This window comes from Folsomia candida, unplaced genomic scaffold (genome assembly GCF_002217175.1).
Source record: "Folsomia candida strain VU population unplaced genomic scaffold, ASM221717v1 Fcan01_Sc004, whole genome shotgun sequence".
Lineage (NCBI taxonomy): Eukaryota > Metazoa > Arthropoda > Collembola > Entomobryomorpha > Isotomidae > Folsomia > Folsomia candida.
In genome coordinates, this window is record NW_019091196.1 from 2374279 (window position 1) to 2441906 (window position 67628).

General features: G+C 37.0%; 13 protein-coding genes and 2 long non-coding RNA genes across 16 annotated transcripts; 8 read left to right on the plus strand and 7 right to left on the minus strand.

Moving 5' to 3' along the window:
• Positions 1-3373: 3373 nt before the first annotated feature.
• On the minus strand, positions 3374-4531 carry LOC118435246. Its single transcript, XM_035850957.1, has 2 exons — positions 4414-4531; positions 3374-3726 (listed from the first exon to the last, which is right to left on the minus strand). Exons 1-2 carry the CDS (start codon positions 4529-4531, stop codon positions 3374-3376), a joined length of 471 nt encoding a protein of 156 aa, XP_035706850.1.
• Positions 4532-6483: 1952 nt separating this feature from the next.
• Positions 6484-9178, plus strand: LOC110849397. The gene is made up of 3 exons (XM_022096802.2): positions 6484-6837; positions 7198-7480; positions 8765-9178. The coding sequence occupies exons 1-3, from the start codon at positions 6799-6801 to the stop codon at positions 8932-8934; spliced, it is 492 nt and encodes a 163-aa protein (XP_021952494.1). The 5' UTR covers positions 6484-6798; the 3' UTR covers positions 8935-9178.
• A 332-nt stretch (positions 9179-9510) lies between these two features.
• LOC110848307 (zinc finger protein 674-like) lies at positions 9511-11023 on the plus strand. Its single transcript, XM_022095490.2, has 2 exons — positions 9511-9731; positions 10024-11023. Exons 1-2 carry the CDS (start codon positions 9579-9581, stop codon positions 10570-10572), a joined length of 702 nt encoding a protein of 233 aa, XP_021951182.1. The 5' UTR covers positions 9511-9578; the 3' UTR covers positions 10573-11023.
• A 2594-nt stretch (positions 11024-13617) lies between these two features.
• On the plus strand, positions 13618-15166 carry LOC110848309 (zinc finger protein 479). The gene is made up of 2 exons (XM_035851528.1): positions 13618-14020; positions 14463-15166. Exons 1-2 carry the CDS (start codon positions 13619-13621, stop codon positions 14898-14900), a joined length of 840 nt encoding a protein of 279 aa, XP_035707421.1. The 5' UTR covers position 13618; the 3' UTR covers positions 14901-15166.
• A 256-nt stretch (positions 15167-15422) lies between these two features.
• On the minus strand, positions 15423-18869 carry LOC110849269 (failed axon connections homolog). The gene is made up of 6 exons (XM_022096668.2): positions 17878-18869; positions 17675-17807; positions 17088-17197; positions 16526-16618; positions 15656-15987; positions 15423-15583 (listed from the first exon to the last, which is right to left on the minus strand). The coding sequence occupies exons 1-6, from the start codon at positions 17973-17975 to the stop codon at positions 15501-15503; spliced, it is 849 nt and encodes a 282-aa protein (XP_021952360.1). The 5' UTR covers positions 17976-18869; the 3' UTR covers positions 15423-15500.
• Positions 18870-19615: 746 nt separating this feature from the next.
• LOC118435247 lies at positions 19616-20685 on the plus strand. The gene is made up of 2 exons (XM_035850958.1): positions 19616-19937; positions 20277-20685. The coding sequence occupies exons 1-2, from the start codon at positions 19645-19647 to the stop codon at positions 20683-20685; spliced, it is 702 nt and encodes a 233-aa protein (XP_035706851.1). The 5' UTR covers positions 19616-19644.
• Positions 20686-20738: 53 nt separating this feature from the next.
• LOC110848821 lies at positions 20739-22398 on the minus strand. Its single transcript, XM_022096143.2, has 4 exons — positions 22085-22398; positions 21844-21999; positions 21530-21767; positions 20739-21182 (listed from the first exon to the last, which is right to left on the minus strand). The coding sequence occupies exons 1-4, from the start codon at positions 22167-22169 to the stop codon at positions 20879-20881; spliced, it is 783 nt and encodes a 260-aa protein (XP_021951835.1). The 5' UTR covers positions 22170-22398; the 3' UTR covers positions 20739-20878.
• Positions 22399-22435: 37 nt separating this feature from the next.
• LOC110848594 (nuclear pore complex protein Nup85) lies at positions 22436-27426 on the plus strand. The gene is made up of 9 exons (XM_022095840.2): positions 22436-22771; positions 22870-23059; positions 23140-23292; positions 23357-23601; positions 25563-25741; positions 25977-26238; positions 26319-26463; positions 26539-26854; positions 26935-27426. Exons 1-9 carry the CDS (start codon positions 22574-22576, stop codon positions 27224-27226), a joined length of 1980 nt encoding a protein of 659 aa, XP_021951532.1. The 5' UTR covers positions 22436-22573; the 3' UTR covers positions 27227-27426.
• Positions 27293-36205, minus strand: LOC118435260. Its single transcript, XM_035850985.1, has 6 exons — positions 35842-36205; positions 35616-35775; positions 35349-35538; positions 31889-35272; positions 27795-28203; positions 27293-27716 (listed from the first exon to the last, which is right to left on the minus strand). The coding sequence occupies exons 1-4, from the start codon at positions 36011-36013 to the stop codon at positions 35078-35080; spliced, it is 717 nt and encodes a 238-aa protein (XP_035706878.1). The 5' UTR covers positions 36014-36205; the 3' UTR covers positions 27293-27716; positions 27795-28203; positions 31889-35077.
• Positions 33583-34674, plus strand: LOC110848310 (protein ALP1-like). Its single transcript, XM_022095492.1, has 3 exons — positions 33583-33764; positions 33823-33936; positions 33996-34674. The coding sequence occupies exons 1-3, from the start codon at positions 33583-33585 to the stop codon at positions 34672-34674; spliced, it is 975 nt and encodes a 324-aa protein (XP_021951184.1).
• A 114-nt stretch (positions 36206-36319) lies between the features above and the next one.
• On the plus strand, positions 36320-37865 carry LOC110849501. Of its 2 annotated transcripts, XR_004834643.1 has the most exons (6): positions 36320-36435; positions 36527-36625; positions 36956-37034; positions 37145-37222; positions 37305-37446; positions 37523-37865. It is a non-coding gene; the product is annotated as an uncharacterized LOC110849501 (long non-coding RNA). The 2 variants fall into 2 exon arrangements; XR_002547829.2 differs by lacking the exons at positions 36320-36435; positions 36527-36625 and adding an exon at positions 36632-36805.
• Positions 37699-38540, minus strand: LOC118435261. The gene is made up of 2 exons (XR_004834644.1): positions 38308-38540; positions 37699-38231 (listed from the first exon to the last, which is right to left on the minus strand). It is a non-coding gene; the product is annotated as an uncharacterized LOC118435261 (long non-coding RNA).
• A 778-nt stretch (positions 38541-39318) lies between these two features.
• Positions 39319-40635, minus strand: LOC118435249. The gene is made up of 4 exons (XM_035850960.1): positions 40631-40635; positions 40121-40335; positions 39848-40048; positions 39319-39779 (listed from the first exon to the last, which is right to left on the minus strand). The coding sequence occupies exons 1-4, from the start codon at positions 40633-40635 to the stop codon at positions 39541-39543; spliced, it is 660 nt and encodes a 219-aa protein (XP_035706853.1). The 3' UTR covers positions 39319-39540.
• A 300-nt stretch (positions 40636-40935) lies between these two features.
• LOC110848534 (TATA-binding protein-associated factor 172) lies at positions 40936-54838 on the minus strand. The gene is made up of 24 exons (XM_022095779.2): positions 54235-54838; positions 53916-54162; positions 53053-53384; positions 52220-52650; positions 51958-51985; positions 51732-51834; positions 50972-51513; positions 50192-50552; positions 49565-49764; positions 49054-49291; positions 48743-48982; positions 48502-48641; positions 47743-48115; positions 47084-47350; positions 46744-47011; positions 45970-46343; positions 45193-45401; positions 44308-44830; positions 43527-43675; positions 43117-43269; positions 42558-42720; positions 42353-42489; positions 41824-41905; positions 40936-41757 (listed from the first exon to the last, which is right to left on the minus strand). The coding sequence occupies exons 1-24, from the start codon at positions 54240-54242 to the stop codon at positions 41569-41571; spliced, it is 5757 nt and encodes a 1918-aa protein (XP_021951471.1). The 5' UTR covers positions 54243-54838; the 3' UTR covers positions 40936-41568.
• Positions 54839-55994: 1156 nt separating this feature from the next.
• LOC110848869 lies at positions 55995-63205 on the plus strand. The gene is made up of 5 exons (XM_022096207.2): positions 55995-56614; positions 56699-56798; positions 58369-58556; positions 62303-62353; positions 62432-63205. Exons 1-5 carry the CDS (start codon positions 56528-56530, stop codon positions 62558-62560), a joined length of 555 nt encoding a protein of 184 aa, XP_021951899.1. The 5' UTR covers positions 55995-56527; the 3' UTR covers positions 62561-63205.
• Positions 63206-67628: the final 4423 nt, after the last annotated feature.

A 67628-nucleotide genomic window follows, 5' to 3' on the forward strand; every position in this document is an offset into this window, starting at 1 on the left:
TTATCCTTTGTTTCTTCTTCCTCGCTGTAAGAATTTAGTGGCGGAGGAGCGGCACAGTGACTTTTAATAAGGAAGGAGAACAAAGGTTTTTATTGAATCACTTCCTATGTGCAGAGTTCGGATATTTACTATCCTCGTATTTAGGCTTGTCACCTCATTTGCATAAATCTCACTATGCCCATTTTTGGCGATACGAGCTTTCCATGTTGAATAAACTCTATGTCTCTCGCGAATGCGTCAAAATATGCTAATGCGTCAAAAAATGAGGTGACCGGCGTAGGTCACACGGTCAAAAAAATTTTTTCACATATTTTTCATATTTCGAAGTTTGGATACGTATAAATATGTTTTTACATATTTCGGCAATTCTTCAAAAAGTATGTTCTTTTAGAAAAACCTCAGAAATTTACAATACAAAAATATCTAATAAATATTAAACTTTCTCCAAGTGCTGTTGCGTGCTTAAAGTGGAGAACGATCGTAGTTTTAGACAATATAAATTTAAAGTTTAGTGTTGTTAGTTTGTCACCTTGAAATGTAAACGCTTTCTTTTGGCATTCGTACAGTCAAATAAATTAAGTTTGAAGTAATTTAAAAGGTATTAAAAAATGTTTTATACTATTTATTTTGTCGATTTGATTAAACATTTTAGATAAATATTTCGGGGTTTTTAAGAACATAATTAGCCGGACTCTAGTACATGTCCATAACACTATTAGGTATAGGTCGCAGTTATACATTTAATGAAAAGCAAACTATAGTCATAAATTCATTCATTCATTCATTCAAATTTATTCATACATTGTAAGAAAAACTGGACCCTTAAGTGGTCGGTAGAGCTTTTAAAAACTCAATAAAGACACGTGCGCTGGACAAAACTTCTCTGTAAACAAGTGCAAAGAGGAAAAACAATGCCATAAAACAAAGGGATCTTTTTTAAGGAAAAGCCCCTTTCTCAAACAATGAAGAAAAAGGCAAGCAAATTATGAAACGAAATAAACCGTTACAACGCATGTAACCAAGGGGTGAAAGGAGTGTCATACGTCAATGTGAATATCAAATTGTTCGAAAATTTGTTAAGATTGACACTTCTGACGTGTTTTCGACTTTTGTGTCTTATTTGTGTCAAATTTAACAGTTGATAACCCTTATGTGACCTTTATATGACCTCTGAGGTCAAAATGGAGGTCACCATTGAATTCGGGGTTAAATTTCAGTTGAAATTGTCATAGATATATCCTATGACCTTTACATGACCTCTGAGGTCAAAATGGAGGTCACCATTGAATTTGACATTGAAAAATAGTTAAAAATGATGTGTCACATGTCAAAACTGACACGTGACACTTTTTCGTCACTTTTCGTCACTGTGACGACGTCATCGTCACAGGTGACGATGTCACAGTGTCCATCTTCGAACTCGTCCTGTCCCTTGACGTTAGGAGTTTACGTTCAAAATTTCAAGTGTCTATGTCTTTTCGTTCAAAAGTTATCGGAGCTACGGACAGACGGACGGACGGACGGACAGACAGACGGACATAACGATCTTATAAAGGGCTTTCACCCCTTAATAAATAAACCGTCGCAAACGCGCATACGGAAGTAGCTTCAGACGTACTTCACCCCAAACGGTCCCACCACAACTCGGGAACACTTAATTTCACTCTAATTCACCTATAGATTAATTTTTTTTTTTAAATCTCATTTTACCCCGACCACACCCCCTGGCGACGAGGGGGTGTGGAACAACTCGGGAACACTTAATTTCACTCTATTTCATCTATAGATTAATTTTTTATAAAAATCTCATTTTGCCCCAACCACACCCCTGGCGCCTAGGGGGTGTGGCACAACTCCGGAACACATAATTTTACTCTATTTCACCTATAGATTAAATTGCACTAAAAATCTCATTTTGCCCCAACCACACCCGCTGGCGCCGAAGGGGTGCGGCAAAATCGGGGAAACACTCAATTTCACTTAATTTCACTTAATTTCATTTAATTTCACTCAATTTCACTTAATTTTACCCATAGAATAAATTGCACTAAAAATCTCATTTTGCCCCAACCACACCCCCTGGGGCCGAGGGGGTGTGGCACAATCGGGGAAGCACTTAATTTCACTTAATTTCACTTAATTTCATTTAATTTCACTCAATTTCACCTAATTTTACCCATAGATTAAATTGCACTAAAAATCTCATTTTGCCCCGACCACACCCCCTGTCGCCAAAGGGGGTGTGGTCCGGTTGCCCCCAAAAGTTGATAGGATCCTCCCCCTGGGGTCCTATGTATGATGGCGAAAACCGATTTCGATTATCTCGATCCGTTCTCCTGATATCCTGCTGACAGACAGACGGACAGACAGACAGACAGACAGACAGACAGACAGACAGACAAAGTCTTCACATAAAGTAGCTGAAGCTACTTAATAAGTGCATTTTTATTGATTTTGAAAATCAATACACATACACATGGAATATTCACGCTAACTTTGTAAACTGTGTAAATTTGGGGGAAAATTATGAAAATGTAGCAACTTTTCGAACATCAATAAATATATGAATAAGCATATATGAAAATATTTTTAAAAATAAATATCGATATTTCCCTAAAAATCCAAAAAAACTGTAATAGATAAACGCCAATGAAAGTATATTTTGTAAATATTAAAGACAAAAAGATTAAAATTTTTAGGCATTCGTAATTCCACCCCCACCCCCACCCTCATCCATAAGAGTTTAATAATAGTTTACTTTAATTGGTTGGGAATATTTTTGGACTAGATTTCCATACTGTCTTCTGTTAAATTTCTAAAAGAGTGTTCTCAAAATTTTCAAGTGAACTCATTTTGCTCATTACAAAAATTGGACAAATTCTCCACGTAACTTTTCCCTCGATTTCGAAGAAATTCACGTAATGAAAAGACGAGTTTCAGAGATGATGAAGTTATGAGTGACGAACAAATCGAGTTTTATTTCTTCCTAAATGCAAAATGTCACGGTTTAGGCTTGCATGCAAAGTCCTTCACCGCTTGCTAATTACCCACCTTCGACGTGGGTGACATTAATTAAGCCTTTATGATGTAATAAATTAGCACAGAAATTTGAACAGCGGTGTCCAAAATGCTGGAACGGATGACATTTAAGCTTTTATTTATTACCCTTCCATTTCAGGAAGCACAACTCCGTCGACATTTTCAGTGTTAAAATTTAAAACAAACTTTGTACTGTGTAATGCTTAAATTAGTTATAATTTTACTTCATAAAATAATTAAAAATATTTAATTAACCATAAATAATTAGTAATACTGCAAGTAATTATTTATTAAATTTTCATAAATTTTCATTTCTATGAATATTTCCCTTTAATCACACTCCTACCGCTTTAACAATTTTAAGCGAAGGCACAGCAAACTTCACTTTTCTCCTCAACTCGTCAAAAGTTTTCTTAACTGTGCGAAAATTATTGGCCCAAATTTTGTTGATATTTTGTAATTTTGCAATTTTCTCATTGGCCGCACTGATCTCGGCATTCGTGGCGTCAAGTTTGCTCTCCAGGTGCAAAATGGTGGCCCGATTTGAGTCGATTATGCCATACACGAGGGACAAGTTTGTATTGATTGTGTTGATTTTCCCGTTCAAGTAATTGTAGTCGGAATTCCAACTGCTTTGAATTCTGGTCATATCGGATGAAAGAGTGGTGAGCTTGTTCTTATTGGCGTCTGCGGGTTGGAAAATATGCAAATATTTTAATATTTTAATGACAACACTTTTGTAAAGTTTTAATGTACGACGTGATGACATCACTTTTTATAATAATTGCTGGAAATTTAATTTAAAATTCTGGATGACATGTTTGTACAGAAGTTGATTAAAGAAATGGTCGTGAGTTTTTTTAAGCCAGTTTCGATGAGTTCCAACTTTTTGAAAGTTTTCCTCTTTCAAAAACTGTCAAAATTGGGAGTGTACATTTTTAAAAAATTGGCAACGACCTGCTCTACAAATGTGTCCAGAATTTTAAAATAAGTTCCCTGAAATGATTTAAAATGTCTTTATTTTGACAAATAAACGGACAGTTTATATAATTAATTATTCAAATTAATTAGCGTATGTACATATGTAGGACTCGATGATCGCCAAATCGTCAGGTTTCTTAAACTTGAGATCTTGTCCTTCAAAAACTGTTAAAATTGGGAGTGTATATTTTTTTTAATTCGGAAGTCCCTGCCCGACAAATTTATATATTATTCGTGGCCAATTTTCGCAATTTTAGTAGGAAATGAAACACTTGTTCAAAATTTTTACTTGAAAATTTACAGAATTTCAGCAATTGCATGACGAAAATTGCGCTTTTATTATCTTTATTCGAAATTTTTTTAATTAACAATTTTTAATTAAAGAATACTTACTCGCTGTCTGCTCCACACTCGTAACTCTCGCTGTTAACGGTGCAATGGCAGGATCTTGAGATTCAACTTGATCCATGGAAGAAAATCCCAACAAGCAAATTAACAATGATAGTTTCATCATGAAATGGTAAACTTTTAACTTTTTGTTTACTCGTCGTTACACTTTACGCTGAGAAAATCATTAATTGTTAATTAATTTCAGATTAATTAACTCAATTTTTAGTTTTTAAGAATCAATTTTTATAAAATTCTTACAATTTACAATTCTTTATGCACTATTTAAAAATCAGTGCATCGGGGCAACTGAGCTGATAACGATTAATAAACCGTACACCTTTCCTATTCAAAATGATAATAGCATTTTTTAAGCAATTTGTTATTGACATCGAGTAACGTAAGGTACTTCAAATGTATGAAAATCCAAGTATTATTCACTTCAGAATGATAATAATCAGTGGCCGCGGAAGCCGTGGGGACATTAACATTTTAGGATAGGGGGAGGGAGGGGTTTACATAACACGGGAAGATTATGGGGACATCGAACAACCGTGGGGACATTGTCCCTCTGTCCACACGCTTCCGCGGCCACTGTTACCAATTCTAAACTTCACTGCATGTCAATCCCGATACGATCTGATTTCCTGCACGAGCCATACGTAATTTTGACGAATTTGAAGAGTAGCAAAAAAACAAACATGTGCATAAAGCGGAACTGCAAATATTATGCGCTTGACTATTTATAAATAAATACATATTGTGCACACTACACGTGTTACTCGTGTACATTGTTTGGCATTCTTGCATGGTCAATGTCATTTTCTTTCATGCAATTTATGCAAATTGGTTGTAAAAAAAACAACATACAATTGTCGTCAGTTGCTATTATAAAGTAACGCAATAAGTATTTCATCAAATTATCGGTTTTCCCAATTTCGTTTTTCATGCCGATTTCATGAAAAATTAGAATTTACATGTCGATTTTATGGAAAAATTAGAGCAAAAACTAGGCATGCAATTACATAACTTACAAAGCGTTTTTGACATTTTCTTTACAGACGTTTGAACATAAAATTTTGCAAAAATTATAGTTTCATAATTAGAAATACAATTTGGAATATGATAGTTTTTTTATAAGTTTTAAGTTGCGAATCAGTTTTACAAATTTTTATATTCATTTCATTCATGAACCAACTCAATCATCTAATTGTATAAAGGTTACTAAAATATTATATTTAAAAAGTAACGGCGTTAAGGCAGTGTTAAGATAATTATAAAATGCCATTTATATTAAAACCTTACTAGATATTCTACAAAAGTCAATTTTTTTAAATGATTACAAATTTAGATGGTAAAAACTGTAAAAAGTTACTAGATTGCCAAACAAATCTTTCGAAAATTTACCTAATTTTGACCAAAATTACAAAGAAATGGTACACAATCTATTTTTCGATTTGAACCAGATAATTACGTTCCTACCTTGATCGTAAAATTAAAATTACTCATCACTGCATCTTATCACTAAATCTGGATATGAAAACAATTACTATTTGTCATCGCATCACAAAACTTAGCTTAACAATAAATCCTTAACAAATCAGTGCATATTTGGTCATAAAAACGGCGAAAATCTTAAAAAATCATCATCCCATTATTACGTCACCCTTGAATTTTAACCAGTCTCACACTTTAAAGAATTCAACCTTCCTTTACATCAATTTGTAAACGGTGATGTCATAATTCCGGCAAAAATTCCAGTCGAGATCTATTTACGTGACCAATTTTGTGAGTCATAATTAATCGTGACAACCCATAACATAAGAATGAACCACTTTTTGCTTTTAATAAGTAGTTAATGGATCTCATTTTACATGTAAAATCACACCCGAGTAGCGAGATACGATCATCAAATTGGCATTTTTTGCCATAATGTCGCCTACACAGCTCGTAATGTGTTGTCAAGAACAGTGTCCTGCTTTGTCTGGCGAATCCTTGTGTATAACGCGTATTGCGAATATTCTGCAGTGCAGAATCTGCACTATTCTCATTCATGTTGGTATTACGCATAGCAGAGCAAAGTTATGTTAACTATATATAAACTGTGAATAATAATGAACCAAAATCACAGCTCACCTGTTACAATTTGCACTTTGGAAGAACGTGCTACACAAACGTGTTGTTCAAGCCGGAAAATTTGCCATTTCAAATTACTCATAAATTTGCATGCATGTATACAGTATCGCTGCATGCAAATTGGGTTTAACTTTGTGTGAGAGTGATCTGAAATATCGGACAGTTAGATCTTTTTGCACCTTTAAGGAAAAAGTTTGGATAAAATAAGTTTTCAGAAATTTGGACAAATTTTATAATTAGTCGTACAAATTTAAAATGGGAGATGAAGACGTATATAAAGAATTTGTGTCAACGGTATGTCTCAAAATTTTGAAAATATTATACACTGTTAGAAATCTGGTATAGTCAGGTAGATATTGATTTCTCTGTATTAACGTTGCTACCGCTTGGTATTAAAATTATTTATACCGGTCCAAGAAATTTGCTACCGACATGGTAAAACTTTAATACCGAGCTATTACTACACGGTATTACTTATCAATTCCACTCTGGTATTGGTAGAATCATATATGAATACCGCTTGGTATTATGTTAATACTGGATTTCTAAGAGTTTAAATACATTTTTTAAATGATTATATTCGATTTTTTTTAAATTTTGTTTGAAAATCATGACATTTTTTGCAAATTTTTAACTTATCGGAATCTCTTGTAGCTCATTCCCCTGTCGGAAACGGTGCGATGGAAAATTCACAATGTTTCCGAGCTGGTAAAGCATTCCGCCTTTTCCGCGATCAGCATCCCGTTCGAGGTTGGCGTGGGGCCGACGGGGTTATCGAAATGGGAGATAAGCCTCGTTTCCCACGTGGCGTCGGGGATGTTGCAGGCGAGGGCGAGACTGACCGGGCTGGTGGGTCATGCGCAGTCCAGTGTGACGCACCATGTCACAATCTGGCTTCGGAGGAACGGTTCCTTGTCGCAAGTGCGATACGAAAAAGGTGAGGAAATTCGGGCTTAAACTGCATAATTTTAGCAATTTTTAAAAATTTGCGAAAAGAATTTGCGAAATATTTTACTACAGAAATTCAGTATTAAAATAGCAGCAAGCCACATTGCTATAAGAGTCTACCAAATTGGTATTGATAGTTAATACCGTGTAGTAATAGCTCAGTATTAAAATTTTATCATATTGGTTTGCAAATTTTTACGGACCGGTGGAGATAATTTGAATACCAAGCGGTAGAAACTTTAAAAAGCTTGAAAATAATGTCATGATTTTGAAACAATAAGTTTTTAAAACTAATAAATTATTGTAAATAAAATAAATGCACTCTTAGAAATCCAGTATTAAAATAATACCAAGCGGTATTGATGTCAAACTTTACCAAAGTGGTATTGACAAGTAATAGTGTGCAGTAATAGCTCGGCATTAAAGTTTTATCATATTGGTAGCAAGTTTTTTACGGACTAATGTAATTTTAATACCAAACGGTAGCAATTTTAACACAGAAAAATAAATACCTATATCTGATTTCTAACAGTGTAATGCATGCAAATAAGTTGTAAATAATACATATGTAAAGTTTACGAAATTCATATGTGACATTAAAAAAATAAGTTTTTAAATGAGAAAGTAATTTCTGAAAAATCACTAGACGATTTGCATACGTGGGCAGTCTGTGTAATGTATTTTATCTCAGGATTTTTTAAACTTAAATAAATTAAAATTACAAATTATTAAACTGGCGAAAATTAATACCGACTTAATTCTGAAAATATGAATTACTTCGTGCCGAAACACTTTTAAGAATGTAAATTTTGTTATTTTGTAAGGTTTATGTTCCCGAAATAATTTTTACGTAAAGTTTGTTACATTCAGTTGATGTGACTAGATCGTGAACGTCGTCAGTGGTACTGTCGTCCTTATAAGAAAAATATTTTTCTGATAGCGTCGACTACTTTATGAAGCCAATTCATAAAATCAAATAACATCTAAAAAATATAATTTCGAAAAAAATTTCGAAAAATGAGCGCAATACACTACTGCACTAGATATACACGATGAATTACAAGGAAAAATTCACCGTCACGTTTTTTTTATAATGAGTAATTCATCACTGTTTCGTTTCTTGCGGGTTTACCACATTTCTTGCAGGTCAAAATATTTAGCTGCAAGAACCTACTTTATTCCCGTAATATCTTGCAAAATGGTTACTCTTGCACGTGAAAATTTGTAATAATAATTTTTCATGAAATTTCATTTTCACTTTGTTTCCCCTCAGACTTTCTCCGCTGCAAGGAGACCTCACTTCCGGGGGAGCCCACGATCTGGGAGGTCATTCCCCTCGAGGACTTGCAGGACGAGGCGAGCGGAATCCTCGACGTGGACGCCGACTGTTTCGACCTCGTCGTCAAGTTGACCGTGTTTGGCCAGGATGTCTCACAAGTTTAAATAGTTATCGATAATTTCTCCATAATTTTAGAACGTTTGGGAATTTTGACATGTTTTTTTTACATCATTTTCAGTCCGTATTTTCCCTAATTTTGTAATATTCTCAATCATTTTCATCATGAAAAGCTTTTCTAAATAAAAACTACCTTCAAAATACTGTACAAAAATATGTAGTTGATTAATAAATATCAGAATCTTGCCGGAAATTTAAAATCAATAAAAGTCAGTTCGTGTTAAAGATAAAGTGGATGTGAGGACTGATCATTATTTATTAAAGGACAGTTTTTTTTAGCAAATATGTCGTGGGACGTCGGTCGTTTGCAAATTTTGTAAAAAATAAGCCTACTGCCGGATTATAAAGTGCAATTTTACTTTTTAATAATTTGTATACGTCAATTTCCTCATATTTGTATACATACAATATAAAATTTCAATTGCTTTCGCTCAACTTAAACGCCAAAATCCAGGTTTTAAGCGTCCAGATTTTATGTAATTCTTGAATAGTGGTGGCGCTGACATCATAGCTTTGGACCACCAATTTTGACTTTCGTATTTATTCATCTCACTCCAGTTTTTCGCAAATCATTTCCTAACAATTTCTGCTGCTTTTCATTTCAAATTTAAATTCTGGAAGCAGAACGGTGATGTCAAAGACCGCTCAATCCGTCCCAGGACCTTCTCACGTCGCAGGAAATACCACCCATTGGGTCATCGCTGAGCTCATCACGACGACCTCAAAGATAACAACCGAAGTCATCGAGGATGAGGATGAGGTCGACGCCGAGGAGAATAAAATGGTGAGGAAATAAGTGACCTTGACGTGGTCCTTACACTGTTTCTGTACTGGAATTGATGGTAATAACTTCCTACCACCGGATTGGTAGTAGTTTATTTCTGACTGATAAATTTTTCATTACGAGTACATGAACATTACTGAACGGTTATCATTCCTGTTATTACCGTGTCGGTAGAGTCATAATATATGTACTCCGTATTAAAAGGGTTACGGAATTTATGCTCCCACTTGCCTGAAAACCGAAATTTTTGCTCTACTAAATTCTTATCTAATTATATCCTTTATCTCTCCAGAGTCCTAAAACCAAACGCCACCGCTGCCCCATTTGTCGAAAAGATTTGTCCTCCAAGCCAGCCCTGACCTATCACCGGCTCACCCACCTCAACCAAGAAGAGAAGACCGTGGCGAAGCAGGCTTGGCGACACGAGTGCTACTTTTGCCAGGAGAGATTCGTCGATGGATCTCATTATCATACTCATCTGTCCACCCACACGGGGGAAAAGGCATTTCGCTGCGACCAGTGCAGGAAGCTGTACAGTCAAAAGGGTTCTTTCGCAGTGCACAAGCGCACCCACAGCGCGACCTCGAGCCCCTTCTGGTGCGCGGAATGTGACAAAACTTTTTCTACAAAAGGGAACCTGGTCGTCCACAAAAGAACAATTCACGAGAAGCTGAAGGCCTTCGACTGCCCCCGGTGCCGGAAGAAGTTCAGCACCAAGAGTCAAATGGGCCATCATGTGAGCACCGTTCATCTCAAAATTCTATATATCTGCCCCCACTGCGGTGGGTCGTTCACACAGGAAGGAAGTCTTAGAACACACGTGAAGACGTTTCATCCCTGAACCTTCGCGACGCCGAAATAATCCAGTGTCAATGGAACCTTTTTTCAAGCTACGCTAGGATTTTCTAACGAGTTATATCAAAAAATTCAGCCAAAAATTAGGAATTACAAAGCACTTATCTTTCCGTTGAATGAGCCCCTTGAAAAAAATATTGGTGGCGTAGCTAAATTTTCCTCCACGTGGCCAAGCCCAATGGGGATGTGTGAACTTTGCCCCCAATATTTTTCTTCAAACGAGTCATTTAACGGAAAGATACATAAGTGCCATGCAATTCTGAATTTTTGGCTTGATTTTTTTGGATCTCAATCCCGGTGTATTTAGCTTGAAAAAAGGTTCCATTGTGAGTTTCAATCTTATAATTTTTCATAGATAAATAATTTATTAATTTTACGATGTAATGAGAATCGATCTTCTCACAGAAGTCGCATAACAAATGACAATAATAAGACTTGTAAACTAAACATAACACAGTTGTTGATAATGGATAATTTTTAGTAAAGGTTTCTGCTGTGGCTTTTCATTTTCATAATTTCGTAATTTTTTACTCGCAATGATGACATGCATATTTAATTTTTTGTATACAGTGAGCAATACTTTTTTCATGAAATTTCATTTTTACTTTATTTTCTCTCTTTGAGCGAAATTTGAGCACTCTTGGTCATTAGTTTGCATTGATTTACACGTTTTTCCACATCATTCTCAGTCCGTATTTTTCACTAATTTTATAAAATCATTGTTACTTACTTACTTGCATATCATGAACAAATTTTGCTTTAATGAAAACCACTTTAAATATATAGTTGATTAATAAATACAAGAATCTTCCCACAAATTTACATAAACAAAAATTGTACAGCGAGATATATAATAAAATAATATCAAAAATAAGTATAAATATTTAATCTTGAAGTTGAAAGCAATAAAAATCAAATCGTATTAAAGATAAAGCCGATGTGAGAAGCAGTATTTATTAAAAGATAACTCACTTTCTTTAGCATGTGACAATCTAGTCATTTCCAAATTTTGAAATCGAATGAAAGCCAATACTTCGTATTTCCGAGCCAGTTACATGATGTCTTTCCCATTTAAAAGACCAATGCAGGCCACCATCACCAAAATTTATTTTAAAAAAGTGCAATTTTTATGCAGGTCACATGTCGTTTGCAAAATGTTTCACCTTCTGCAATTTGAACGCCAAAATCCAGAGCTGGGATAATCCTGATTAAGGATTATGGATTTTAATCCCGGATTATGGATTATTAATCCATAATCCCTAATCCGGCAATGTGAGTTTTTTGTAGATTAATCCCAATCCATAATCCCGATTTTTCTGGAATTAGAATTAATCCGGGAATAATCCCATTTGATTTCATTAATCCATAGTCGTGATTACGGATTACTAATCCTGATTAATCCCAATCATGATTACTAATCATGATTACGTATTCATGATTAATTCTCAATCTGGATTACTCAGTTCAATTCCCATAGTTCCATTCATCCCACAGTGTAGCTTGAAGTCTCAAGTTCTCACAATGTTGTTCTGTCAGCTACCATTTGAAGAATCAACATGTTCTCGCTGCCCTGTGCTACATACATATATCAATTGAAACTGGCGTCATTTTTATGTGAAACCACGTAGTTGAAATTTTTTGCGCTAGATATAGCGAAAATCATTAATCACCAAATTAATCCGGATTATTAATCCATAATCCATAATCCCGAAATTTTCAGAATTTATGGATTAATCCGGATTAATCCTGACATGAATTAATCTCACGAAAATAATTTAATCACAATCCACATTGTTTTATCGTTAATCCATAATCCTTAATCCACCCTCAAAAACCAATAATCACCCAGCTCTGCCAAAATCCAAGTTTCAGGCGTACAGATTTTATTTTATTCTTGAAATGTGGTGGCGCTGAGATCACATTTTTTTGGACCACCATTTTTTACTTTTCATCTCCTCATTCTCACTTCAGTGTTTTCGCAAATCATTTCCTAAAAATTTCTGCTTCTTCTTGATTTCAAATTTTAATTCCGGAAGCTGAACGATGATGTCCAACGCCGCTCAATCCGTCCCTGGACCTTCTCACGTCGCAGGAAGTACCACCCATCCGGTCATCGCTGCCACCATCACGACGACCTCGACGATAACACCCGAAGTCATTTCGCCTGAACCGCAGGAAGAGTTCGAGTTGTATTTGAGCAGTGAGGATGAGGACGAGGTCGAGGTCGAGGAGAAGAAATTGGTGAGGAAATGTGACCTAGTAAACCGTGTATTTATTTGGTGATAACTTCTTACCGGATAGGTATTAGTTTGTTTCTGAATGGTAAGTTTCTCCATGAGAAATTCTCATTGCCACAACATGACTAGATGGTAATGTCCATTATTACCATGCTGGTAGAGTCATAATACTTGTACCCCGGTCGATAATGTAATGATTTAATGCCAGGTTTGAAACAGTGTATCAGACTGATACTATCAGTAAAATACTTCACATGAGTGTAACAATTTTGTAGCTACAATTACATATATTTATTGTGGTCCTGCTGTTATCATTTTTCAGAAAATGGCTGAAACACTGAAGAAAGTTAGACGCTGGGTCCAAAACAAGAGAAAATCCTTCGTGCCAAACACCCCAACCTCACCGGTCAGAATATATACTGTTTCGCGTATTCCGTATTTTTTAAACTTGACTCATTTTTGGCTTTTTATTATTTTGCTCAGATTTCGGACGAGTCGGCTCGGATTGGCCGCTACTTGAGGACCCTTGATAACGCATTGGACGACATTATCTACGTTCTGGACGATAAGAGACGTCGAGGATATCCCATCTACGAGATGAGTAAGGCGAAACGGAATCAACTAGAAAAAGCAGCAGCATCAATAATGTCGGGAATAGTGCTTGACTTCGTCCCAGTCGAGGAAATGTCGGCAATTCCGCCAGCCACGCCAAGACCATCGCCTCCAAGCCTGCCCGTCACCCCGCCAGCAACAACAATGTCAGGAATAATGCTTGACTTCGTTCCAGTCGAGGAAATGCGGACAATTCCGGCAGCCACTCTAAGACCGTCAACTCCACCACCACTGCCTGTCAATCCGCCAGAAATAGCAGAGGCAGAAATAATAGTTGACCTTCAAGTCAAGGAAATGTCGACAATTCTGGAACCTCCAGCTACACCAAGACCTCCAATTACACTGTTGCCTGTCACTTCGCACGGAACAGCAGTGCCAGAAATTATAGTTGACGAGGAAACATGGACAATTCCAGAACCTCCAGCCACGCCAACATCGTCAACTCCACCGTCACCACTACCTGTCACTCCGCCAAGGTCAGCATCAAGCCAATTTGCAAACCGGAGAAAATCCAGCCGGACTACGAGACCAATTCTGAAATTAAACATCTCCACCACACTCAAGTCCACCTCTGCAAGAAAGAAGGTAACCTTCTCTTACAATTTTAATTCTTTCACTGGATGGAGATCCCCCAGGGATTGCTCTCCGATTTTAACCAAATTAGTGGCAATCGATTAAAAAATTAAGTGGTATGGCAAACTACGCACCAATGAGATGTTTGCATCCAAATAGGCGAAAACACGCAGTAAACTTGGGACGTGTGTATAAAATTTGTCAAGTTTAGGGCGCATTTTCTCCTCTTGGGATGCAAATGTTTCTGCCAAACGTGCCCATTGGGAGATCGTGTCTTTTGCAAATTTCATCCTAATTAAATTTTGCCATGGATTGACACTAGTTTCCTCAATTCAATATTTGCAATCTACTATTGCGTAACTTAACATTGAAATTACGAAGTGTGGCTAATTAACCAAGGTCAGGATGGAAGACTGAATATTAATTACTGACTAACATCTTTTTGTCCATCCAGACTCGTAAAACTAGACGCCTCCACCGCTGCCCCATTTGTCGAAAAGCTTTCTCCTTCAAATCAACCCTGACCCGTCACCGGTTCATTCATCTCAGCCAAGAAGAGAAGACCGTGGCGAAGCAGACTTGGAGAATCGGGTGCTTCTTTTGCCCGGCGAGGTTCCCCAACCAGTCTGCTTATGATCGCCACCTGGTCACCCACACGGGAGAAAAATTCTTTCGTTGCGACCAATGTGGGAAGCAGTGCTCTCAGAGTGGTCAGTTAACGGTGCACAAGCGCACCCACAGCGCCAACCCGAGGCCCTTCTGGTGCGCGGAATGTGACAAAACTTTTGCCCTAAAAGCGGCTCTACTCATCCACAAAAAAGCAGTTCACGAGAAACTGAAGGACGTCGAATGTCCCCGGTGCCCAAGACGTTCAGCGCCAAAGGGGACATGAAGAAACATCTGAACAGCGGTCATCTGAAAATTCGGCACCCCTGCCCCCACTGCGACAAGTCGTTCGCAAATAAAACGAGTCTTGGAATACACGTGAAGAAGTTTCATCCAGCATAATCCAGTCTTTCTCCTGCAAAATGAAGCTGCATCAACTGAGGATGAGTTTTAAATTTAATTTCTTGATTTTATTTAAAAAAATAATAATGAATTATTTTGTTATTAACGAGAACCATTTTTCGCACAGAAGTTCTGTGGCAGAACTCGTGTAAAAACTGCCAATAATAAAATTTGTAAGCATATGTATGTATCAGGTACACAGTTATGGATAATGGATAATTTAAATTATGTAAAGTTTGTGAAATGAATATGTATGTAACATTTAAAGAAAGATAACTTTAAATGAGAATAATAGTTCTTGGAAATTTGTTTTGTAATTTATGTGAGCACTTTGCGTAATCCGATGGAAATACCTATATATGTACCTCAGAATTTGTTCACCTTAAATAAATTAAAATTGTAAAACTCGTCAACATTGTGGTCTTTATTTTGAAAACAGTTTTTCACAAATCATAATTTTTCCATAATTACTCCATAATTGGTCTCATTTCTCCAAAATTTTGTCCCAATCCGGGTAAAACGTTTCCTTCATGCGGATCGCGTACTCTTTCAAATTCTTCAAATCCTCTAAAAATTTAAGCAAAATAAATAAAAATTGCAAAAAGTATTCGCAAAATTGTAAATTTATTATTTTCTTACTTTGCACTGCGGCCTCATAAATCGATCCGGGCAGACCCCACGTGACTTGGGTCAGGTGGCCAAAAATGGTGGCGTCATATTCGCAGGGCGTCTCCCCCAAAATAAATTTCTTGTCTCCGAGCAGTTCTGACAACAAGGTCAAATCGTTCAACGTCAATTGTTCGATTTCTTGTCGGTTGTGCAGCCCAATTCCGTGACCTTTTGACCTCGCCGTGAATGCGCGACCGGCGTAAAGGCGGAAAATGAAGGAACGCCAAACCGGGACGAATGTCCCCATGACTTGACGCAGAGAGGAAAATGGACCGTACACGAAGCGATAGAGGGCGAGACCCCTGAAAATTAGGTTGAATTGTTTCATTAGTTAAACTTAATTAAAATTTGTAGTTAAGTTATAAATTCAAACAATCGTAGGACTGGTCACCTATTTTTGGTGACCAGTCCTACGTAATCGTAGGACTGGTCACCTATTTTTGGTGACCAGTCCTACGTAATCGTAGGACTGGTCACCAAAAATTGCCAAAATCAGCACAATTTTAAACTTATATTTCGGTTCTGGGAATTTATTTTAAAATTATGGACGACTTATTTTTAGACCAGGGAGTTGCCAATTTTTCAGAAATATACCAGCCTCAGAAAAATTAGAACTTATCTAAATGGTTGACCTTAATTTTAAAAAAACTTTTCCCCCAGACTGATGATACAAACCTCATAATATTTATTAAATCCACCTGGATCAAAAAAGTATAACTTGGCTCTAAGATATTACAATTTCCATATTTTTTTATAGAAATTAAAAAAAATATTTCAGATTCTTCGTCATTTAACAAAAATTTCTAGAAATTGTGATGCATAATTTTGTGATCCACCCACCAGAAGAAATGTTCATCCAGCATGATTCGGATCGCTCCACCCACCGCGAGTTTCTCTTTGCTGTATTCGTTGCCCAACTTGACGTCGAATTTTCTGAAAATTTTCGACATTTAAGTACTTACATTTATATAACCAGACATTGATTTACAGACTAAAAATGGAGGTATCCTCCTAGCGTATATTCTCAGATTTTTAGCATTAAACTATCTAAATAGATTTCAATGAATCGCAAGTTTAATCAGTATGCAATTTGCAAAAGATAAGATCTCCCAATGGGCATACGTTTGGCCGAGATATTTGCATCCGTGGAGGAGAAAACACGTCCTAAAGTTGGCAAATTTTACGAAAAGACAGAAACAGAAAACAACCGAAAACACAGAATAAATTTGAAAAGCGAAAAATTTATCGACTTTCAGGTTTTTTCTCCTCTCCGGGGTGCAAATATCTCGGCCAAACGTACCCATTGGGAGATCTTGTCTTTTGCTAATTAAATTTGTGATCGGAAAGCATACGATGGGAGACCTCCATTCTAAAAGGTTTAATAAGTAAATTGAGTCCCAACTTTTTAAGAAAGTCAATAATGAGTTGCGAATCTCCGAGATGTTCTCCATTTAGACTTATCCATGGGAAGCGGCCTTTCGGCCCCCAGGCGTCAGCGAGGGTCAAGTCAGTCTGGAATGTGGATAATGCTCTAATTAGAAATTTGCATACGTAAATAATAAAAAAATTGTCATGAAAAATCCATATCATGTAAATTTGTAAACTGTTTTTCAAATTGTGACAAAATCCTGTAATAAACTTTTCGTATGCATACTTATTAAATTTTGTAAACCTTGCAACATTTTCATGCAGTTTTCGCAAATACAAAGCTTGCAGCCTGAAATGTGGGCAAGGTTCCAATTAGTAATTTGCATACGTCTATATGCATGTACATAATAGTATTAATCTGTGTTATTAATAGCATCTATTTTATTTCTTCTTTCTTTTTGCTAAATTTCATAAACGTTGCAACGTTTTCAACAATTTCATGTAGTTTTCGCAAATACAAAGCTTGCCATTATGTCAAGATTCAATATTTGCAAAATGGAAAAAGTGCACAATTTTTTAAATTTAAAATCTGAAAAAATTAGTGATAATATTTTCGCCCACCTCATAATTAATTTTCGCCATTCTGAGCCATGTTTCCAACTTGACGACATACGGCGACGGATGACAAACGGTTCTTCCTCTGCGGATAGCGTGCATTATTACGACGTCCTTTTTCGTGTGGTTCCATCGTTCTCTGAATATTAATTAATATTAATTAATTAATTTCACTAATTAATAAAATACGTTATTAAAAAAATTCTCACAATCTTTTCTGCATCCGAACCTCCTTAATTTTCGGAATTACAAAAAAATACGCAATAATCACACCACCCAAAATTATCGTGGGCAAAAGTGGCAACATTTTAGCAAAATTTTAGATTTTTTCTTTGATTATATATTCACTCCGATTTTTATTGACTTTACTCACTGACACACAGTTAAATACTAAACGTTAATTATCTAATTATTAAATTGCACAATTAAATTGGAAACCGAATTAAACCGGATTGATTAAGTTAATCAATTTCACATGTACGTGTGCAGATAAATATTTGGTTTAAAGAGATATACTTATTAATTAATTATGTACTTGAATGTTGTTATCTTGTTACATTTTCATGATAACTCTGCAACTTGTTTGCAGTAAAAGATCACCGTCTAATTTTAGAATTCACTAAAAAACGTGTTATTTTGTTCACTATCTTTTATTCATATGTATAATTCATACAGAACATGCATTCAGAACTTTTTAATTAGCCACATTTCTAATTAATTAGTAATTTATAATTAGAAGGAAAATATTTTGTCTAATTAATTGGTAATTAGTAGTTAAACTCATTGACCGATTAATTGGTGATTCTTAGTGATTTTCTAATTAATTGGTAATTATTAAATAGCATGCATGCTATTTAATTAGATAATTAATTAGAAAGCCCTGCATGCATTACACCTAAATTTCTTCTGGGAATATATATATTGAAGTTGTAAATTTCTTCAATCTCGGAGTAACAAAATCATTACGTTTTTCTACTTTTTTCTTAGTGAGACAATTCACGTCAGCCTTCGTAATCACGTAAACTTACGAACATTTCGAAGGCGATTTTTGCTTACGAAGGTAAAAGGCATGTTTTTGGTTCGTAATCTTCGTAAGCTTACGTGGTTATACGAAGGTTGACGTGAATCATATATTTATTTGTAAACGTGTACTTGTAAAGTTGGCAATTTAATTTTCAAGTATGAATGACATGATGCTTTCCACTAAATTAAGGAGGATGAGCTTTGGTTTACTGTATATATAAACAAATGGTAAAATCGCGTCTCCCTGATAAAAGTACATTGCGTCAAGGTCAAGGATTGTGTTTTGTATCACTAAAAAATGCTCGTGGATTAAGCAAGTGTTTTTTGCGGATACATATCTACACAAATTGACAATTAAGTATGATTTACTATGTTAATTTTTTTTACACCATTATGCAACTCATTCGGAACTTTGTGTATAAATAATTTTTTGTCAGATCTGCCAAATTCAGAATCTGCAAATAATTTTGGCCAATGGAATTTTTTTAAGTTTTATCAACTCTCTAAATGCGAAATTTCGAACTGCATTAAATATTCATACGTATTTGTTTAAAATCTTTAAAATCTAATTTTCAAAATATTTCGAAAGTGCGCAAAATATTACAGAAAGCAAAAGAGGGTTTTATTTTATGTATGGCTTGGAGTTTAGAAATATGCAAATTATTTTCTAGCTTGGAGTTTAGAAATATGCAAATTATTGCATAATTCCAATTGTCATTCATTAGCCGACGTAAAATACATCGTATAAAATATATAAAATATATCGTAAAATTAGGTAATAAATCAAATGTGAAACTGGGAACAATTCAATTAATAAAGTGTCAAAAATTTCTATAGATTTTGATTTTTTTGCCGTATCAATTTTTGCAACAATTTTCAAAAATCATAATCATAAAACCACAAACCAATTAAACATCATTAATAATTAAACCGCTTAACTCCACATTTTCACGATGTCGCTCGTTACAAAGCTGTCCACCGCATTTACGCCTCGACTTGCAGCGACGACCACGATTCCACCTCCACCGTCACGCCCAATAATTGACTCACCCAACCTCGAAAGGAGGATGGGCCGACCAGAGGCTGAAATTTTGCCGGAGGTGGAACAGATTAGGAAGAGTTACGCAGCACAAAGTAACACGGATAAAGCAGAAAACGTCGGGCGAAACGCGGACCTTTGCCTCCTCAACTTTACGAGAAACCAGATCCGCATAATTCACCGGCAAATTGTTCGCATGCGGGTCAAGTGAGTGTCAAAATAAAGTAGAAAAGGCAGGGTTTCCTTGTTTTTTGTGGGTTTTGCTACATTTCTGTTCTGGTACCGCAAAGGAAGCAATGCAAGAAATGCGAGGTGCAAGAAACTGGGAGAAAGTGCAAGAAATGTGCGCCATGCAGCCAAGTGCGCCGGAAAGTCGTTTCTTGCGCCTTGAATTTCGTGCAGGTCAAAATATTTAGCTACAAGAAACCACTTTCTTCCCGTTATTTCTTGCACGTGGTTACTTGCACCCGAAACACTGAAACAAACGGGCATTTTTTCGATCTGATCTATGGATTAATAAACTGCATGAAACTGTTATGTATGTAGATGCGCAACAGAATTCGGGCCCCCACCGGAAGCCGCTGGTCCTCTCACTTCCACGCCAAAAGAAGAACCTCGCGTTCTTCGACACATTATGAAATCGTCACCAACCAACATCGCTCCGTCCAAAAATTGTCCTTTTTCATTTCCGTTTTGTCGTGGTGGGAATGGAAAGGAAGACGCGGCCTCGTCAACGTCAACCTTAAAACTCACAATGTCCAATTCCAATTCGAAGGATGCGTTGTTCTCATCTGAGACGAAGCGACGTCTTATCACGGTCGCAATCTTACTATCAGTCATCCTCCTGTTCGCCATCCTTATCACGCAGTATTCGTCCCCTGCGACTGTGACCACGCGAGAAGAATATCGTGACGACGACGACTGTGCCGATTTCGAGTGGGGTCCATCACTTTAAGATAACTTGGAAAATTTGGAAAAAACGTGACAATAATTTCGATACTGTAAATAATTTTCTCTATAAAGTAGTGCATCTTATTGAGTCCTGAATTAAATGTGTACAAGTAGAAATTGACCTAAATAATAAAGAAAAGTGGTTAAAACTATCGTAATTTAGGCCGTGATTGAAAAATGCGTCACAAAAAACGTCTTCAGATGAAGGTGACTTTCACACTTCTGTCGTCCAACTTGTACTGCGCCCACTTGACCCAGGGTCGCCAAGCGGATTCTTTCTTGTCGTCATCACTCCTTCCTCCCCGGCGCCAATTGACCCTTAAATGGCCCGAGATTTGGGGGGATGCTCCGGTCGAAAGTGGTGACACGGTTATTCCCGCATCGCCCAAGGTTTCAGATAACAAGGTGGCAAATCTTGCCCCCTCGACGTCCGCGGACGAAGGTGACAATGACGACGACTGGACGAGGGTTAAAATGGAGGCGTTGCGTTCTTTGGCGAGACTAATGAGATAAGATGATTTAGTTTAATTTTGCAAATTTTCAATAAGTTATCATTGATAACTTATCATGAACAGAGGGCGGATATGTTTTTACGAAAAATCGCTGAAATGGGTTTTCAAACCGGCAATATATTTAGGAAATATAACATTAAAATGGGAATTGTATTTCTGGATATAATGTCTCTTAATTTTTTACGTCGAATTTCTTTGAGGAAACAAATCTGAATTGTTGAAACATTTGCAAAATATATATATTTTTGAAAAAAATACCTCGTCAAATGAAACATTTGAAAATAAGTACATATCCGCCTTCTTATCATGAAATTTAGATACGGGATCATCGTTTACCGTTTCAACTTGAGCACGAGTCTTATCAAAGTTTCCTCCGTGCCGAAATCCGAGTACAGCAAGGCGGAGAGGTCTTCAATGACGATAAGATTTTGTTTTTGAGCTCCAACATCACTTAATGAGGCTGAAATCGTGTCGAATAAGGCGTCACAGGTGTCGACAGGATAATTTGTGTCACCAGTTGAGATGGTTGTCCACTCCTGTTCGATAAGATCGATGAGACGGAGACTTCCATTTTCTGGAGTAAGGCAACATGGATAATTAATTATCAGAAAAGACAAGATGTTATGTTACATAAATATGTTCTCGCTTACTCTTCATCTCGCCCAAATTCCAACCCAACTTTGTCCCAATTTCGCCCCAATGTCGACCAGATTGTGTCGTTGTGACGAGAATGACCACACCGAGTTGTTCTCGCTGGTTAATGAAGTCACGGAGGAGAAAGTGTGTCGCAAATTGGGCGTCGATATCTGACCAAACAATTAATTTTACGTTTAATTATAACTAATTATTGTAATTTTGCACATAAATTCAAATGTTATCATTAAGACCTACTTTGACCGACTTGCTCCACGACAAAGAGTGTACCCGGCGTATCGAGGGTGTGACTGGGAAGACAAAGTGACGACAAGAGTGACATTTTTTCGACACAATTCACAATTTATCACAATTAAATTAAATTAATTAAACATGCGACAAACTGAGTTCAAAATTACGATCTCTCTCAAAATCGTTTATTCGAAAACCCAGCCTGACTAATTTTACATTACGAAATAATTATTAATTATGAAATCTTATAAATTCTAGAAAATAATAAATATTCCAAAATTTTATTTTTTGCAAATATTTATTTCAGTGAGACTGAAATCAACTCGAACTGCACATGTTGTAAAAAGTTCCCGGCCCGGCTTTCCTAAAATTCCCTCGATTCCACAACAAACGGAATTTTGTTTATGAAATTTTGTACAATTTAATTAATTAAGTCAGAAATTAAAATAATTTCACCAGCATTTTGTAGTCCACTCCCCCCTCACAACATACACAATGAAGGCTGAATATAAATCCAAAGTATTTCGTCCCCTCGTCACCCTTGCGCCGCGCAGTCTCGCAGCCGTGTTATCTAATTCGACACCATCCGGAGGTGAATTGACAACATGGTCGCGGCAGTTCTTTGTCGACGCTCCTTTTGTGCGAAACTTTGTTGTCGCAGGGGCAGAAGTATTCGCCACAGTGCAAAAAGAGGTTGGTTTTAATTAACAAATTTTTATTTCAAATTCGAACCGATAACAAGATAAGTAATTAAATGTACTTTAAATTAACTGTTGTATCCTTGATCTCAGTACAAGGCGCACTACCCGGACCCCGTCCCACCCAAAATAGTGACCTCTTTGTCCCGCATGTATCGCACATTTTTGTTGGAGCTGTGTCAAAATCTCAAGGCGACGGGTGACCTTACTTCCGCAGACCTTTACTCCAATCTCGACTTTGTCTGGAATTTCTGCGAAATCATGTTCCTCTCGTCACACCCGGGTATTTATATTTCGCCGTCGTCATTGTTAATTATCATTAAAATCACAAATTGCTGTCTTAACTTGTCAATATTTTCTTAGACTTTCCCGTCCTGCCATATTTGGTCGACTGGATCCACCTTAATTTCGACTTGACGTCTGAAATTCTGCCAAAAGTGGTGGCCGAAGGGTCCGAACTGGAGGAGGAGACAACCCTCGAATTGTGGAACCTCATTTACTCCCACGTTTTTCATGGTATGAATTTAAGCCCAAAATTTGCCTACTTATTTTCAAAATTTTTAAATAAATTTCGCTCCAGGCACGACACGGGAAGCGGCCCGTCTCCTTAGCTACTTGGGTGGAGAAAGCGCCTCGTCCACGACACAACGCCACGTCGCCCTGATGGAGGAACTGCTTTCCAAACGACCAGAATTTCGCCCTGAGGACGCTGCCTCCTCTCTCACCGAGTTCGAAGCCCTCTTCACTGCTTGGCAGGAAGAATGTGTGAACCGACTGGAGAACGGGGCGTTTAGTGGGAGTCCAAATTTCACCCTTGTCTGCAAAGTTCGTGTCAAATAGAAATAACGATTATTATCAGACGTCGGATATTTATTTACTATCAACCTCGAAAAAATTTATTTTATATTTTCATTCAAAACCCGAAAATATTTTCTTAAATATTTTTTTATAAATTCAGATTTTGGGCTCGATATCCAACTGGTTATAGCTCAAATCGCATTTCCAACATTTTGCCATTATAAATGGGTGATATTAAAGCTTTGACACGCTAAATCTGTGAAATAGTCAATGGAAATTCCATTGAGCACATATACCATCTACTTCCATAAAGCGTTAGTGTTAAGTCGCTGCCTGCCTGACTTTGTGATCGAGTCCAAGTTACCCCGTAGAGGAGACAAAGAATGAAGCGGAGCAAAAACTGCATGCATGAATTTTCTGCATGAGTCTCACTTCGCCTGCACGTGACTTTCACGTACGTACACTTGCCATCAAACTCAAATTAAATGTTTTAATATATAAACACAGTGTGCAAGTAAATTGAGTGTGCAGTATACATACATCACATCACTCATCAATAGTGGTTATCATGATAAGTGATCTTGATAAACACTATTAATTAATTATTTTAGTGTGAGAAACTCCACCCACAGCGAGTGGCATATCAATTCCAATGTATTTTTGACGCTGAATCCAACGCCAATGGTTTTGACCTCCGAGGCCCCCGTGACCTTCCCGTGACCGTGGGGGGTAAATATGGCTTATTCGTTATGTCGCATATCAATTCGAATGTATTTTTGACGCTGAATCCGAATCCGTCAATAGCTTGGCGTTAATTGTAGAAGTTAACGGGGTTTATGGAACTTAACGGGAGCGTGAAGCGTGGGAATTTAAATAGTTAGCTATGCAGTTACTCCCACGCGACGGGAATTTAAGTAATTAGCTATTCAACTACTCCCACAAGGGGAAATCAAATTGTACTGTGACCAGATTAATTAAAATGCAGCATGTATGTGGTATGACAAAGTCTCCACTGGGAATTATAGTATGGGAAGTATAGTATGACGGATTTTTCGCTTTGGGCACACCCCCCACTGGAACCCTAGAACCCGGCCTTGGCCGGGCTATACGCTAGTTCCATAATGGAATGGTATATGTGCTCATACATATGTAAATACATATGTACATACTTATGTATGGATTTGCATCAAATTCTTGTTTAGCGTCTTGAAAATTTGGCACACCTTGGACATTGATACCAAATTTCAGCTTTTTCTAACCAATTTCAAAAATCGTTGTAGATCACCCTCTGGTTAGCAGGAGGAAGGTTCACTTCTTGGCAACAATCGATTTTAATACCTTTTGGAATGTTGCGGTGCGGTATCCTACGAGTGTACGAAAACTCCCAAAGGCATCGAATTTTGTTCTTGGCAAGTAGTGAAGCTTTAATCCCAAGTAGTTTTCGATCAGCATGAATTAAGTCAGAATTCAAGAGTCTTGAAGTCAGAATTAAAAAAACACTAAACATTGTTTTATTGTTTGGAACAATAAAACATTTAAAATGGCATCCATGATTCCCGTTCAAAACTCATTACTCTGAATTAAAAGTTACTAAAAAATTTGGACACTTTTAAATAAACTCCAAAAATGAAATTTTTTGTGAAAAAATGCCCAAAAGTTTAAAATAACCATGATTTTCCGATAAAAAAAATATATTTTTTAAAAAAGGTAAAAAAATTTACGTAAATATTTATATTTTCTAAAACCCTAAAATATTGAAAAATATTGAAAAAATTTTTTCGACAGTGTGACCTACTCATGACCATAAAGGTCCCTGCCAAGTTTGAAAATCATCGGGCGCAAATTGAAAAAGTCATAAATAAATAAATCTCCGACGTCTGATTATTATATAATGACGATTAATTAATTTCGTCACTTGTGACTATTTTGACGGAATTAACATGATTTCGTCGTTTGTGGTGACTAATTGTGACACTTATTTTATGCAGATTCTCTGCGGGGATGATGAGGCTTTTGCATCTGCCGTTGCGAGGGGTCTCATCACATGGTACGAGTACATGGTGCTCCTTCTGAACTACAAGTATCCCACCATCCGCCCCGCACAACTTAAAGCCTACGCCGTCCGCACCCTGCAACAGCTCGATCTCGTCGACAAGTTGGAGGCGAGGTGAACAGCAACACGATTTATAAAAAATCGTGGGTTCGATTTCTGTTTTTGTTCCCGGAAAACGGGGGGAATAAATTCCAACGGTCTGTACAAAAACGGACCATAAAAATGTTAGAAATTGTCGGAAAATTCTCTAAAAGATCTTTCCCCCCCTCTAATTCAACGTTTGCGCCACAAATCGAACCCAGACAAAAATCAAATCGACCATTCTTTTAATAATATCTTCTTATTTAAGGGACGCCATCCTCCTCCACGCCATGGATTTAGACGTGGTCTCAGTCCTACGTGAAATAACGGCCGTCTGGGACAATCCATGGGTCGCTCTGCACCTCTCCGATCTCATTTTCGCCTGCGGACGGAGCTCGATTTCAACCTCTGCGCAAAAACAGCGTCGAGGAGACGATGCAAGTTTCGACTTTGCCTGCGTTGTTCCTCTCAGAAACGACTTTCTCCTCGAATACGGCACCACCCTCATGGAGCACGAGACTCTTTGGCAGGTTGGTTGGTTAATTGGTGACGCGAATTAAATTATAATTGACGTCATGACTAACTAAGTTGTGCTTCTGCTTGGCTTCAGATGGGTCTCTGCTACCTCGACGCGTTACCTGATGGAAAGGGCCGTCCCGTCATTCGGACCTGTTTCCAACATAGGAACCCATTTTCTGAACAGGAAGCTCAAAAACTCGTTCAGATCGCCGAACGGTATGGATTCGGGGATGAAAGTGAGTTTGAGTTATCTATCGCTTATCAACTAAGATATGTTTCTAGGCTTATTTAACCCGATCTTACCTTTCCAGTAAAAGGAATCTGTCGCCAGATTTGTCTTTCGAAACTTAAAAGAGGTGGATCATCGCAAGCTCAAAACGCACTTCTCTGGGCAATCAAGGCGGGCGATGAGGCGCTAACGACCCGGATCGTGGACAAGATTCTGTTCGAAGGTGACGCCCAGATCGACGTTGCTCTGCTTGACGCCCTTCTCGCCAACGTTCTCGACGCCAGCCTTGCATTCCTCCACGAGTTTTCTATCTTTCGAAGAGCCGTGAGTGAGGGGAGAGGTCGTGACGGGGTTGTTTCTCTCTGCTCGATGATTAAGAGGGGTGTCATTCCAAAAAGGTGGACAAAATTATAGAAAAATAGAATTAAAATATCTGCAAGAAAATGATTTTAATAATTACTACAACTTTTTTGGACAGACTCGCCATCAAAATCCTATCCAAAAACGAGTCCATTTTTGACGATGGGTCAAACTTCGAAGGGGACGATGTGACCACGTTGATGGAATACGTCCAAAGGACCCTCGTCACGCAGCGAGGCGACGACTACAACTCGGAGGAAGAAAGACAAGTCACCGATTTGAATAGAAAATTGATAAAAATTAGGGCTTATCGAATCATGTGCGAGTTTCGGCGCAAAGCAACGGGTGCAGAGGAAGAGGAGGAGGATAGCAATACTGAATTCGTCTATGGTGAAGCGGATGACTATTAAATAGTTTAATTAATTAATTAAATACATTTACACCTATAAATCCTATTTAAATTAATAGTTCCAGCATAATTTATAAAAGAGGCTACAATTTATTCCCAATCATTTTTCTCCCCATTGATCCAATTATATTACAAATTTGTACACAATTATAAATTTTGCATCGTTTCCAAAAGTAAATAAATCGTATCTTTAAACATTTACGAATAAGAATTTTCCCCCGATTTAACCGAATCGCTTAGATTTTAAGTTGAGCTTGCCGGCTTGATTCAGAAGCCTCCCTCGCTGCCAAAGTAGCCTCGGACGAGGTAGCCGACGCCGAGCAGGGTGACGACGACGAGTTTGGAAGCATCATTCATGTTGTTGCCCTTGTTGCAATAGTCCGTGTCGCAAATGCAGAGGTCATCTTTGCAGGAATTCATCTTCATGAGGCCCTCACTTTCTATAGTGGCACACATGCTGCCAATTGTCTTGTGGGTTGCACAAGCTTGAACTACAAAAGAGAGTCACGATTAGATTAGAGAAGACTTGAAAATTTAGTATGTGCAGTACTTTGTATCAAAGCACATACGTTTAGGGCTGTATGGACATTTCGCCTTGTTTCTTTCGCCCTCTTTGCTCGCAGCGGTGAAGTCCTTACAAGCCACGGAACGTTTAACCTTCGCTTCATAAGAATCGTCCAAAAAACTAAACATCCTGGCATTCGATCCCTCCGTAGCAGAGGTCGACGCCGACAAATTTTCGGCGGCGGCGGCGCCAGTTTTTGGTGATTTTTCGGCGGCGTCGGCGGCGCGGCGCGGCGTCGCAATTTTAAAGGAATAGGAAATCAAATTTTTCGGCGGCGGCGGCGCGGAAAAATCATCGGCGTATGGCGGCGCGGCGGCGTCAGATCGGCGGCGTCGACCTCTGCTCCGTAGCAGCCTTCGCGTTCGGTCCCTGACAAATGTAGCAGTCCTATCGTGCAATCCTATTGTGCAATCCTATCGTAGTAAATAAACAAACGATGAAAATTTATCAATGTTTTTGTTGATAAAAAGTATTTTAACGATGAAAATTGTAAATAATATAGTTATTAGTTTCCGCGGAAGCGTGGGGACAGAAGGACAGTTCCCCCCCCCCCGGTTGTTCGATGTCCCCATCATCTGATCAGGTTGTATAAACCCCTGCATCCCTCATCTTACAATGTTAATGTTCCCACGGCTTCCGCGACGACTGATTGTGAAAGACTGCCTGTCTTCTTTTGCAGGCCATTCCTGAAGATGACTGGTTCTGCGCAAACTGTCCCCAAATACATACACAAATAGGCCCCCAAGTAAACTCAAACACACCGTCGCCTGCAAATCAGTCTACTCTAGGCACACATAGTCAAATTACACAGTCAAGCCCCTGTACAAATCCACGTGCATCACAACCAATTTCTACATTAAGTACACCACTTTCAAATTTTATATCTAGCAAGGCAACATGTACATCTCTCACATTAGAGTGGCTAAATAACAATATAGTCCCAGGAGGTATAATTGAGAAAAATCTGTTACATGAAGCGTATAGACAGGACTCGTTAGGCATTTTCAAACCCTTAAACGATGCAGAAATTGGGAAATTGATAAAAAATTCATTTTCAAACATTAGACCAAAAGACTTAGGACAGAATTTCATGGCGCTTCGAAATATCATTACGTAGGGATCCAGTTAAAATCAGAACAAGTTCCAGAAACTGTTTTTGATTTCAAATCTATTATTTCCTCTCTTAGGCAAAATTGTCCAACTCTCAAACAATGCCCCAAGGCCTGTAGAATTCCGGTAGCACAATCAATCAAGTCAGCCATAGATAAATGTATAACTGAAAACACACCAGAGGCATGGCACCTTCTTTTGACTTTTCCATATGTAACATTACAATGTGATTCAAGGGCAAATATAAAGAATGGTCAAAGTCTTAACAACAAAATTAGAAATAATTTATCTATTTTTGAATCCTTAGATAAAAATACTTATCAGGACTATCTCATTTCACTTTCATCCAAAAATTCAGTCTTTGATAAGTCAGGTAGCAAAATCAACGACATAGGGCCAAAAGTCATATCTAAAGTTTCCGAAGGAAATATTCGTGGCGCGATACGGCTTTTAACATCAGATGATGTTGTCGCTCCCAATTCTTCAGCGACTTTGGACACACTTGTAGAAAAGCACCCACAACAATCTTTAGACAATTTTACTGTTTTAGATGAGCCTAACATTCCACCATTTACTACGACAACAGGTTATCTCAGCAATATTCTCATTTCCTAGTGGTTCAGCAGGGGTTTAGATGCATTACGACCACAAATTCTGAAAGATCTAGTTTCACAACATACTGGTGACGTAGGAACTCAATTGTTAGAATCTCTTACAAAATTTTGCAATTTTATGTTAGCAGGAAAAGTTCCTTTAGATATTTGTCCTTTCATTTACGGTGCAAGTCTTACGGCCCTTAAAAAGAAATCAGGTGGTATTAGACCTATAGCGGTAGGCTGCACTTATCGTAGAATAGTTTCAAACATTTGTGTGAAGGTCATGAATCATGTCTTTCAGGATTATTTTAGTCCAGTCCAAGTAGGTTTCAACGTAAAAAATGGTGCTGAAGCAGGAGCACACGCTGCCCGTAGATTCTTTTCCTTTCCACATCAATCACCTACAGCCTTCCTTAAAATCGATTTTAAGAATGCATTTAATATGGTAGATAGAGGGAAATTGCTTCATCCGTTCACGAACTTGTACCAACTTTGTATCCTTATATTAATCAGTGCTATAGATTCTCATCCAGTCTTGTGTGGAATTCTTCTTTAATTGATTCATGTAGAGGTGTTCAACAAGGAGATCCGTTAGGTCCACCACTTTTCTGTTTAACCTTGCATCCAGTCATTTCAAATTTAGGGTCAGAATTTAATATGTGGTACTTAGATGATGGTACATTAGGTGGCAATCCTACTACAGTGTTAGACGATTTTCAACATATTATCTCATGTGCAAATGAAGTAGGTTTAGAATTGAACTTTGATAAATGTGAGGTTTCAGTTTTAGGTCCACAAACTAACACGCAATGTATACTAGAATCTTTCCAATCAGTTGCACCAGGTATTTCATGTATGACTCAGGAAAATGCTGAACTTTTAGGTGCACCTTTGACTCTTGAATCTATTGAACATGTTTTCCGCAAAAAGATTCACGCTTTTACTAACATGGCTGGTCGATTGCATTCCATTCCAAGCCATATTGCGTATTATCTCTTGAAACATTCGCTAGCTATTCCACGATTAGTTTATCTACTAAGGGCAGCCCCTATTTTTAAATCTCCACATTTGCTAGAGGAGTTTGATTCATTGCTCCATAATGCATTAGAACAAATTACAAATTGCCAAACTAATCCTTTGTCTTTAGAAGAAATTGCATTACCAATTAAATTAGGTGGTTTAGGAATTAGACAATCTAAAACATTGGCAACTCCATGTTTCCTTGCATCTTCATTTGCCACCACTGACTTGGTTTCTTTAATTTTGCCCTCGTATGTCACTGCTTTGTCCGATTCACTTGTGACCGAGGCGCAGGACTTGTGGAAGTCAATTAGTTGTGAAGAACTACCTCGCAGTACAATTACTTCTTTTCAATCATCCTGGGAAAGTCCAATTTTCAATTACGTATCTTCACGTATCCTGGAATCATCCACCACCCCAATAAATACTGCTAGGATTTTGGCATCAAGGTCAAAAGAATCAGGTGCATGGTTGCAAGCTTTACCATCGAGGAATTTAGGCACACTTTTAGACGATAATTCCTTCAGGATTGCAATAGGTTTGAGGTTAGGGTTAAATTTATGTTTCCCTCATAAATGTGTTTGCGGCGCACAAGTAGATGAACTAGGCTTACATGGTCTTTCATGCAAAAAAAGTGCTGGCAGGCACTCTAGATATACGCAAGACAATGACATTATAAAGAGAGCCTTAATTTCTGCAGACATACCAAGCATTAGGGAACCATTAGGGTGTTGTAGGACAGATGGAAAAAGACCGGATGGTCTAACACTAATACCTTACAAACAGGGACGCTCACTAATATGGGACTTTACATGTACAGACACTTTTGCCCCCTCTTATCTCTCTCACACACTTAGACATGCTGGCACAGCAGCAAAACTAGCCGAGACCAAAAAACACAAACTGTACTCTGAACTTAAAACAAACTATATCTTTCTTCCGGTGGCTATCGAGACATCAGGAGTATGGGGGACGGAAGGGTTGAAGTTCATCCAAGATGTTGGGAGGAGGATGAAGGATGTCACTGGACCAATGTCAACAACTTTTCTCATTCAACGGATTAGTTTGGCAGTTCAACGCGGGAATGCGGCATCAATCATGGGAGCTGTCCCCAGTCAACGAGAATTAGAAGAATTATTTTATATTTTAAATGATAGGTCGTTTTATTTACAAAAATCATGTAAGGGGCCGAATGGTGATCTCGGACGCCTATCCGGATCAAGTAAAGGTTTTCCCAACCCACCAACATCGGGTTTTTCCTCTACTCCCCAAGCCAACTAAGTGTATTTCATAGTTTATCAATGTTTATGTTAATAATAAATAATTGTGAAAGAGAGGATGGTATACAATCCGGAACTTTTTCTCTACTAACCTTTCGCCGAAGGGACGCGCTCCAAAATCATCACGACGGCGACGACGACGAGGAACAGTTTTGACGAGATTTTCATCTTCTTTGACGTTTCCCTTTCAGGTCGAGACAGTGTCGTGGTCGTCGTCCGGGGTGGGGAGGACAAGGAGCAAGGACGAAGCTGGCCAATTCGAGCAGAGAACAGGAGAGGTCAAGGAGCAAGAAAGTCAAGACTGGGACAGAAAACACGACTGTTCGCCTGAAAAGTTGCGAGGCACTGAAATTTTTACAATTTTTCCTCACTTTTCCAACTGGAGGAGATCCGTTGGCAGGGAAATTTCAGGCCGAATTTCAGAAATTTTAAAAATTACGGGGCAGATTTGATACAGCTCGAGCCAGTCGTTCTTCGACGAAAGAACGACTTGGGAGAGAATAAATACGAAGTGGGATAGAGAGAAGGTGGATTGTGGGTAGGAATTGCCAATGCCTTCGTAGTGTAATGGTAAGCACGCCTGACATGTAATCGGGAAGTCCGGTAGTCGAAACCCGGCAGGGGCATTACAATTTTTGCCAAATCCACCTCTCACTATGACTTGGAAAGTCGTTCCCCACATGTGGTAGACCAGCTGTTCGATCTCAACCCTTTCACTGTCCAACGAGTACACGGGGTTCCCCACCCGTTTCCCCCCCGTCCCAAGAATAACACATGCTATCTCAGCATCGTTACTTCGCGAGAATAGTGTGGCTATTCAGGCCAACAGAGCCCCCTCCAAATATTCCTCCCCTTAAACGTCAAGCCTAGTGTAAGCCGCACAGTCCGCATCATGAGAAGGAGTGACATCATATCTCTCTCCGTTCATTAGTACTGGGTGGGGACCAGCGAATACAGATCACTTAAAGAAGGATGAAGATATGGTTATTGTTTCAGTACAGGGAAATGGGGTTCCAAATGCTGTGATTGGCTGACGGTTTTTATGGGCATCCGCCCATAAAAACAGGGCCGTGGCACAACTCAATTTTTCCCAATCTCAATTTCCCCATTACTTGGAAATCTCACTCCTTTCTTGGCACCAAAATCAGGTGTCTCCTTTACCATCATTCTTGCTGCCAAACTCGGAAAAGCTGAGTAATTAAAAGATTATTTAGTATCCTATAAATTAATTTTCTGACATCCACTCAATTACATAAATCGCTTCAACTCACCACAAGTTAAGCTCTAAGCTTCAACTCTCGGTAAGTAATAAAAGAATTACTATTTTTAGTAGACATCTCTGCGGTTTTCGAGGATAATACTTGATTTATTGAAAAATTGCTAGCTTTCAGTGACCCACAGTCATCTTCATCAGGCATGTACACTATTTTCTTTCAACAATGAACGGTGGGGACACAAATATGGTGGTGACACGTTCATTTTTACGAGTGATTTGAATGTTAATTTATTGTGTCATCGCCGGCCAACCTGGTAAATAACAACTTTAACTGGATTCTGCAACAATAAGGACCAAGGAACTTGTATTTCGTAAAGTATGGTTCATGCTTAAACCCCTCGTTACATAACGTCGCCATAGCGTTAGCGTTCCTTCCTTCATAACGGGTTTACACTTTCTGTAGTTTTTACGATCGCTTTCTCTCAACGCTAGTTTTAGCTATCGGTCATCGAAGGGAAAGTAAAAACCCGTAAAAAATCATAGCCATTTCATAATCTCACAAAAACAATTATGCCGGCCCCCGATCGACGTTTGATTGCCAAAATCTTCATTCTCCGGAGACTTCGAAGAAAATTGAAGCGAAAAGTGCGAGCTTCAATCCGGCCTATGTTCTGGAATCGAGTGGACCAGGGAGACAGCATTTTAATGAAAGAATTGCGTGAAGACCCTCATTATCATCACCGTTACTTCCGGTAAAATGCATATACAAAGTTGTTTCTCAATATATCAAACTTTTAATACATTTTACAGGATGAATATGGAAAACTTTGATGAGATTTTGATGCTGATTACTGGGGAAATTACAGGAAAAATGACCCATAGCCGACCTATTTCTGTCGAAGAGAAACTTGGGATAACTTTAAGGTAATAATTTGATATCAAATATAGTTAAGTGCTGAGTGAAAATGACCTCTATCTACTAGATTTCTTGCCACCGGAGCTTCCCAAATCTCTCTCTCCTTCAGTTATAGAATCTCGCCTTCCTCAGTTTCGAAGATTCTACGAGAAGTTTTGCAAACAATAGTGAAAATATTCGGCCACATTCATCTACCACCACCGACAACTGATCAATGGATAACCAATGAGATTGGCTTCCGAACTCGGTGGAATTTTCCAAATTGCGTTGGTGCTGTAGACGGGAAACACTGCAGAATTCAAGCACCAAATTTTTCGGGGTCCACTTACCACAATTATAAAGGCTTCTTCTCCATTGTTCTCATGGCTGTTGTCGACCATAAATACAAATTTTCTGCTGTGGATATTGGAGCCTCGGGTTCGCAGTCAGATGGAGGCGTATTTGGACGATCGGAAATAGGAAAGAGGCTTGAAAATGGAAAATTGGGGCTACCAGAGCCAAAAATAGTTGGACCTCACCTCCAACCCCATGTTATCGTGGCTGATGACGCTTTTGCTTTAAAGCCTTACATGATGAAGCCATTCCCAGGAAAATTTCTCACCCTGGAGCGTCGTATTTACAATTACCGTCTTTCTCGAGCGAGAAATGTGTCGGAGAATGCATTCGGGATGTTAGCTGCTAGATGGAGGATATTTCACACGCCAATAGTTGCATCACTTGACTTAACCAGGCTCTATCCTGGTTAATCTATTAATCCATGCCGCAGTAATTCTCCACAATTTGCTTATTGATAAGCAAGATATGAATACGATAACGGCGGATTCAGATGATGGGAACACCACTGGAAATTGGAGGGAGACTACCACTGGGGACATGGGAATGATCTCTTTGCGGCAACAAGGCAGCAATAACCGGCGTCTAGAAGCTATACTTGTACGGGACAGATTTTTAGAATATTTTGACAGTAATGAGGGTAGTGTTTCATGGCAAATGTCAAGAATTTCATAATTTATCTGTTAAAATGCCTAATTTAATATGCTTTTTGCAAATAAAATCTCGTTCATGAAAAACAAAGGATTTATTTACTGCAACTTTTGAATAACAAGCCAGAATTATTTAAAAACATTTTAATGACTTAAAGCTGTATAATTACGCAAGAAGTTCTATTTCTGCATCAAGCACTGCATCATTGATTTTGCGCTGAAGATTGAGAAATACTTTCCGGTCTAAATCTGCAATTCTCCGCAGTTTTGGGGCCAACATTTTTCCGAAGCTGTCGTGTTCATCATCGTTTGATTTGAGCAAATCCAGCATCTCTTTGTCAAATGCGTCCAATTTTCGTTTCTACGAATTAAATCAGAGTAATTGATATTATTTATAATTGTTGTCTAAATATAAATGATTCTTCTCGTTCAAATACCTTCGATGGTAAAGCTGGTTGTGACCGTGGTACAAGTACAGAAGTCGTCGTTGTCTCCTCTTCAATTGAGAGTGGGTCAAAATCTTCGGGGAGCTTATCCACGTCAATCACTTCAATCTGGATCTCCGACCCCGGTCCATGCATTTCCACAAACGAAGAATCATCTTCAGTCACGAGATTGGACACGGTACTGTTTGTTTAGAGATAGTTTCATTACCAAAATTATTTAACCAACTCATTACTCAATTAAATATAAACTACTATTACCTTTCATCCGGGTCAACAATGTCACGGATGAAACGCATTGCTCCTTCATGCCGGAAGAAGGGACGTGGCTTGTCCTCTTTTCCACTTGGATTGCGTAATTTGCGCAGGAATCCGCTGAATTGGCTGCGTAATTTTGTCCACAGTTGTTGACAATCGAACTCTGAAAAATTGCCTTTTTAGAGTTAATACAAGTGAGAATATAGACTCTGCAGTAAAACAAACTGACCTGTCTTTCCTAGTAGCTTTCCAATTTCCTCCCACATCACCGCACGAGTGTTTCTATTTTTGTATGCAGGATCCTTCTTGTCGTACAGTGCTGGACGTTGCTGAACTAGAAGAATTAATTTTTCTTCCAGATCCAGTGGAGATTTGGGCGCAGATATCACTTTTGTAGTCATTTTGTAAAATTTTGAAATCGCAAATGGAAATATTTATAAAATTGTAATGGTTTCTAAAAATTTCCTTGCTCCTTCATCCGTGTAAAAGTTGAACTCTGTTCAACTTTCATGGTGATCGTGAAGGTGCCGTGAAATGAAGGAGGAAACAATGCATAAACCCGCATGGCGAATTGCATAGCGACCGCTATGGCGACGCGAATGTAACGAGGACGGGAACTAAAAACCCGTCGGTTATCAATTCTCTAAGAGATCGCTACAATTAATCAGAAAGCATAAACGCACCTTAATGCACTATATTTTATTGAAGTATAGACTCATCAATTACCATTAGTTGTTGTTCGTGACCTGGTAACAGTGTGAAATTGTCGGAAACTTCGTTAAAGTTTTGCAAGATTCAAAAATAGTTTCTCATATAATGAACGGTGAATACACATATATGTACATTCATGTATGGTGAAAACACTCTCATTGTTGGAAATTAAGTTCCACTAAATTTATTTTTGTGAATTGCAGATATAATATTTGTGCCAACTGTTACTCAATATTGTGACCTATTGCCCCTTCCTCCACCAGATCCGTGTCTCCACCGGTCAATTTATCTGATCTATCAGTGTGCGTTTATACAAAGCAAATTCAAATTATATCTTCACACCCACTCTTTCGCTACCAATGAGCAGTCGATAACTAAAATGTATCAATTTTATTACAGGTTCACCTATTTGACAAACAAGGGTACTTAAATCAATGTGACTTTGTCAAGACTATTAAAAAACTTTCAAAACTTCGCTTAAGGTAAATTTTATTTTGATCTTAAAAATAGTTTCTTTCCTCTAGAATTAAAAGAATAATGAACGGTGGAGACACATTAATATGGTGGAAACACGTTCATTATTGCAAGCAACTGTTACATCAATATTTCCTTGTTATTTTGTTTAATTACAGACTCATCAATTACTATGAGACCTTGTTCGTGACTCGGGAATAGTGTGAAATTCTCAGGAACTTCAGTAAAGTTTACCAGGTTCAACCATAATATTAAAATAATAGTTTCTTATCTCCAAAAATTTAAAAAAGCAACGAACGGTGGACACACACATGTATATGGTGGAAACACGTTCATTTTAATTACAGATTCGCCTTCATGTACTCAAATTCAGTGTGACTTTATCAAAACCTTCTTCAAAATCTTCTTAAAATAAACAATTAACGGTGGAGACACATAAATATGATGAAAACACGTTATTTGTTTCAAGCAGGTTTCAAATTACTAATTGCTTGTTATTTTTCGCAGGAAATCCAGCTGCTCAAAACATTTATTTGAATTTAATAAACCGTCGTTTGTCACAGTCCGAAATATAAAGTGTTGCGGTACTAATTGTGATAATTCTTGAAACCAAGAAAATCGTAATTACTCCTTTCTGCCAAAGCGTCAGGTACAACTTCCGATGCAAAATAACTCATTTCTCTCATTCTTTTTTCCTCTGATAGCTAATTTTAGTTTTTTTAAAGGTTCCAGCAGTGGTGTAAAATTCTCGACATCGATAAGGAAAACGTATCACCTAAAACTGTCGTTTGCAGCAAACACTTTTAGCCACCTTCAAGAAATTTCTCAAAGAGTTTTACCGACCTCTCCACCCCATTTGTGTCTTCACCATTGTCTGTGTCTCCACCGAAAGGGGGGTGGGTTAATTTATCCTTTATATGAACAAGAAGATAAAGATTAGAAATAAGTTTCACTACAGTTTGAAGTAGAAGAACCAGAACCACATTCAACTGTTTCCATTTTCCTTATATACTCAAGGCACGAAAATTATTGCTACTATTTGTAATAAAATATTTTGCAACCGGGAAATTATTTCGATGTTTGGTTATTACGGCAAAGTTGTTTTTATTCGTGAAGATGCATTATTAAATTTATAAACAACAAGGAAGTTTTATTCACATTAGATAACAATTTCTTTATCAATATTGCCGGTGGATACACACTTTCAGTGGTGACAACACGGCTGTGGAGTATGTGTTATTAGTTGTTATTTAGATACTTGTTAAACGTAAAGTAAGTAAAGTTGTATTTATGCTAAATCAATTTAGTCGCATCCGAATGAATATAATTTGTTGCAATAAATTTGGTTTTAAATCTGAATCACAAGTTCCAGTTTTTAATTAATTATTCGAACTTAGAAAGTCGCAAAAATTCTCCATTCGAGATGACGAAAATCTGTAAAAAAAAATTAAGTCACATTAAATCCTTAGCATGGTTGTAAAACTCTAACCTATCTTGTCCTTAAACTTACTTTTAATTGATGATGGTGGGTGGGTGTGGTCCAGACCGAAGCACAAAAAACTGTTTTGTTTTCTGGGACGTAAAATATACAGTGTGAGGAGAGATGGTAAAGGGTAGAGTGAGACGGATGGTCGGAGCGAGTGCTACGGCTTCACTTACGCGGCATCAAAAATACATGGAGAAATTTGAACTGCGAACCAGCCAATCACATCATTCCAGCCCCGTCCTATACTGAATAACTAACATTGGAACTGTTTATCTCTATATGATACCATGATCATTGGGTGGGGACCACCCAAAAATTTCTCGGGGCAACTGTGAGAGAATAAATACGAAGTGGGATAGAGAGAAGGTGGATTGTGGGTAGGAATTGCCAATGCCTTCGTAGTGTAATGGTAAGCACGCCTGACATGTAATCGGGAAGTCCGGTAGTCGAAACCCGGCAGGGGCATTACAATTTTTGCCAAATCCACCTCTTACTATGACTTGGAAAGTCGTTCCCCACAGACTCAAAATCGTCGAAGGAAATATGTTAAAACATATTTATATGTCCCAAAACCTGGAAATATGTAAAATATGTGAAAACATTTTTTTGACCGTGTGACCTATGCCTGACCAGGAACAATATCCCAAAGTTTCAACCCGATCGGGTTATTATTGAAAAAGTTTAAAATATATACATACCCGGACTCTGATTGAGAGGGGTGTCATCCCGAAAAGGTGGACAAAAATATCTAAATTAGAATTCAAATATCGGGAAAAAAATGATTTTAAAAATTACGATAACTTTTTTTGGACAGACTGATCAAAATTCTGTCAAAAAACGAGTCCATTTTTTTCTTTGAAGGGAACGTTGCTCACGCAGAGGCGACGACCACAATTCGAAGGAAGAAAGATAAGTCAGAGTAAAATTAATTAAAAATAGGCCTTATCGAATACTGAATTCGTGTATGGTGATGCGGATGACTACTAATTTAAGCTTAATTAATTATAAAATACATTTAATCCTGTAAATCCTACCTAAACTAATTGAGTACATCGTACATCATATTTATAAAGAGAGGCAACAATTTATTCCCAATAATTTTTCTCCCCATTGATCCAATCATATTACAATTTTGTACCCAATATGAATTTTGTACCGTTCCCAAAAGTAATAAATCGCCTCTTTAAACATTTACAAGTAAGATTTTTTCCCTGATAACCGCATCGCGTGGATAAGTAGAGATTTCCGCCTGTAGATTCAGAAGCCTCCCCCGCTGCCAAAGTAGCCTCGGACGAGGTAACCGACGCCGAGCAGGGTGACGACGACGCGTTTGGAGGCATCATTCATGTTGTTGGCCGTGTTGCAAAAGTCCGAGTTGCACACACAATAACTCTTCGAATTGCATCCATTCATGTTCAACTCATCGCCAAAAGTTGCTGCAGCCTTTTTGAAGCCACATCCGCTGCCACGGGACTTGCTGGCGAAGCAAAACGGCTCTAGAAAAGCAAGCCGGAAGATATTTCAGAATTTGGACCAAGATGTATGAAAAGGCACCTATACATACCTTCCCAATGGAATGGGCATTCCGCCCTGTACTTGTCACGATTTTTAGCTTCGGAGTCGAAAGTTGTGCAGGGGACGGCTCCATCCTTCTTTGCACGATATGCATCATTTGCCTTATTTTCCTTAATCAGATCATCAATGTAATCCCTTCGTCGAGCTGATTCAGCAGATCCGTCTCCTCTGCAAATGTAGCAGCTTAATCCTGCCAATGCAAAGATGCAAATTGTGAGTGGTATGTTTTTTTATGAACCTTTTTTTATTTGTATGAACTCACCATCCGCCGAGGGGACGAAAACCGTCAGGACGGCGATGATGGTGACGACGGAGAGGAGGATTCCGACCAAGTTTTCATTGTTGACGTTTCTCTCCCAGTTTGAAACCCGGGGTCGTGGTCCGGCTCGGAAGATAAGGCGACCAACTCGAGCAGAGAAAAAGGTAAGGGAGCAAAGAAGACGAGACGAGACTGAGACAGAAAACACGACTGTCTGCCTTGAAAATTTGCGAGACACTGAAATTTTTTCAGACTTTTTCCTCACTTTTCAAACTGGAGGAGATCCGTTGGCAGGGAAATTTCAGGCAGAATTTCAGAAATTGTAAAAATTTCGGGGCAGATTTGATACAGCCCGAGCCAGCCGTTCTTCACTTTCAAATTATAACCCTGTGGGTGTAACCAGTTCAACGTTGGTAAATATTTCCGAAATTAATTTCCGACTTTGGTTTCGGATCTGATGTTGCAAGTTTGTGCCAAATTTCATATTTCTACTAAAATTTGCATACAATTTACCTCATAATTGGCCCACACCACTTAAATGTCCCCACAGGTCAACCACTCTACCGATTATGCCCATTTTCAGACGCATTCAAAGTCATGCAAAGATTGCATGAATTTCAGAACCATGTTGATCAAACTCTGCGATTCATCTAATGTGCGTCAGTTTCTTGTCTGAAATATGTAGACTGACAGACATATCAGTTCCATAAGCTCTAGTTCAGGGTAAAAATATCAATGCAACACAAACAATTTTCGCCATGTTTGCCAATTGGATTTGGTTAAAAACCCGAAAAAAATAAATGGCTTGAAAATACATCTATAAAATCAACGTCATCATAATTTATTATTCAATTTTATGAAATACTCAGTCCTGAATTTATGAGGAATCATCACAGTTCGGAAATAATCCGTTACAAAACAAAATCCGTAACAATGCAATTTCATATTTTTTTATAAACACTTATTTTAACAATTAATTAACACTAAACTTATTGAATTGTTAGATGTGCATTATGAAATTATTTTCATGCAAAAATTACAAAATCATAATAACTAACAGACCGTGATTATGCATAATAATCAACTTTATACTTAAATACGACGAATTTATTTATGAGGGGTAACTTTTTATAAAACCTGACCTGGATAATTATCTTTTAACAATAATAATTAACTTGGCAATTATATAACATTAACTACAATTAATTATGAAAGTTTCTTACTAATCCCTACGTATTTTTCGGTAATATTTTACATAATTTTACGAAAAACTAAACAAAACACAAATCTCACAATTAAATCTTAACCCAACTATCAAAATAATTAAGTGTTATTCTTAATTGGACCGGTATTCGTTTAATTCGAGTCATGGATAATTAATTATCTCAAGGGTAACTTTTCCTTCGCCGATTAACTAACTATGATCTATTTACATCTACATAACTAATTAATTATTTGGCCAAATTCTTAATAAAACTGGACAAGTCGTACTCTTCCTCGTACAATTTGTCCTCCCAGAGTTCCGGCATGTTCTCGAGAACGTTCTTATACGCGCCGACAATGCCGCCAACGTCTTCTCGCTTGTGGGCCCGTTCGTCCTCCTTTTTCGACGCGTCTTCCAGCACGAACAAGTCCAACAGCTGGGAAATGAAATCAAAATAAAATCTTAGTATTGAAATTATTGAAACTTTGACATTTTTACTCACCTGATCCGTCGCCATCGTCTCGATGGCCGAATTCTCCTGACTGATTACGGTGTTGGCCGTCATCAGTTTGAATTTTTGGAGGCTAAAGAGAGACAAAGATATTAGAATTTGTTGGGACGAAATGGTTTCCGGTGAAAAGGTCAAGGGTCACACATATTGCAAAGTTATTAACAGTATTTTATCTTAAATTCGCATCACTAAATTTCCAATACACTTGACCTTCTAGCTGGGAAATTATTGAGTTCCGAGATTAAAGATTAAAAATTCCAGAATCAGAGATTTAAGATTAAAGTTAAAATTATCCTTCAGCTACTGAATTCAATTACTGAAGATTGATTAATCTTCTTTGAAGGCATAGATTAATTAATCCGGATAAGTTTGAGATTGAGATTAATCTGATTTATGCAATATTTTATGTCAAATTCGCCTTGCACTATTTGACAATTTCTTGAATTTTTCACAATTTCTGATACACTTGACCCGACTTGACCTACTAACAATTAATTTAGCAAATTATTTATGCCCCCACCCCATAATTTTCTCTTCCAACGTCCCTCTCGTGATAAGTCTGTAAACGTTGACGACTTTCTTCTGCCCGATGCGATGGGCACGATCCATAGCTTGCAAGTCTCTCATTGGATTCCAATCATGCTCCACGAATATGACCTGAAATTAATGAAGATGAATTTTTGAAAATCTGGAATAATTTTATTTTTCATATTTCTGGGTCATACAGTGTCCGCGCCAGTCAAGTTGAGCCCAAGCCCGCCGACTTGTGTCGTTAGGAGGAGGACGTCGATGGAGGGATCGTTGTTAAACCGAGTGACGAGAGAGTGCCGCTGTCCTGCCGGAACTGACCCGTCCAAACGGAGGTATGTCACGGATGGCATGTGGATTCTAGATTTAAAAGAGAATCAAATTTTCAATTTTGAAAAAACGACATAATTTTGATACGAAACGCTAGAACAAACTAGTCCAAAAATGTGAGCTGTTTGATAATTTTGTGTATGAAATTTGCCTCAAATTTTGAAAAATGGTATTATTAACCAAACAGATCTAGCATAAAATTTGCAAAACTTGTTTGCGATTAGCTAAGCAGAACTTGAATACAATTTTGCATATCATTTTTATATAAATATTTAGTTAATATCGAATTTTAATGCACATTGCAAACAATTTTGAATTTTTAAAAAATAACCAAAAACGTGTCAAACTCAACTTCAACTCTTTTGCTACTAACGACACAAATCGCTTAAAATTTTCTAAAATTCAATCCATTTTCGATCGACTCACTTGAACAAATCGTGCTCCAAAATGTCCAACATGACTTTTAACTGGCAGAATATTAAAGCTCTATGTTGTCCTACGACGGGCAAATTGTCCACGGAATTGTTCGAACCACCATCCGGATTTACCACCCCGATCCCACAGTCGAGCAAGAGTTGTCTGAAAAATGGGTAAAATCATTTTAGTTCAAAGTTATAAACTTGTAAATTTATTAAGCAGTTAGCAAAACTACGTGTTAAAACTTGTATCGGGTTTCAAAAATAAAAATGTCCGGTTCAAAATTTCCATCTTGAAACCGCTCTGAACATTTTTCGTATTGTCTCCGCAAATCTTGACCCAGTTCAAGAGACATTAAAAATTACGGAAATTTTAAAAGCGTGTAGATTTGCTAACTGCCTATTGTATTGATTGATTACTTCAGAGCTGGTAGTTTGGCGCTGTGTTGAATATCGTTCAGCGTCGTTTTACTAGCGGCGAGGGAACTCATCACGGAAGAAAATTTAGGATGCTGCAGCGTCAAAACGAGCTTAGGATGGTTGCAAACTTTACGCAGGTATTGTAGAGCCTGCAAAAAGTAAGACACAATTTGAAAAATAATTGCATAACTCTTCAAATTCACACAATTTGTGAAATTCAAAATTTGAGTAATTGCAAATTGAGTAGTAGTTAGACTCAGTTTTTTTATAAATCTAAACGATTTTGAAGACTTATAAACCTTCAAATAAAAAAAATACAATTTTAAAATCAAAAAGTGATACTGGTTTTTAAATCCTTCAAATCAAAATTTGAGTAATTGCAAATTGAGTAGTAGTTAGACTCAGTTTTTTTATAAATCTAAACGATTTTGAAGACTTATAAACCTTCAAATAAAAAAAATACAATTTTAAAATCAAAAAGTGATACTGGTTTTTAAATCCTTCAAATCAAAATTTGAGTAATTGCAAATTGAGTAGTAGTTAGACTCAGTTTTTTTATAAATCTAAACGATTTTGAAGACTTATAAACCTTCAAATAAAAAAAATACAATTTTAAAATCAAAAAGTGATACTGGTTTTTAAATCCTTCAAATTAGATCTAAAATTTTACAAATTCAACATTTTCAATCTAATTTTCACAAATTAAATCAGAAACTTTTAAATATTTCCTAGAAATTTCAATTCTATTGTACTCCCAACAATTTGTGACAATCCTTCTCACTTGAAAAATATGCGAATGTTTGGACGGGTCGTTTTCTTGAAACGTATCCCTCAAACTCTGGTGGGCCCTTGTTCTCGCAAAGTCCTCATACAATTGCTCCTGGATCGGGCTCAGTTCGCAGTAATAATCCTGCGTGATCTTGGGAGGTAAATCTTTGAGAACGTCCTCCTTCAAGCGGCGGAGGAGGAAAGGGAGCGCTTGTCGATGTAGCGCCTCCATCGCGAGGGCACCTGCTTCCTGATCTTTTGGAGAACTTTTGGCATCCCGCGCGACCAGGATTGGTCTCCCGAAACGGGAGCTGAACTGTTTCTCCGTTCCGAGGAAGCCGGGCATCAGAAAGTCGAAGAGGGACCAGAGTTCGAGGACGTTGTTTTGGATGGGTGTGCCCGAGAGGATGAGGCGGTGACGGGAAGGGAGCTGTTTAATGGCGCGGGAAATCTTGGTCTTTCCATTTTTTATGATGTGACCCTCGTCCAGGATGCAGTAGTTCCAGTGGATCGAGGAGAAAAAGTCGATATCGTTCCTACAAGAGGAACAATTAGTTTAATTTAGATTTACAAGGAAATGTAGGAATGAAAATTACGATGTAGTTTTACGAAATTTTTAAAATTATTTCTTCATGAAATTTGTGACGGTTTTGTGAATACGAATTTGAAAACTGTTTGAAATGTAAAAAAATCAAATTTGAATTTACAAATTTGGAAATTTGGAACTTTCGAAAACCAAATTTGAATTTATAAATTTAGAAAATGATTTGAACCGTCGAGAACCATATTGAATTTCCGAATTTTATAGTCTTTCTTGATCTACAATTTACTTTCAAATTTTGATAGCTCATATTTTAAATTTTGACCAATTTTGAAACTATACACTTTCTTTTCTCACCTCACAATGTCGTACGACGCCACGACCAAGTTGTGGGTTTTGACTTTTGGTTTTAATTTGTTCCTCTCGGTGGGTGGGCCGTGGTAGTGGAGCGGGTTCAGGTACTCCGACCCAATAAATTTATCAACCTCGTAAACCCAGTGGCCTGTCAGAGTGGGTGGGCAAATCACGATGGAGGGAGGTGGCACGTTTTGGGGGCAGGGGTCCGCCTGAAAACAGGAGAAAACTACTTGGTCATTTTTTCCATGAGTAGAATTTCATACACTGTTAATACTGTTAAAAATCTGGTAAAGTCAAATATATACTCCGTACTGGTAATAACTTCATACCGGATTGGTAGTAGTTTGTATCTCACAATGGAACTCTCAAATTTTGAGCAAAATAGTGCCAACCGATCACAAATTTAATTAATATGAAATTTGAAAAAGATACGATCTCCCAATGGTCAAGTTTTGCGAGATATTTGCATCAAAAGAGGAGAACACGGGCTCTAAAAAGTCGACAAATTTTACACTTTCCAAATTTACTGCCCATTTTCTCCTCTTCGGATGCAAATATGAAACGTGAGATTGGGTCTTTTGCAAATTTCATCCGAATTAAATTTACGATCGATTTACACTAGTTTGACCAAAGCACATGTTGGGAGACCTCCATTGTGAGTGGTAAATTTCTCATTACTAAACGGTAATGCCCGTTATTACCGTGCCGGTATAGTCATACCCCGATCAGCACTGATTTAACACAAGTTTTCTACGAGTGTATAAAACAACGCGTCACCTCATATCGCTCCTCCCAGTATTTGTGATCACTCCCAAGGATGCAAATACTTTGCAGGGTTTTTCCCAAACCCATGTCGTCACATAGGATTCCGTGGAGTTTAAACTTATTCAGGAATCCGAGCCAGTTCACGCCGGCCTGTTGATAAGGGCGAAGTTCGGCATTGATGGGAACGGTGATCTCATACTTGGGGATTTTTGCAGGGTTGAGGAGCTGTTCGAGAAAGGCGCGCTGTTCACCCTTCTGCAGGGTGAGGTCGGCCGGCAGGTTGGGCGGATCGGGGACGCTTCCCTCCAACGGCATCAAGCGGACCAGCGTGGCAAACGTGAGCGAGGCCAACATCCGGACGGATTCTTGCTGATCAGACATTCGACCTGTGGGTAAAATATAGGGATTTTTATTGGGGACGAATTTTTAGAGTTAATAAGTTATCAAGAAATGTTAAATTGATTGCTTCAAGGTTTCGAAATTGACAAAATTTTGGATTTCGACACCAAATTATTCCTGGGTTCAATTTTTGCTTTATTTCTGGAAAACGGGAGGAAGAAAATCCCGAAAAATTCCCACCGCCCGTATAAGACGGATCCTAAAAACGCTCAAAATTCCTGGAAACTAGCAAAATTTCAGCCACAAATCGAACCTGCGAAATTATTGAAAAATTGTAGTTCCAAATTTTATTTGGTGAATTTTTTGGAAGTGGTGTATCGATTTGCAGTTATTTTTTTTAGCTCGGGGTAAAATTGTGATCAAATTATACACAAATTTACTACCCACCTAGCACAGGGACGACGAGAAGTACGATGTACGGAAGCAAGTTCAGCCCCAACTTGTCAACGATGCACCAGACCGCTTCCAACGCGCCTTGTCGCGCTAAATCGTTCCCACTCGTTTCCAACTGAGGCAACACGTCACGAGCCAAGACCGGCATCACTTTGTCCGACATGAGAGACGCCCACTCTGCCAAGGTGCGTGACGCCATGTGGCGAATCGCCCGGTCCGGGTGGCTCAAGAGGGAACAGAGTTTATCAATTTGGGCTACGAGCTGGATAGAATATTTTTTTTTCAATTGAAATTATCCGTTTCTCATAACATTTTTAATTTTTATTTAACTCACCGTCGGATACAACTTTTTATGAAATGAGCTCGAAATTATTTCCAGCACGAGAAGCGCATTAATCACATTTTGTCCAGATTCCGTTGGGTTTTTTGACTCTGACAAATCCGATTCGGATTCCAACACGCCGAAAGTGAGTTCCCACAAACGGGGTATTTTTGTGGGTAGGTCGGCTCCAAAGTAAGCCACGATTGAGGTCAGGGCAAAGGTCGCGCCACGTTTTTGAATTCGACAGCTTTTATTAGACTCGAGTTCGGCAAGTTCTTCCTGAAAATTGAGAAATAATAAACACTAATAAAGTTGAGTTTTCGGAAAATGAGGAAATTTTTGGGCACAATTGGATGCGTTTTTCATAATACATTTTTTAAATTGTGAAATTTTACAAAGAATTTCTATAAAATTCAGAAATGTTTAGAAAACTAGCCTAAAAATTTACGAAAAATTGCTGAAACTTTTAAGAATTGAAAATCACTCCTTGGAAAATATGCAACAAACATTAATCAGGTTCAATTTTCGGAAAACGAGGAATTTTTGTTTAAAATTCAACACGATTTTCATAATACGTTTTGTTATTGTAAAATTTTGCAAAGTTTTTCAACAAAATTCTGAATTGTGTCCGAAAATGTGACGAAACTTCCCCCAAATTTTTAAAATCCCACCTGTTTCGTCAACTTTTTTCCAATTTCTGGCAACGTGAGTGAACTGAGGGACAAGATTCCACCCCCCACCTCGTCCCCAGCACGACCACCTGAACTCTCATCCTTACAGCGTGACGAGCACTCGAGGCCGGTTTCGCCATTATCTGAGCAGAGGTAGGTGACCAGGTTGGCAATGATTTTGGGGTTGGGGGAAGGTTCGCGGGCAAGCGCGAGGTCCATGAGGATGCAGAGATGGTCAGCCGCACTCTTTTGAAACAGAATGTTTTCTTCGCGACGAATCGACTCCATCAACGGCTTCACGACAGGGTTCAACTTTTCAGGAAGGCGGGACGGACCTAGCGTTACGACAGCGGAAGAGACGGCGGCAAGCGTCCTGTAGTTTGAGGGAAGAGCGGATTAGTGAAAATTTAATATAAAATAACAGTTCTTCGTTGGGTGAAAATGGAGGTAAATTCTTCAAAATTTTATAAAATTATATAAAAAAAATAACGTAAAGAAATCTGCTGATCAAATCATCATGTCCAAAAATCAAATTAGCTGAATTCGCCGAATTTTTGGCATAACAATTGTCAAATCGAATTGAAATTTGCAAATTGTCAAAACCGGGTAAACTTCTTCAAAAACACAGGGACCAAATAAATTTCTAAAAATTGTATAAAAACTAGCAGTTCGGGTAATAGATCGGGTGATAGAACCTCGTCAAATTGTCAAAACAGCGTAAAATTCCTATAAAACACAGAGACCAAATAATTTTCTCACATAATCGTCAACGCGGTAAACTCTGTTGTTGTCGCGTTCCACAAATTCCAAATCGTTTTTCTCCTCTCGAGCAGAGTGTCGGCAATCTTTGGTTTTTTCAAGTTCTTCTGAATCAATTCCATCATCCCGCTTCCGCCCAACTAATCAATCATAAATTTACCAAACACAAATTAATTCAATTCATATGAAATGAACCCTGCGACTTAAAAACGAGGCACATCTATGCCAAATGCTTATTCACCGTCTCAATCTGCGCCAGGGAGAAGAGAGGCGGCGAACCCGTCACGGCCTGGATGTCTGGAGGAAGCGGAACTTTGTAGTGTTTCAATGTGGCGACAAAGTCACGACACTCGCTCTGCAGTTTTGTCAGCCCGCCGGCCACCTCGTCAAAGTAGACGTTCTCCGAGAGGCATTCCGTCAAACGGGCGGATAACCCGGGATGGCTTTTTCGTTTATTCGTCGCAACGGAGTTGGCAGTGTTCTAGAAATTGAAAAGGAAATTTATCAAAATAAAATAGTTCAAAATTTTAGATTTTTTTTCTAAAAAAGAACCTTTAAACTAGAATTATTTGTCCCGATTGAGCAATTGTTCACAGATCCGTTTGTACTACTGGGATGAGTGGAATTTGAAGTGATGGCGTGTCCATTATCGTGACCAGATCCGTGCGGACTAGATTCCGGCCAAGCGGATATGACGAAAGAGGTCGTGGTGCGTTGCAGGGCGGAACGCGAGTTTAAATGAACCATTAAAACCCGGACGAACAGCTCGATCGGTTCTTCGCTCGAATGGCTAAGGAACAAATTTAAAAATGAAATTATTAAAAATTTCAGAAATTGAATATCTCAAGCTGTACTAAACTTTCAAAATATTCTAATTAAAATAGAACTCTAATTTTAAAACTTTTTTTGAAATTAGATTTCATAATATTTTGAGCCGAGTTTGGCAAAATTGTATTTCCAACCTTACTGACATTTCGTGATACCTTGCAAACTTTGTAAAATACAACTTGGAAAATTTTTTGAAAATTTTAGTAGCTAATTAATAATTAACGAAATTTTGTACCCATTTGGAATGGGTTGGACGATATACGAAGCTAATTCGCCCAACATTTTCGTAAGTCGTAATCTCGCCGCTGCAACGGTGGTGGGATCTCCGTCGGCAGAACCCCCCATGAAAACCTTCTCCGTGATGGGGGTGGAAATTTCCTCCTCTGGTGGCGCATTCACGTGGTCCTTATTGTTCGTCGATTTCCGTCTCGCACCCTGACAAAAAACCAAAATAAGGTTGAATGAAATACTTGGATCGTGACGAAAAACCAAATTCGAGGCCGTGGCCAAAACAATTTGAAGAACTATTTCCAATCATATTTGACCAAATTTGGACAACTTTAATCAAAAAATTCTCAAAAGTAGCTAAAAATTAGCACATTTTGGCCTACAGCGCAAATTTTAAGCTTTGATACATCAAAATCACGTTATATAGCGAAAATTTCGCTATTTTGTACTTTTCTACATTAACTGTACTAATTAGAAACGCTTTGTAAAAACTGACATAAATTAGACTGACAATCATTTAAATAAACAAGTTCAACAACTCATATTTAAATAAAAAAATACCCAAACTTTTAAAAAAAATGAAACCAAATTTTGTCACACTTTTCCCAAATTCGCAAAAAAATCTGGTACTGACCTGTCCCTGTGAAGCGGAAAGGAGGCAGAACGGGTCGATGGGAAACCTAGCTGGTTGCATGGCCAGGGCGAGCCAAGTGCCAAAATAGGGACACGCCGACAACAACAGATTCTCTAGTTTGCTCGACTTCAGTAGATCCGACCAGACTTGTGGGATGAGGTTCTGAACATCCTGCACGTGTTCTACGAGGGCACGTTGGTACGTGTGGCGCAAGGTTTCCTTTAAAGGCCCAACGCTCATCGGGGCGACGGAAGGGTCAAGTTCTGTCAACTTTTGGAGAGTGAGCAGGGCAGATTTCCGCACGGAGGAGGACGTGTGGTGAAGGAATGGCCAGAGACGCGGAATCAGGATGTCAAGCTCTCTGTGAGATTAATCATGTAATTAATTAGTCCGTGTTTTTATATTCATTACTTGGGATCGATTTTAGCTCTATTTCTGGGAAACGGTGGAAAGGAAAACACCGGAAATTTATACAGCGAAAACGGACCCTAACAATGCCCGAAAATTCCCAAAATCTTTCAAAATGTCAGAAATTTATTCGAAATTTTAATAAAAATGCCCGAAAATTTCCAGAAACCTTCAATATTTCCGACAAAGGTTTGAAAATTTCCTTAAAAATGTTTCCTTAAAGAATTTCTCTAAATGTTCGAAAAATATTCAAAACTTTCTTAAAAATGCTCTAAAACCTCAAACTTTCAAAAGTTCAAAAATTTTCCCCCGCTTTCCCGGCAAACACCACAAATCCAACCCTGGATTAATTCCGTATTATCAGACTTTCACCTCAGCGTGCTCCGAGCCTTCGGGAATGTGAGGAGTGTGGCGAGCAGGCCCATAATCGAGTTACACGCGGAGGAGAGGTCATCCAAGTCGGCGAGCGAGTCCCAAAGCACGCTAACCACGGCGGGCGTCTCGAGCGGAAGCGTCTCCACGAGCAGGTCCGACACAGGAATTAACGACGACGCCGCGACGGCAGACACGTCGTCAACCTTGTCCGAAAGGCAGGCGAATATGGCGGGAAAAGCGAGCGGGAGCAGGGTTGAGATCAGGTCCCGCCGCACAGCGAAGATATACTTGAGTCCGAGGAGAGCCCCGTGTCTGACCTCCCAGGAGGACTGGTACAGGAGCTTGACCAGGATGTGGATCACGCCCACGACACCATCCTCACCCATCAACCCCACCACGGCGCCGAGGCATTGGGAACACGTTTCTCGAACGGGAGCGACGACTTGGTCACTTACAAAGTCACCGAAACGATCTAACGCCAAGACGGAGACGAGACGCAGGGCGAGATCCTCAATCCAAGTCGTGTGAGCTAGGTCAGACTATAATTCGAGAATAGAAAAATTATTAGTTTTTGTATCAGGGGTTTCACAAACTTGGAATTTTTCGAGGGAAGGCATTTTGCACGACTTTTATAGGAAATTTTGAAAAAATATTGGCTAAATTCGTAATCTAAATTTTAACCACACTCCTGTTTTAAAAAAACTTAAAATTCCAAGATCGTTTCGAAAATTTATTTCTTCATAATCATTGTTCCCACCTCGCCCTTACTCATCCAAGGCTCTCTCCCACCTCCATTCCCGTGGAGTTTGACAACTTCCCGTAACGCGGTGGCAGCGCCATGTCGAACCTCCCAACTCGGACTGTAATCATTTTCAAAATAAATATATGCACATTTTTTAGAATCCGATCGTTCATCCCACCATTTTTTACGTAAACATTTTTATTGATTTATTGTAAATAATAACAAAACAGTCATATCTAACCTGAACATATCGTTGATAAGGATGTCAACTGTAAACATAGAAAATTTTGCAACTATACACAAGCATTCTTCATAAAATTGCGTAGGTTCGATTGGTGGTGCAAACGTTCAAACTCGTTTGACGGGAAAGCGGGGGCGAAGACATTTTTTTTAGTGACCACTTTTTTACGGGCTATGGGAATTTTCCGGGATTTTCTTCCCACCGTTTTCCGAAAAAAATCGAACCTACGTAAAATTGTATGCATTCGTAAATGAGCCCTCACCCCACGCCGAGAGTGGCCACTGGCCTTCTCCCACGGAATAAATTGACCACGCTTCCGCACTAAAGTCCAGCATGGAGTCTTCCCTCTTCAACCGTTTATTGCTCCCTTCAGCACCACCAACGTATTGCGAGGACGAGGATGTTCCAGACTGTTGCGAATCGTCCATTGACGACTGTGCCGCGGCGGATTCGCGCATCTTCTGTTTCCTGGCGCGTCTCTTAGCGAGATTAAGTTCGCGCGAGGATAGGCTCAGTTGCTCTTCGAGATTTGGATCGAACAGGGGAAGGGAAACGGAGGATGGGTTTTCTTTAGTGGTGGACGTGGATGGCTGGGAGGTTTCGAGCGGTTCATCCTGTTCGGAAATGAGGTCTTCGTTAGAGACGATGTCGGATGTGTCGATTCCCATCTTTTCCGCTACGTCGAGTCCCAGCCTGAAAGTAGTTGAGAGTTAGAATTTTGGGAGAATGAGTGGTTTAGGGATTAAGTTTTACATTAAATGTTCGAATTTTAGCGTAAAAAACTTGGAAAATAGTTGAGGTTGAAATAAGTGTTTTCAGATTAATCTTCCCATAAACTGTTCGAAATTTAGTCGTAAAAACTTCGAAATACAGCTAGAAATCATTCTTAATTTTAAAATGTATTTCTTAAATGGATGTAAAATCCAAAATTGACAAAATTTTGTGGAAACTTTGAACTTTTAAATTATAATTTAGCGTCATGATGCCGCAAAATACAACAAGAAATCATTCCTACATATACAAAATATATTTCTTGAATACATAAAAAATTCGAAATTTACCAATTTTTTAGCAATTTTTAAAATAATTTTTCACCTCTTATTAATAGCAGCCCTCTGACTAGCCGGATCTTGACTGTTGCTCTGATCCCTTCTCGCTCCTGACTGAGAAGAACTAGAGTTACCACCACCACTGTTTTCGAACACCTTGGTGTCTGACGCCATCAGGAAATTTGACGCTGTCGAGGTGAGCAAATCCAGATCGAAACTTTGAAACGATAAACGCTGTTTGTTTCCGCTCGTTGGTACTGAACTCGTTGTTGTGGGGGTCAAATTCTTCCCTTTATCGACTGAATCTTGTCCTTCTTCGTCTGGGTCGATGCTAATGACCAGGTTGGAATCGTCATCGTCAATTTGTTCCTCTTTAACCTGAAGAAAGAGTGAAGAAATTTACAAATTTAGTTGTTTTTTATGTAAAAGGAATCGAATTCTGCCTCAATTTTTGAAATAATTATCACAAAATTTTTTGAATTGAAAACTATTTGAGTTTCAAGCTTCAAACAGGCTCGATTGTTATTTTACTTTTTTTTCACTAACTATAACGCCATTTTTTGATATTAAAATAATTTTAACTATGAATATTGTCGTACAGGTTTGATTTATGTTACTGGAAAATTTGTGACATTATATTATTCATAATATAATTATCACACAATTCATTCAATTCAAAATTAATGACCGAAATTTTGAATTTCAAGCTTCAAATGTTCCGATTTTGCCATTATTAGTGAATTTTTTACAAGGAATTGAAATTTTCGAACTAAATTATTACAAAATTCGGTGATTAAAAATCAATAAGTGAAATTTTGAACTTCAAGGTTCAATGGGCTCGATTTCGGCATAAATTATGTAAGAAATAGGTTCAAATTATCAAGCAATTGTCATAAACTTCTTTATCACCTCCTGTTTCAATTGCTGCGCCGGAAGTGGATTCCAGGCCGGAACTTTCGACAAAATCGCCTCCACGGCCAGCCCCGCCGCCACCCTCGTCTCCCAGGACGTCGACCGCAAACATTTATGAACTCTGGAGAGGATGAAGGGCAGCTCGTGCGGGTGGAGGCGCTGAACTTCGCCCAACTGTGTCGCCGCGGCTTTCCGCGTCCCCGGCGTCGACCCGGACTCGAGCAGGACGAAGAGTCGATCCAGCCTGAAAATAACAATTAAATATTTTATTGATGACTTAATTGGGAGGATTTTTAACTTAAATTGAGCCACAAACCGAGTCATTTTTCGTAGTTTATTGAACTGTCCGTGTCAAGGATGACTAATAATGAGATGATCTCCTTGGGGGACGATTTGACCGTGGCGAACTTATCCAATTAGTCGCAGAACGGAGCCTCCCATCCATCCGAGTGATTATCTTGTCGCGGTCATGTCAATTAGTTAATTAACTGCTCTTGATGATGGCAAAAGTTACAAAGTTTCCTAAAAATTTCCTCCCTGCACACTTTCTTTCGTTACAGATTAACTAACTAATTGGACTATTAATGTAATTACTGCTTTATAATTCGTTATATTCCTCCATCCAGTGGGTAAACAATCTAATTAATTAAATTACTAATTAAGTTATTTAATTTACTTTCTTTCAAGTCAAAAGTTTGAAAAGTTTGAAACTAGCTAAACAGACTTCAATTGAATTAAAATGGACCAGATTTTTTTCGTAAAAATGATAAATAATGCTACAATTATCTTTTTTATTATGCTATATTTGTTTTACTGAGAGAAGAAGAACTTTCTTATTTTTAAGTCGATTAATTAATGTTAACTCGAGTGGAGAAGAAGTTGTTAAAAAAAGCAGTGTGTACCTGTGGACGGGCCGATTGGTCGAGTTTTACTCCCGCTCAGCCAGTCGAGACACCCTTTTCCCCAAACAATATTTCCGAACAAAATAAATTATGAAAATGAAATCATTTTCATGAAAAAAATTTCAAAATTTCGAAATTCATTAATACACAATTTTCCAACTTATAAAAGTACTAGAGGGCCATTTCGTCGCATCTGTAAATTATTTTTGTTCTCTGATTTTTTTAATTTCTTTGTTTGGCGTTGAAATCATGAAATTTAATTTTAATGTAGATTTTTATTTTACTTTATGAATGAAAGTGATTCGTATTTCGTATTTTGGAAATAAAATTATTTATACCTTTTGTAGAACGAAATTTACCACATTTACCATTTTTAGAGAACTCTGTGATTTTTGATGATTATTAAAAGAATAATTCAATAAAAATTTTGAAAGAATTTTACAAACATTGTTGCTCATTATTTTAAGCTAATTCAGTATTAAAATTAACAATTTACTCGTAAAATCTAATATATTACATTTACAGACTCCAATTAGAGACTAAATGCTAATCTCAATTGTCATCATAATTAACCTGGACTTTAACAATTAACTGTACAGTTAATTGTTTTATGTTACATAACATAAAACTTTCCATGTAAAAACTTGTCTCAAATTTAACAAAAATGCTTAAAAAATCTAAAAACGTATCCGTTATTTAACTATACATTATATACATATATACATAAGTTATTTAACCCTATTCCCTTTTCCTACTCATTCTAATCAACGGTTTTTAATAATTAATTCCAGCATGAAATTTTTCATAATGTATCTCAAATTCTTACATGCAAGGTTTCATGTAAAAACTTATTCCAAAATTTTCTTAAAATGCTTAAAAAAATCTGGAAACATATCATCCACCACACGTTATACTAACCTTTTTCCTACTCAATTCTATGTAACGACCACCACCACCACCGTCTCCGGTAACAAACCAAGACAATTTCTCTGTATGCATTAGACAAACAATCCCCTTAACCATGGCATGGAACACAATGCTAAAAAACACATTGCCTTTCCATGCAATACAACATAATTCCCAATCCACCTGGTAAAATAAATGCATACATACCATGTAACCGTATAACTTGGCATCATCGCCATGCATCACGGCTAACAGAATTTGGTTGTATGTATTTTATGTTGTGTAAACTTTCCATGTTTTGTAAACGAGAAAAGTTCTTGGTAAATAAAAAGTGCGGCTGGCTGGATACCTGTTTTCAGGTGTGTCACATACTAAATACGACGATCGTTAGTTTCAATTTTTAATTTTTTTTTCTAAACAACTTGACAGTTGACACAAAATCCTAGCTAGATGTGAACGTATCTGCATACTAAATTTATTTGTTGAACTATCCTAATAACAAAAGTGGCGTTAAAGTTGGTGGAAAAAAGTAAAATTCCTTGACATTGTCAACAATTGAACAAAATTTAATATTACCAAATTTGAAAGTTGAAATATCCACAAATTTTCAAAATTTGGGTTTCCTCTGGCAAAATCTGTGCGACAAAATTCGTTATTAAAATTATTTAAATAATCGAAAGTGGCGTTAAAGTTGGTCGGAAAACATAAACAATTTTTTGACATTTTGGAAAAAAGGGGAAACACCAAATTTTCTGGAAACAATTAAAAAATTTGACATCATAATTTCCAAAATTTGCCACAATGGTTATTCTAAGTTCGTTTTGGACACCGTGTTTTTATTACAATGATATTTACAAGTCCGTCAAGCCGATCGCGTTTTATACAGCGGTGAGTTTTTGGCATGAATTAATGATTTTTTTAAAAATTGTGATGATAATTACCCAGCGATAATTGCATAATTAATTTTTTTAGATGGCTTCCGTGATTTCGATCGTTTACTCGATTTACGTCATGTCCGGGGGAGAAAGTTCGAGTCCTTACATGCCATATTTTGAGACGGATAGATCTCTTTGTAAGTCTGAATTTTAATAAATTTTCAGAAGTGTAAACTGGTTAAATAAATTTGCAAATAATTTCGCAAAAATGTTTCCACAAAATACTAACTTTAAATACTTTAGCAGAGAATTGTTACCAATTTTTAGCAAAATAATATCAAGACTAAATTCCAAAGTTCTAAACTAAAGTTCTTTCATGGAGGTGAATTATTCTGAAACTTATGAACCTAATTCGTAATTTTGCAAAATTATATAAATAGGACACATTTATATAAAATTTGCAAATATGTTTGACTTCCACGTCGTGATAAATTTAAACCAAAATGCATATATGTAAATAATAAATAAGATATCTATTTTAGATGGAATTGTTGATTAAACAGTTTGCGAAAATTTTCACACATTTTTTTTCCAATTTCCACGTTAAAGAAACTTATCATATTTTCACACTTACTGATAAAAATATGTAAATATCTCACCATAAAATATTAAATTTAAATGCTTTATCAGGGAATTGTTGATAATTTTTTATCAAAACAATATTGAGACTGCTTTCGTCCACAAAGCTGAATAATTACAAACCTAGTGGGTAAATTTTGCAAAATTATATACCTAGTGCACAATTACATAGAGTTTGCAAAATATGGTAAACTTCCACGCCGTGTTACATTTATGTTGAAAAACAAATATTGAAAAACACTAAATAGATGCTCGGATAAGAATAAAGGAATTGGCTTGTGGATTTGTTGAGTAAATGCTTTGCAAAATTCGTACTAAATTTTTTTTTGAAGTTGTCCCAGTTTTTTTGTAATAATTTTCAAAAAACTCGTTATAATTCCATCTTTTTTAATAAATCCAAATCCAATTTCAAAATTCATTTGACAAAACACATTCTAAAACTATGCTATCTTACTTACTTAATCCGAAAATGAGTGAAGCTCATGCAGGTTCTGATCACTGTTAATTGTTAAAATCTGGTAGAGTCGCATCTGGTATTGACTTGGTAATAACTTCTTACCGGATTGGTGGTAGTTTTTGTTTCTAAGTGGTAAATTTTTTATTACTGTAATTTTACTATACGGTAATGCCTGGTATTACCGTGCCGGCGTTATTTACTCTAAGAAATCCAGTATCAAACTAATACCAAGCGGTATTCATAATTGACTCTGGTATCGATAATTACTAAATGTGTAGTAATAGCTCGGTAATAAAACTTTGCCATATTGGTAGCAAATTTTAACGGAACTGTATAACTTTAATACCAAGCGGTAACAACTTTAATACCGAGAAATCAATACCTGTGTGCCTATACCAGATTTCTAACCATGTAGAGTCACATAAATACATAATAAATATGTACTCCGGTCGGTAACGATTTAATACCAGTTTTCTAAATATTACAATTAGCCAAATTCTAGCCATCCAAATCTCTACCAAAGCGGTATCGATAAGTAATACCTTGTAGTAATACTTCAGAATTAAAGTTTTATCATATCGATAGCAAATTTTTACGGGCGGGTATAATTTTAATTCCAACCGGTAGCAACTTTAATACTTCGGTTGGTAATGATTTATTACCAATTTCAGCGACCCAAATCTACGGTGGATTTGCCATCTTGTTCTTTCTCTACTTCATCGGTGCGTCCTGGTTGATGATTCACGCGGTGCGAGTGGAAATCCGGGGTTGGATTTTGCCTTGGATCATCGCCATGTTTCTCGTCATCGTCCTCCAACTCTACTTCGGATTCCACTGGCTTTTCGACTACTACATTTACGTAAGTCCGACCGAAATTCATGTCCCGCTCAACTTTGTAAATTAGCAAACTTCACTTAAAAAAAACTTGTACAACAAATCACCTTAAAAAAAGTTTTCACAAATTATGAAGGAAAATCATGCTCAAAATTTACTAACTTCTATTTTGCAAAATGAACGTAATAGTTTAATGAAAACTGAAAAAAAATATTTAAAATTTGTCACGTCAAAGCGCCAATTTGAGGTTTTTGAGGTTCACATGTTTATCTTTATTAGTTGGTAAACAGATATGAATTGGGGAAATCTACTCTAATAAAGTGTTAGTATGATCCCTGGGTCCCTGGGTCCGTCTTCGCAATGCAAATTGCCCCATACAGTAGACAAAGAAGGAAGCGGAGCAACCACTGCATGCATGCACTGCACTGCATGAATAAATGAATACATGAACATGTACACCCCACATACATACACCACTCATCAATAGTGGTTATCATGATAAGTGATCGTGATAAACACTATTAATTAATTATTTTAGTTTGAGAAACTCTACCCACAGCGAGTGGCATGTCAATTCGAATGTATTTTTGACGCTGAATCCAACGCCGTCAATGGTTTTGACCTGCGAGGCCCCCGTGACCTCGCCGTGACCGTGGTGTCCAAATCTGGCTTATTCGTGATGTCGCATATCAATTCGAATGTATTTTTGACGCTGAATCCGAATCCGTCAATAGCTTGGCGTTAATTGTAGAAGTTAACGGGGTTTATGGAACTTAACGGGAGCGTGAAGCGTGGGAATTTAAATAGTTAGCTATGCAGTTACTCCCACGCGACGGGAATTTAAGTAATTAGCTATTCAACTACTCCCACAGGGGGGAATCAAATTTTACTGTGACCAGGTTAATTAAAATGCAGTATGACTTGGGCAAACCCTCAGTCTGATGTATGTATGTAGTATGACAAAGTCTCCACTGGGAATTATTTAAAATATAGTATGACGGATTTTTCGCTTTGGGCACACCCCCCACTGGAACTCTAGAACCCGGCCTTGGCCGGGCTATACGCTAGTAATTTAATAAGGGCGAATTCACGTAGATATTTGTAAACTGCAAAGTTTAATAAAAAAAATATTTAAAACTTGTCACATTAAAAATGTCAGTTCGAATATTTTTGCTTGCAAGCTGTGCAAATTTTACGAAATTAGGTAACTAAACTTTTACTAAGGTCAGCGATCAACCAATTTTTCGATTCTTGGATCTTCGACTGTCACATTTATGCAAGTCCGACAAAAAATTACGTCCCGTCTCTCTTCGTAAATTAGCAAACATAATTTTGTAAAAAAAACTTGTATAACAAATCATCTTTAAAAAAAGTTTACAAAAATTACGGAGGAAAATCACGTCTAAAATTTGTTAGATCATTATTTTTCAAAATAAATGATGAATTATTACTTGTCACTTTAAAAAGCCAGTTTGAATTTATTGCTTGATTACAAATATTGTCGATTGGATCAATAAACAGATCTGCGATGATAAACCAACAATTTAGTAAGAACGTCAAATTTAAAATTCATGTCGCGCCCATCTTTGAAAATTAACAAATTTTGCGTAAAAAATTTGTATCAATCTAGGTATAAAAAAAGTTTGCAAAAATTACGCAGGAAAATCAGCCTTAAAATTTAGTCTTTGAGGCAATTCACCCAGGCCTTTTGGTAACATTGTAAAATCCGTAAATTCTGTAAACCTTACGAACGTCGACAAATATTTCGAACGAAAAGCAACTTCCAAATTTTGATATACTTGCCCAGATCAAAGGGGTCTCTTTATTTTTGCAAAAGTTTATAATGATTCACGTGAAATGACTTGTAAGTTAATGATTTAGTGAAAAATGAAAAAAAAATATTTAAAATTTGTTAAGTTAAAACGCCAGTCTGAATTTTTTTTAGCTGGTTTTGTCGACTAATATGCAGATAGTCGGTTCACAGAATATACATTCCAAATAGAACACTTGGGTATTTGTAAACTGTGTAAATTTTCCAAAAACGTTTAAATAAATATCAGCGATCAACCAATTTTTTCTAAAATTCCCAGCGGAAATTAACTTACTCAAGATCATTGTCAAAATAATTTTTATAAATTTACAAAGTTTACAACTATACCTGTGAATACGGTCACAAAAAATCTATTCAAATAACATCACCACAATAAGACTGGGAAAAATTCAGGCTGGAGTTTTAGTGTAACAGTTTTAGAAACCTATAATTTTCTATTTTAACTGAAAAATCATTATTTTCACGTGGATGTTTTTCGCAAACTGTGTAAATTATAGTATGGTCGGTTAGGAAAGAAACCTTTGAAAAATGCCTGTAAAATCCGGAAAACTTAATTAATTCCAATGACACTTTTAAGGGTTAAGAACAAGGTCCTTATCGTTCAATTTTTTGCCTCATATGGTCCATAGACCCCCATCCTTCCTATCTGGCGAATTATTTGCCTCGCGGTCCCAAGAAGTGCTTTGCCACTCTTTCTCGCTACCACTTTTGAGGTGTGTGTCCAAATGTGACGGAATCTTACCAAGTTTTTGGGTGGTTTTGTTCGACGACTATATTCTCTCTTGCATAATGCCCAAAATCGTTCAATTAGTCTTGCCTGAGGGACGTAGGGAGCATATTCCTTTTTTGCAACAAAATCGATTTTTTTCGACCGCAGGTAATCCTGAACAACTTTTGAAGAATGACATGTTGCTGTGTCCGGTCAGAAAAGTACATTACAATTATTGATAAAGGGGATCAAGATCTTCTTTACACAATCGTTCAGATATCTCTCCGAGGTCATGGTGGCTGTGGTCACGAACGGCTTTGAGACGTCCCTCAATGAGTCCAATGCTTGCCCAATTATGGGCTTTGTGGGGAATTTTGACTTCGGCGTGTATTTGAAAAAACCTTTAAACGTTTTTTTATTAGTGCATGAGTAGTACTTCCTCGCAGGGACTTCATCTGGATCAATCGAGCACTTGGTCTCATCATCCATTACCAGAATCACGGGCATGTTTTGCTTGACTCGTTTTTCAACATTCTGCCGAGAGTTGGGCTTTGCTCTTTTTTGCTGACCTTGGTTGTACTTTGGTGCAGATGTCGCCTTATAGGATTTGACCCCCAACTTCGTAGGCTTAATAGCATGTAAACTTAATTTTGCTATTTTCAATTTGTAGCCCAAATTACCATCTGATATCCCAAGGTTATTTTTGTCTTCTTTCTGAACTCTACGTATCACTTTGGGGGTCGCTACACGAGCAGGACGATTTTTTAATTTTTTGAATTCAGCATTCCTGCTCTCCTCATACATATCTAAAACTCTGAAAATTGCACCATTATGAATTTTTTCTCTTTCGAAGTGGCTGTAAACCATCATCCGGACGCGCTCGCACACTTTTTCGTAGTAGTGGCAAATGTTTTTTGCGACTTGTTCTCGATTTTTTGTTCTCATTTTTGAACTGGTCGAGATATCGACTTCCGGTTTTCGGATTTGGGTAGTTAATCGCATGGACTAGAAAACTACCGCGTTTCAACTCAGTGGCAATTTTTCTTTCATACGAATAAATATATTTTTCAAAGGTTTCTTTCCTAACCGACCATACCTTAAAAAAATCTGTATTACAAGAAAACCTTAAACCTAATTTCTAAACTTTACTGCGTTACAAACATTCGCGTTAATTTTGTCACCATATTATTCAATAATTCAATGTCTTATTTATTTTTTGATTCCTAACTAGCTCGATCAAATCTTTGCCATGCTGTGTCTCTGGTTTTGGATGGCGTATAATGTAAGTATTTTTTAAACTTAATTATCATTATTTGCATAATTAAATACTTAATTGCTAATTAATTCTTGAATTATCTAGATTTACACCCTGCTCGCGATATATTCCGTGTACCAAATCCTCATGGAAAAACAAGCCCCCGCCGTGCAAGACTTTGGACCAGAATGTTACACAGAAAATACGCTATTTTACTGGGACGAAACCGTGTAAACTGCGTAAACGAGGAATATTTTATCCTAAAAAATGAGCAAAAAAATCACATGGCACAATTTTTAACAGACTTTCACAATTTACATTACATGACTTTTTTTAGAAATCTCATTTTGTACAAGGAAATTTCATTATTTCACATTTACTAATTAATTGTTATGTAGATTAGTATTTAGGTTTAATATGTGTGCCTAATTTTTATATATAATTTAGATTAATTAGTTAACTAATTGCTTAATTAATACAGAAAGTAGTGCAAAGATACCGGTGAAAATTGAACCAAAACTATATCAAAATTGTACTTTTACGTAAACAAAAATGAGTTAATTAACTTGAGAAAAATGTCCGTCCAGTAAAATCTTGAAATTTACGAATTTCAGATTTTCGTAGCACGTTATTTTTGAAAATCTTTTAATTATTAAAAGTTGTCAAAATTCTTACAAATTGTCAAAATATCAACAAAATTTAAAATGTTAGCGCCGAAAAAATAAAAAAGTAGTTTGTAATCAACTTGTAAACCTTTGAGGTTGTTCGTCTGGATCTGACTATCAAGCTTACAATAGTTAAAGGTAGTACAATAATTTTTATAAACTTTGTAAATTTTGAAATAACATTAAATAAAATAAAAAAATAATTCAAAATTCACTCAAAATAAAATTGGTTTATCTCTTTGTCCCGTTCGGTAATGAATAATCAAACTTTTACAAAATTTTACTCATACATATTTCGAAAGAAAATCAGCTCCAAAATTTTTGTAGACTTGTCCCGATCAAGGGCGTCTCTTTATTTTTTAACAGTTTGCAAAAATATTTTACAAAACGCTTGGATTTTACAAGCTTATCAAGGACTGCGTGAATTGCATCATACAGAGTTTCGTTATTTTGCAAAAGTTTGTAAAACATAGAAAGATCCGTGTGAAATGTGAGTCGTAATCATGAAATGATTTTAAAAAAAAACGTTAAAAATTTGTCACATTAAAACGCCAGTCTGGATTTGTCCAGTCCAAAAAGATTACAATAATCTTTCGGTTACATAAAAGTATCGTAGGCAAATAATTTTCATTATAATTACACATTTACAAATATGTATTCACGTGAAACCTGCTTAAAAAAATTATCACAAAATCCCAATTAGATTACCATAATAGGACTGGAAACAATTCAGACTGGAATTTTAGTGCCGAAGTTTTAAACCTATAAATTTCTGCATTTAAAACTGAATCATTTTTCAGGTGGATATTTGTAAATTGTAAGTCGCATTACAAGCAGTGGCAGCGGAGGCGTGTGGACAGTGGGACAATATGTCCCCACGGTTGTTCGATGTCCGCATCATCTGCGCATGTTATACAAACCCCTCCCTCCCCTATCCTACAATGTTAATGTCCCCACTGCTTCCGGTTACAAGAACACTTGAGGACGAGTTTTCCTGCATATTCTTTTGTAAAGTAATTGCAACCTTGTAAAATCCGTAAATTTTGTAAACTTACACAATTTTACAAATATATCAAAGGGAAATTATCAAGATTAGAAAATTAAAAGTTTTCGTAAACTTATCCAGATCAAGGGCGTCTCTTTATTTTGTAAAAGTTTGTAAACTTATTTTATAAAGCCCACGATTTTTACAAAGTTACCAATGACCGCGTGCATTGCATCATAGTCTCGTTATTTTGCGAGGGTTTGTAAAATATGACATCATTCGCATGAAAAGACTTGTAATGATTTAGTGAAAAATGAAAAAACGCAAAATTTAAAATTTTTCGTGTTAAAACGCCATTCTGAATTTTTTTTGCGTGATATTGTATAATTGGATCAATACGAAGATTGGGCATCCCCATCCAATAATTTATTCAAATTGATAAACCACGTAAATTGTGTAAATTGTTGCAAAATTAGTTTCAAAACCTTTAGTAATGTCAGCGATCAAACAATTTTTTTAGTCTTGGCTCTTCGACATTCATGCATGTCAAACCAAAAATTATGTCTGGTAATTAATTGCTTAATTAATTACGGAAATTAGTGCAAAGAAAGACACCGGTGAAAATTGAGCCAAAACCATATAAAAATATTACTTCTACGTAAAAACGTGAGTTAAATAACTTGAGAAAAACGTCCGTCCAGTAAAATCTTAGATATTTACGAATTTCGTAACATATTATTTTCAAAAATTCTGACAAATTCAATTAGGTAACAAAATTCAAAATGTCGCAGATTTTCGTAGAACGCAATTTTCGAAGCATGCTATTTTCGAAAATTCTTTAATTATTTAAAGTTGTCACAATGCTTTAGAATTCTCAAAATATGAAGCAACAAACTTTAAAATGTTAACGCCGAAAAAGTAAATAAGTAGTTTGTAATCAATTTGTAAACCTTTGAGGTTGATTTGTTTTTTGAGGTATGTCATTGGATCTGACTATGAAGTTTACAATAGTTAAATGTAGCAAGATAATTTTTATAAACTTTGTAAATTTTGAAATAACACTAAATAAAATAAAAAATAATTCAAAATTAAACCCATTTCAATATTTCCTTGTATGTGAAATTGGAACACTCAAAATAAAATTGGCTTACCGCTTTGTCCTGATCAGTAACACATAATCAAACTTTTACAAAATTGTTCTCATACATATTTTGAACGAAAATTTGCTCCAAAATTTTTGTAAATTTGCTCCGATCAAGGGCGCCTCTTTATCTTGTAACAGTTTGCAAAATTATTTCACAAAACGCACGGATTTTACAAGGTTACCAAACACTGCCGCCTCATACATAGTCTCGTTATTTTTCAAAAGTTCGTAAAATATAAAAACATCCGTGTGAAATGTGAGTCGTAATTATGAAATGATTTAATGAAAACTGAAAAAAAAACATTTAAAAGTTGTCATATTAAAACGCCAGACTGGTTTGTTGAAGCAGTTTATTTCTTGGCTTAAGAAATAGATTGATCCTTCCGCATTGCCGAGGTTTTAAAAAAAAATTCAAAAAAATACGATCCTTAAGTTGCATAAAAGTATCGTAGGCAAATAATTGTCATTATAATTACAACTTCACAAATATTCACGTGAATCCTGTTTAAAAAAATCTATCCCAAAATCCCAATTAGACAACCATACTAGGAAACTGGAAAAAATTCAGACTGGAATTTTAATAATTTTTAATTTTAATATCTTTAAATTTTAATTGTAGAAGGTTTAAAACCATAAATTCCTATTTTAACTTAATAATTTTTCACGTGGATATTTGTAAACTGTAATCCGCATTACAAGCAGTGCCCGCGGAAGCGTGGAGACAGAGGGACAATGTCCCCACGGTTATTCGATGTCCGCATCATCTGCCCATGTTATGCAAACCCCTCCCTCCCCTATCCTACAATGCAAATGTCCCCTGATGATGCCCCCACTGCTGACAAGACCACCTGAGGATGAATTTTCCTACATATTCTTTTGCAAAGTACTGGTAACCTTATAAAATCCGTAAATTGTGTAAACTTACAAAAATTATACAAATATATAGAAGGAAAATAAGCAAGATTAGAAAATTACAAGTTTTCGTAAACTTATTCAGATCAAGGGCGTCACTTTATTTGGTAAAAGTTTGTAAACAAAACGCACGAATTTTATAAAGTTACCAATGAACGCATGAATTGCCTCATAGTCTCGTTATTTTGCAAGAGTTTGTAAAATATGAAATCATTCGCGTGAAAAGGCATGTAATGTAATGATTTAATGAGAAATGAAGAAACACAAAATTTAAAATTTGTCACGTTAAAACGCCATTCTCATTTTTGTATGTGAGTATTGTCGCTTGGATTCATACGCAGATAGGGCATAACAATCCAGCAATTTTAAATATTCTCGTTGATAATTCACGTAAACTGTGTAAATTTTACAAAATTAGTTTCAAAACCATTACTAATGTCAGCGATCAACCAATTTTTCTAGTCTTGGCTCTTCGACACTTGTGCAAGTCCATATCAAACCAAAAATTATCTCTTATTTTTAAAAACTGTTACCGACCAAATTACGAAGGAAAACCAGGTTGAAAATTTACAAAAAAACTTTTATAGATCTTATTATTTTTCAAAACTTTGCAAAATAAATGATTTAATGAATACTGAAGAAAATGGAATTTGTCACGTTAAAACGCCAGTCTGAACTTTTTGCGTGATTGATTACTGTTGCTTTGATTAATAGGTAGATAGTGCGTTACGAACTTAGATTTTATTACGGACGAATTCACGTTGGTATTTGTAACCTGTGTAAATTTGCAAAACCTATTTCCAAACTTTTACTAATGTCAGTAATTAAACAATTTTTCGACTTTTACATTTCCGTCGGTCCAGTCAAAAATCAACTCCTCCTCTAATGTTTGTACATTAACAAACTTTATTTTTAGAAAACTTGTACCAACAAACTTTTAAAAAAGCCTACAAAAAAGTTGGCAGGAAAATCAGATTCAAAATTTACTAGACAATTACTTTGTAAAAGTTCGCAAAATAAATGATTAATGAAAACTTGTCAAGTTAAAACGCCAGTTTGAATTTTGTATGTGATTATTATCGCTTAAATTAATAAGCAGATACGGCATAACGATCTAATCAGTTTTACTCCTTCTAAAAAATGGAAAGGATACTATACCTCAAAGCGTCATATATGAACTAAAGCTACTTTCTTCCATTTTCGGCGTTAGAATGAAACATTTTCAATTTTTAATAATTTCAAAAACAACGTGTCAAAAAAATCTGAAACATTTTGAATTTTGGTACCTGACTGAATTTTTAAGAATTTTGGTAACATTTAATATTTTAAGAATTTTTTAAAATAATGTGTTTCTGCAATTCGTAAATTTCTGAACCAATAAAACTTTTACAAAATAAAGAGACGCCCTTGATCTGAGCAAGTGTACGAAAACTTATAATTCTCTAATCTTGCTAATTTTCCTTCGATATATTTGTCAAATTGTGTAAGTTTACAAAATTCACGGATTTTAGATAGTTCCTAAGAACAGTGTGAATAAATTAAATCTTTGCAAAAGAATATGTACATATACTTGTAACGTAGATAAACTTATACATG

Excerpts from the sequence above, each read along its gene's own strand:
- LOC118435246 (XM_035850957.1), bottom strand. The coding sequence starts at position 4,531 with ATGAAACTATCATTGTTAATTTGCTTGTTGGGATTTTCTTCCATGGAT. Across the intron at positions 3,727-4,413 it reads GAGTGTGGAGCAGACAGCGA|ACGCCAATAAGAACAAGCTC; the intron begins GTAAGTATTCTT and ends TCCAACCCGCAG.
- LOC110849397 (XM_022096802.2), top strand. The coding sequence starts at position 6,799 with ATGGGAGATGAAGACGTATATAAAGAATTTGTGTCAACG. Across the intron at positions 6,838-7,197 it reads ATAAAGAATTTGTGTCAACG|CTCATTCCCCTGTCGGAAAC; the intron begins GTATGTCTCAAA and ends AATCTCTTGTAG. Across the intron at positions 7,481-8,764 it reads GCAAGTGCGATACGAAAAAG|ACTTTCTCCGCTGCAAGGAG; the intron begins GTGAGGAAATTC and ends GTTTCCCCTCAG.
- LOC110848307 (XM_022095490.2), top strand. The coding sequence starts at position 9,579 with ATGTCAAAGACCGCTCAATCCGTCCCAGGACCTTCTCACGTCGCAGGA. Across the intron at positions 9,732-10,023 it reads ACGCCGAGGAGAATAAAATG|AGTCCTAAAACCAAACGCCA; the intron begins GTGAGGAAATAA and ends TTATCTCTCCAG.
- LOC110848309 (XM_035851528.1), top strand. The coding sequence starts at position 13,619 with ATGCGGACAATTCCGGCAGCCACTCTAAGACCGTCAACTCCACCACCA. Across the intron at positions 14,021-14,462 it reads CCACCTCTGCAAGAAAGAAG|ACTCGTAAAACTAGACGCCT; the intron begins GTAACCTTCTCT and ends TTGTCCATCCAG.
- LOC110849269 (XM_022096668.2), bottom strand. The coding sequence starts at position 17,975 with ATGTTGCCACTTTTGCCCACGATAATTTTGGGTGGTGTGATTATTGCG. Across the intron at positions 17,808-17,877 it reads GTTCGGATGCAGAAAAGATT|AGAACGATGGAACCACACGA; the intron begins GTGAGAATTTTT and ends ATTAATATTCAG. Across the intron at positions 15,988-16,525 it reads CTGGATGAACATTTCTTCTG|GGGTCTCGCCCTCTATCGCT; the intron begins GTGGGTGGATCA and ends CCTAATTTTCAG.
- LOC118435247 (XM_035850958.1), top strand. The coding sequence starts at position 19,645 with ATGTCGCTCGTTACAAAGCTGTCCACCGCATTTACGCCTCGACTTGCA. Across the intron at positions 19,938-20,276 it reads ATTGTTCGCATGCGGGTCAA|ATGCGCAACAGAATTCGGGC; the intron begins GTGAGTGTCAAA and ends TTATGTATGTAG.
- LOC110848821 (XM_022096143.2), bottom strand. The coding sequence starts at position 22,169 with ATGTCACTCTTGTCGTCACTTTGTCTTCCCAGTCACACCCTCGATACG. Across the intron at positions 21,768-21,843 it reads GAATTTGGGCGAGATGAAGA|AAAATGGAAGTCTCCGTCTC; the intron begins GTAAGCGAGAAC and ends GCCTTACTCCAG. Across the intron at positions 21,183-21,529 it reads CTCGTGCTCAAGTTGAAACG|TCTCGCCAAAGAACGCAACG; the intron begins GTAAACGATGAT and ends TTATCTCATTAG.
- LOC110848594 (XM_022095840.2), top strand. The coding sequence starts at position 22,574 with ATGAAGGCTGAATATAAATCCAAAGTATTTCGTCCCCTCGTCACCCTT. Across the intron at positions 22,772-22,869 it reads TCGCCACAGTGCAAAAAGAG|TACAAGGCGCACTACCCGGA; the intron begins GTTGGTTTTAAT and ends CCTTGATCTCAG. Across the intron at positions 23,060-23,139 it reads GTTCCTCTCGTCACACCCGG|ACTTTCCCGTCCTGCCATAT; the intron begins GTATTTATATTT and ends ATATTTTCTTAG.
- LOC110848310 (XM_022095492.1), top strand. The coding sequence starts at position 33,583 with ATGCCGGCCCCCGATCGACGTTTGATTGCCAAAATCTTCATTCTCCGG. Across the intron at positions 33,765-33,822 it reads TATCATCACCGTTACTTCCG|GATGAATATGGAAAACTTTG; the intron begins GTAAAATGCATA and ends TACATTTTACAG. Across the intron at positions 33,937-33,995 it reads AAACTTGGGATAACTTTAAG|ATTTCTTGCCACCGGAGCTT; the intron begins GTAATAATTTGA and ends TCTATCTACTAG.
- LOC118435260 (XM_035850985.1), bottom strand. The coding sequence starts at position 36,013 with ATGACTACAAAAGTGATATCTGCGCCCAAATCTCCACTGGATCTGGAA. Across the intron at positions 35,776-35,841 it reads AAAGCTACTAGGAAAGACAG|AGTTCGATTGTCAACAACTG; the intron begins GTCAGTTTGTTT and ends GCAATTTTTCAG. Across the intron at positions 35,539-35,615 it reads ATTGTTGACCCGGATGAAAG|TACCGTGTCCAATCTCGTGA; the intron begins GTAATAGTAGTT and ends CTAAACAAACAG.
- LOC118435249 (XM_035850960.1), bottom strand. Across the intron at positions 40,049-40,120 it reads TTTCGTCCCCTCGGCGGATG|GATTAAGCTGCTACATTTGC; the intron begins GTGAGTTCATAC and ends TTGCATTGGCAG. Across the intron at positions 39,780-39,847 it reads ATGCCCATTCCATTGGGAAG|AGCCGTTTTGCTTCGCCAGC; the intron begins GTATGTATAGGT and ends TTGCTTTTCTAG.
- LOC110848534 (XM_022095779.2), bottom strand. Across the intron at positions 47,351-47,742 it reads GAAAAAAGTTGACGAAACAG|GAAGAACTTGCCGAACTCGA; the intron begins GTGGGATTTTAA and ends CTCAATTTTCAG. Across the intron at positions 44,831-45,192 it reads GCGTCGTACGACATTGTGAG|GAACGATATCGACTTTTTCT; the intron begins GTGAGAAAAGAA and ends TTCCTCTTGTAG.
- LOC110848869 (XM_022096207.2), top strand. The coding sequence starts at position 56,528 with ATGGTTATTCTAAGTTCGTTTTGGACACCGTGTTTTTATTACAATGAT. Across the intron at positions 56,615-56,698 it reads CGATCGCGTTTTATACAGCG|ATGGCTTCCGTGATTTCGAT; the intron begins GTGAGTTTTTGG and ends TAATTTTTTTAG. Across the intron at positions 56,799-58,368 it reads TGAGACGGATAGATCTCTTT|CGACCCAAATCTACGGTGGA; the intron begins GTAAGTCTGAAT and ends TACCAATTTCAG.